Source organism: Nicotiana tabacum, chromosome 20, assembly GCF_000715075.1.
Source record: "Nicotiana tabacum cultivar K326 chromosome 20, ASM71507v2, whole genome shotgun sequence".
NCBI lineage: Eukaryota > Viridiplantae > Streptophyta > Magnoliopsida > Solanales > Solanaceae > Nicotiana > Nicotiana tabacum.
In genome coordinates this window covers 2198681-2270769 of record NC_134099.1, presented here as the reverse complement: position 1 = coordinate 2270769, position 72089 = coordinate 2198681, and the positions used below count along the sequence as shown (strand labels likewise).

The 72089-nt window shown below is 34.7% G+C and overlaps 3 protein-coding genes across 4 annotated transcripts; 2 read left to right on the top strand and 1 right to left on the bottom strand.

The window, feature by feature from the left end:
• The first annotated feature begins 11630 nt into the window (after positions 1 to 11630).
• Positions 11631 to 19445, top strand: LOC107832260 (uncharacterized). Of its 2 annotated transcripts, none has more exons than XM_016660078.2 (6): positions 11631 to 12348; positions 13444 to 13655; positions 16682 to 16976; positions 17106 to 17191; positions 17272 to 17363; positions 18632 to 19445. In XM_016660078.2, the coding sequence occupies exons 1-6, from the start codon at positions 12037 to 12039 to the stop codon at positions 18862 to 18864; spliced, it is 1230 nt and encodes a 409-aa protein (XP_016515564.2). In that variant the 5' UTR covers positions 11631 to 12036; the 3' UTR covers positions 18865 to 19445. The 2 variants fall into 2 exon arrangements, with proteins under 2 accessions (XP_016515564.2, XP_016515563.2); XM_016660077.2 differs by having other exon boundaries at positions 16679 to 16976.
• A 2296-nt stretch (positions 19446 to 21741) lies between these two features.
• On the bottom strand, positions 21742 to 26817 carry LOC107832262 (putative glutamine amidotransferase GAT1_2.1). The gene is made up of 4 exons (XM_016660080.2): positions 26561 to 26817; positions 24932 to 25665; positions 22936 to 23142; positions 21742 to 22219 (listed from the first exon to the last, which is right to left on the bottom strand). The coding sequence occupies exons 1-4, from the start codon at positions 26646 to 26648 to the stop codon at positions 21980 to 21982; spliced, it is 1269 nt and encodes a 422-aa protein (XP_016515566.1). The 5' UTR covers positions 26649 to 26817; the 3' UTR covers positions 21742 to 21979.
• Positions 26818 to 49192: 22375 nt separating this feature from the next.
• Positions 49193 to 52262, top strand: LOC142174882 (uncharacterized). Its single transcript, XM_075241272.1, has 4 exons — positions 49193 to 49368; positions 49416 to 49909; positions 50227 to 50933; positions 51129 to 52262. Exons 1-4 carry the CDS (start codon positions 49193 to 49195, stop codon positions 52260 to 52262), a joined length of 2511 nt encoding a protein of 836 aa, XP_075097373.1.
• Positions 52263 to 72089: the final 19827 nt, after the last annotated feature.

The window sequence follows — 72089 nt, the reverse complement described above, 5'->3', positions numbered from 1 at the left end:
CCCTGAAGTGAATGTGACAATACTAATAAGTCGGGTAAATATGAACGCGCTCTTGATGTGAATACATTACAATTCACCTCCAGAAGAGTTAATATAATTGAGAGAATATATACTCAATATTTCGTATTTTAAATTTGCTCCTGAAGAAGTAACACAATTGAAATTGCCTCCTGAAGTGGAAAAATATTATGAAGAGGAGTTTTCGTGTGCTTAAACAATTGTTTTACATTGTTTATTTGATTGTGATTTTCTCTCATGACACCAACAATGTCTGAGCAATATTTGATAGTACAAAATGTATCAACAACTCCTGAAGAGCTAAATGTTTGCCTAAAGAATACATGACACCAATAGTTCCAGATAAATATTAGATTGTGGATAATAAATGAATGTTCTCGATGAGCTTATATACAAATATGTCATTCATATTATATGATTATGGTCAAAACATATGTTGTAGTAAACCTGAAGTTTACTAATACAAATGGCTATCATATTGAGACTACAAATGATTGGAAGATTGATAATCTTCATGTTTCCACAATCATAGGGGGTAAAATAATATGTATGTGAGAAGTTACCCGCCTTATTCTTTAATTTGTACTATATCATGTATCACAGTAAATCAGAAGTTTACTAAAGCAAAAGTTTATGCCATAGTAAACCAGAAGTTTACTAAGTGATAACGCATGACATGATAAACTTGAAGTTTTCAATTGCCATTTTTAAATGAGCTATTTGAGAATTCAGATAAGCATATACTAAAGAACTAGAAGATTCTTCAGGAATTCTCATGTGTTGTTTGTTCTCATAATGAATTGATTATACCAGCTAAAGTTGGGACTAAGACCCCTGATTCTGAAATATATAAAAGGTGAATATGGGCCTGTTCACCTATCATGTGAACCACTTATAGGTGCATATATGAGATGGTTACATGTGTAATTATTGTCAACCTGCAGTTTGGCATTTGGAATTGCTTTTCTCGATTAAGAGCATAATTTTCAGATTATGAAATCAAGATAGTTCATCTTGATAATGCTGGTTTATATCCAAGTTGGTTTAGCATTGAATACCTCCTATTAATGGCTAAACCATTGCTTATGAGAACAAAGCTTCATGTGTTGGTCTAAGATTTTCTAAATTGCATATAGCATCACTTGTATGCATCAGATCAACAATATATGATAAGTCCTCCCTTCACAATTGGTTTAGGATCAGAAACCAAATATTTTTACTATCTTTTGTTGCGTGGTATATGATTAATTTCTCTACCATAATACACAAAGATATGTTTTCCAAAGATGATTGGGGATATATGTTAGTTTTTCTAACATTTGGGGGATGGAATAAACAGTTGAAAAATATGCTATATGAATCGAATTATCATGATCCTCACTTAGAAGATAATTCAAGTCGAATGCCAGAAGCAATTGCTGATCCAAAATTAAATATCATATTTCAGCTGCAAATGCTCCTATTAAAATTAAAGTCCCTGAAGGATAGAGTTTACTGTACGCATGAAGCGTGATAGACCAATCGGTTCCAAAGGTAACAATCCTTGAAAAATAGTAGGAGCTAATGATCAAAATGAGGAGGAAATAAGCTTTAGAAGAGCCCGCGACATAACATTTCATGAAACTTTCAAAAAAGTTCAGGTATCTGAAAATAAAGAAAGTGATGAGATCTAAAGAAAGTGATGAGATCTCCACAAGTTATGTCGCTTCGGAACTGACACAAAATGATCGTCGACGATATATTTAATACAATATAGTGCACAATATTGTAAAAGATTGTGAGGATCGGACTAGCAGTCCAGACACTTGAAGATGTCATACCATTTAGATACAAGTCTTAACCTATATGACTTATTTGGCTAAATCTATATGAAGATCCTTGAAGGATTGAAAATGCCCGAAGCATATAATTCAAAGTCTTGAGAAATGTACTCGATCAAATTATAAAGATCTTTGTACGGTTTAAAGCAATCTGTGCGCGTGTGGTATAATCGCCTCAGTAAATATTTGCTGAAAGAAAGTTACATAAATTATGTTATTTGTCCATGTATTTTTATAAAGAAAATGTCATCAAAATTTGTTACACTTGCTGTTTATGTTGGTGACATAAATCTTATTGGAACTCCGGAAGAGCTCCAAGAGGGTCTTAAAAATACTTTTACATGGACAAAGTGTACTCATTAAGTACACCAATGAATATTCAATCACTTGAAGTGAATAAGGATTCGTTCCAAACTCTAGAAGAGGATGATGAGCTCCTTGGTCCTGAAATACTCTATCTCGGTGTAGATGGTGCACTTATTTATCTTGCTAATGCTAACAAAAGTGGTGCAGATCGTATTGGTAATGCAGATGCAGGTTATTTATCCGATACCCATAAAGCTCGATTTCAAACCGGCAAGCAGGGAGTGCATATGATTGAGATCAGTGATTCATTCGAGAAACATGTGGGTTGGAATGTGATAAAAGACCCACAATATTATACGGAGACAATGTTTCATGCATAACACTATTAAAGGGAGGATTTATAAAAGGAGATAGAACGAAGAACATTTCACTAGAATTATTCTACATACATGATCTTCAGGAAAATTGTGACATTGATGTGCATCAAATTAGTTCAAGTGACAATCCAGCAGATTGTCTTTACCAACATCAATTTTTAAGAATATGGTATACAAAATTGGAATGCGGAGACTCAAATATTTGAAATAAGGTTTTCTTCAGGGGAGTAAAATACGCGCTGTACTCTTTTTCCCTTACTAAGGTTTTTCCCACAGGGTTTTCCTTATAAGGTTTTTAATGAGGCAGCCAGCAATGCGTATTACTAAATATGTGTACTCTTTTTCCTTCACTGGGATTTTTTTATGTGGTTTTTCCTAGTAAGGTTTTAATGAGGCACATTATCTTTTAATGAACATCCAAGGAGGAGTGTTATAAATATATTATATTATGGATGTTCATTTAGTACTCCGTTGTAAATAAGCTTCCTGAAGAAGCTTATCCATATGGGACTCCACCGTAAATATGTTTATCTATTTAAGTACTCTATTGGAAATAAGCTTCCTGAAGAAGCTTATCACTTCGATACCCGGTTATGGATAAACATTACCCCCGGTAGAAGATTATCCATACCGGGTATAATAAGCTTATCCTTTCAGTACCCAGTTATGGATAAATATTATCCCCGGTAGAAGATTATCCATATCGGGTATAATAAGCTTATCCTTTCAGTACCCAGTTATGGATAAACATTATCTCCGGTAGAAGATTATCCATACCGGGTATAATAAGATTATCCTTTCAGTACACAATTATGGATAAATATTATCCCAGGTAGAAGATTATCCATACCGGGTATAATAAGCTTATCCTTTCAGTACTCCGTTATGGATAAACATTGCTTTCAGTAGAAGATTATCCATATCTGGTATAGTAGCAGCTTACACAACAGTTTCCTTTCTTCTATAAATAGAAGAGATTTCAGTTCATTATGTACATCAGTTTGAATTCGAATAATATATCAGTTTCTCTCTATACTTGTCTTTACTTTATAGTCTTTATTTTATAACAGTCTTTTATTAATTAGTACCATTTTTGTTTTTTCCTCTGAATAGTTTCAACATAAATATTATTTGAAAATCATTATCTGTTTCATAGTTTTGAAAATGTATTTCAACTTTAACTTGATATAGGTTATTTCAAATATATTTATTTAATTATCTAATATTCGAAGTTCACTAGCACAACTAAGGTTGATTTATGCCACCTAAGCTTACTAAAGAGATAAGTGCTTCTTATAAAATAATTTCAAACACGAAACTATAGTTAATTGTAAAAAGATCTTACGGTAATATTATGGGCAAATCCCACATTGACAAAACACGAAAAAAATGCTAGATATATAAGTAAACATATCTTAGATCCTAGTGACGCATTTTAAAACCGTGCTGCCCTAGACCAAAACCGGATAATATTACTAGTGAGCTGGTTGTTACATATGCTATCAGAGCTACTCCGCGTGCAACCTTGAACGATGGTGGGGGAAACGGCAAACCTCAGCGAGGACGCTGAGTCCCTAAGAGGGGGTGCATAGCACACTAGACAAATCTCACATTGACAAAACACGGGAGAGATGCTAGATATATAAGTAAAATATGTCTTAGACCCTAATAACATCTTTTAAAGTCGTGGGGGTCTAGACCCAAAATGGACAATATACTAATGGGTTGAAACGTTATATTTTTTTTAATTAAAAAATAGATATAATTAGATATAGAACATGCTTAATAGCCAAAGATGAATTTTTAATTACGATAAAATCGCAAATAATTATTTATTTTTTGATTACAATGAGCTTTCTTCCGTTTAACTTCTTTTCTTTTTACCACCTAAGACACGAGACATTGGCTTTGCCCATCTACTTCATTAAACAATTAATTATTAGTTAGCCATCTAATTTACCAATTAAATGAGGAATTATTAATGTAATGGATCACAGGGGCCTACAAATCCTAAAGATTAGGTAAGAATTTTGGATACCAAATATTTTGTAGGTAAGTTGGACGTTTTCATTAATAAAGACATATTTCCTTCTCATGTGTTATATCAAAATAAAGTGCCTAATTAATCTTATCATTTCTCATCAATCTAGTCACTTTAGTACCTACAGCTGTATGAATAAATGAAATGCGTTAATATAGTCAAGAGTTTTTTTATTTTTGGTTTCCTATTCGGTGTTCGTTATACGTATTGGGGTCCAATTAAATCCGGATTTGAGCAGAGAAATCCCACACCAGAGGGTAAAGGCTTTCTAACAAAGGTGACTTATACTTAGGACTCGAACCCGAAACATCTGATTAAGGATGAAGTAATACTTACTACTCCATCACAATCTTTGTTGATAATATAGTCTAGAGTTCAAAAATAAAAATTGAAGGAAAAAAAAAAGAGTTTTCAGTGTTGAAACTTTAAATGTTGTGCATATATTAAATTGTGTCATCATATTGTCTTTTTTTCTTTTTGTTTATTCATTAAGTATTCGAATTTTACTGATCCGACTAATTTAGATTCGTACCGCATAGCCCTATTTAAGGGGAAATGGTACTACAAAAAAATTGTCTATTACCAGCTCAAAGTTAAGAAGTCTTTGTTCCATTAATTTTGGAAACCTACTATTTATTAATTACTTGTCGGCATAATCAATTTCTCAGTTTAATCAAGTGGTCATATCTTTATATTAAAAGGAGAGTAGTATGCATTATGGTTAAGCCAGGTGGCAAGCTAACATGAAGTCACTTGGCAATTTTAGGACAACATTAGTAATTAAAAATTATAAATGGAAATATAATTAATGAAAGTAGTTTAATAAATCTTATACATAATCCAAATAGATCTTAGACAAATCCAATCTTTATATCTATATTTATATTTATATGTATATTTGTGTGTGTGTGTGTGTGTGTGTGTGTATATATATATATATTGATTCACTCATAGATTTTCTTCTATATTAGCTAGAAATATGGAGGTAAAAATTAATTAAAAAACTAAAATAAAAAAGTAAAAAAATATAGAAAGACATAAATTGAGATAAGCTATGACTATTTGTACTTTGGAGCTATAAAATATAACCAAAATTTACTTACAATATTAAAAATTTATTGAGTTTAAAAATTAAATAAATTCAAGCAGCAAATTAAGATCTTACATAAAGTATACAAATTATTTATAAGGTAAAAAAATTTAAATAATCAAGAAAAAATAGTTTAATAACAAGAATGACAAAGTCATATTAATATTGATAAATCATGCAAATGAATATTTTATACGTAAATATTACTGCAATATTTAGATATAATGTGTTCAAATAATTAAGAAAATATTTTTCTATGATTAATATTTGAATTGAGTGCAGTTAGTTTAAATTTGAAAGTATAACATACTTTTTTAAAATGCGGTCCAAATTAGAAAATAGAATGATAAAAATTATTTGAATTGGAGATGAGAATTTTTAAATTTTTTTATCAATATTATATTAGAATGAGTGGTAGAAATAGATATTAAATTCAAACAAGCTAATAAAAATTCACATGACAATGTAATAATATTAGTTATTGAATAATATAATATTAAAAATAAAGAATAAATAGAGAAAAAATTAAAATTAAGATTTTTATCATAGAGAAAAGGGTAAAACTTATTTAAATTTGAGATGAGAAATTTTTTTATATTATGATAAGAAAAGTCATAATATGGATAAGTCCACATAACTCAAGTCTAATAGATAAAATCAAAAACTAAAATATTGAATAATAAAAATAAATTAGAGATAATGTGAGGAAATTTGTAAATCATAATTAGAGAAAATAAAATAAATGTAAATATACAATACTTAAAAAATTAAAAATTTTCGAGAAATATTTTAAAAACAAAATAAATATTTATTTTATGATTACAAAAATTTATATATATTAATAAATAGAGAAAAAATAAAAATTCAGATTTTTTATCATAGAGAAAAGGTTAAAATTTATTTAAATTTGAGATGAGAAAGTTTTTTATATTATGATGAGAAAAGTCATAATATGGATAAGTCCACATAACTCATGTCTAATAGATAAATTCAAAAACTAAAATATTGAATAATAATAATAAATTAGAGATAATGTGAGGAAATTTGTAAATCATAAGTTAAGAAAATAAAATAAATGTAAATATACAATACTTAAAAATATTATTAAAACTTAAAAAATTTAAAATTTTCGAGAAATATTTTAAAAAATAAATAAAATTTATTTTATGATTACAAATTTATATATATATATATATATATGAATAAATAGAGAGAAAACAATTCAGATTTTTTATTATAGAGAAAAGGGTAAAACTTATTTAAATTTGAGATGAGAAAGTTTTTTATATTATGATAAGAAAAATCATAATATGATAAGTCCACATAACTCAAGTCTAATAGATAAAATCAAAAACTAAAATATTGAATAATAAAAATAAATTAGAGATAATGTGAGGAAATTTGTAAATCATAAGTTTAGAAAATAAAATAAATGTAAATATACAATACTTAAAAATATTATCAAAACTTAAAATTTTTAAAATTTTCTATAAATATGTTTAAAACAAAATAAATATTTATTTTATGATTACAAACATTTATATATATTTATCTATATTATTATATAAAGAATAGTAGTGATAATGATATTAAATAAAGTTACAAACATAAAACGTAATAAAACTATATATTAGATTAAAAAATAGCAAAATTATATTAAATTATTAAAAATTTACTATTAGAAAGAAAGGGAAAGACTATTTGAATTTGAGATTAGAAAGTTCTTAAAACTATGTTGAGAATGCTCAAACTATGAAGAATACCACGAAATTGAAGTCTTATTTATGAAAAATAAAAAAACAAATACATATTTAAAAATACATAATATAGGTACTTATGAAAATTAGAAATTAAATTTGAATCTTAAAACTAAAAAAGAAAAAAATTTACGTAAAGAAATAAAATGACAGTGAAAATATTACTATAATATTTAGATATAATGTGTTCAAACAATTAAGAAAATATTTTCCTATGATTAATATCTGAATTGAGTGTAGTTAGTTTAAGTTTGAAAGTATAGCATAATATTTTGAAAATGCGGTCCAATTTACAACATAGAATGATAAGAATTATTTAAATTTAAGATGAGATTTTTTTTATTTCATAATTTTTTTTATTTTTTAAAATGTCATGTAAAGACATAAAACAGTAAAAATATTACTACAATATTTAGATATAAAGTGTTTAAACAATTAAGAAATATTTTTCTATGATTAAATTAAAATACTAAAAATATAAATTAATTTCTAATATAGGTAATTTTACTAATGATAATTAAAAATTAAATTTGTATCTTAAAGCTAAAAAGAATAGAAAACTGCATCTAATACAAAAATAATTATAAGAGAACTCAATATATTTGGAACGTAATAATCAAATAACTTATGTATTAATATTTTAGGCTAATTCAAAGTTACAATTTAAAATAAAATATGATATTATTTTGGTTATAGGTAAAATATTAATATAAAAACTATTTAAAATATAGTAGGGAAGAGATATATAAAAAAATAAAGGTAGTGTGATTTATACTTTAAATTAATTGAAAAATAAATAAATTATATTTAAAAATATTACTGATAAATTTAAATGATAAAAAATTTCGAATAACAGGATACAAGCATAAAAATATACCAATTTTCAAGAATAAAATATTTATATTTATTAAAGACTATTAAAAAGATAATAAACAAGATATTAATTAAATTATTAAGCTAACAAAAAATTATATGACATTATAATAATATTAAATAATAAATAATACAATAACTATAAGAAAAGAATAAAAATAAAAAAGAATTTGCATAAAATGATGTGATGAATAAGACATATTTGACTTTCAGTCAAAAACAAAGTGATAATAAGAATTTTCTTAAAATAATATGATATAATGTGCTCAAACAATAAAGATCACAACATGACATATTTAGTATTTTTTAATATTGACACCTAAACGAAATACAAGTACTAAAATCAAGGGATTAGGTTGCTACAAATAAAATAAAAGTTGTTTACTACGAGATTTGAATAATAATTTCATATCTTGCTTCAAAATTAATTTCTAATGTTATATTTTTATATGAAAAGTTTATAATTTAAGGTTATTTGCACATAATTCAAACAACATAAATTACAATTTGATATAATTTGTGTCCGCGCATCGCGCAAATACTAATACTAGTTAGACTTAAACGTTGTTTTCATTATAATACAAATATCTCATTTTTAACAATCCAACCAAACATTGGTAAGTAACCTACGAAGTCAATTCTTTTGTAAAAAAATGTTTTTCGCAAATAAAACCTTATGTTAGACTAAAATTAAACTATATCTCTTAATTCAAAAATAGTAGGTAATTAAAAATCCTTTGACGGCATGTGAATGGAATCCATCTAAAGTTAATTAATTCTTTCATTTTTATATCAAAGTGGGGTTCCAATATGATATATGCACATGCAGAATAAGCACTAGCTAGTTTTTTGTGATTAAAAAAATTATTAAATACTAGTACTAATTTTTTTTATATTAAAATAAACAACTCTCCAACGCACGTACATTTGAAAGATCCAATGTAGTGAAAATTATACTAATAATATGATTTAATTAATAACCACTTGTGGGAGACTCCTTAAATGAGTTCGAACTACCCATGACCAAAAATATCAGCAGCAAAGGCAGAACCACGATTTAAAATTTAAAAGTTCGAAATTATAATCTTTTTAAGTTATTGAATGCTAAATTAATAATTTATATGTAATTTAATGAATTTTAATACAATTACAATATTTGGATTAAAACTATTAGATTCGGCCGAACTGGCAATTGAAAGGCTAGCTCCGCCCCTGATCTGCATATGCCTAGACGCTAGAGGCAGGGGCGAAGCTAGAGTTTAGGCTATATTGAAATAATACTTGATGCCAAAAATATGGTCTTATGGAAATATTACAGATGAGAAACTTCATAATTTACTGTCAGACCTCTCTATAAAAACATCGTTATATAATAATCATTCACTATAAAAATCAAGTTTTTTGGAATCAATTTTTATGTTATGTTATAATATACGTTCTATATAATAATATTTTGCTATAATAACTAAAAATATCTGGAACAAACGAGAATATTATAGAGATATTGGGCTCTAGTATTTATGTCAAATATTGAAATTGGTGTTTTACCTGTCGATAAGTAAGGCAAGAAGAGGACAGAGTTCTCTTGGGATGATAACTTAGGTAAGAAAACGACACAGTTTCGATATCTTAGCGTACACATGTCTGTTCAACTCTCATTGACTAATCCAATTGTTTCAAGTTTGAACCAATCACCTTTTGTCTTAGCCATTATATTGTTCTGTCCTAACCCATAAGATAATGTTTCATATTCCACTGTTCCTTATTATTCCTAAAAAGCCCTCAACTTTTCACATAATTCCTATGCGAAAATAACTTATTTTCGGCATCTATATTCATCGGTGGATTCAGAATTTTAAAAAGCCGGGAACATTAATTTCACATAAATATTTGAGCAAATGCTAGAGTTGGAATCGAACCCAAGTAGAACAATAAAGTCTAGTTGTGCCCCAAATCGACAAATACAGTTGCCTAAAACTTGAATTTTAGGGACAATCAAAATATATACTTATTATTTAAGATATATATAAACTTTTCTAAGTTACCGTCTTCTAATGACCCCCTACCCAAAGGGTTGGATGCCTATGTCTGTATTGGAACCTAATTAATTCGAATTTGGGTCGAAAAATCTCACTTTGAAGATAAGCACTCATACCAAAGGCGATACTTTTCATAGGGCTCGAGCCAAAACTTCTAACCAAAAATGGAGAAAAGAGTATTTGTTTGTATACCTCCCTTATCTGTTTTGAACCAAATAATTTAACTTTAACATTTTATAATTAAAATATTATTATTATAATAATAATTAAGTGATAAATATATATAAGAAAATCACTTCTCTTATATTCATTAATTTATTATAAATATCGATTGCTCATAAACCCTTAATAGTCCATATTATTTTCTACATAAAATCAGTTCCAAAGTTACAAGACTCGGCATGTGGTGTGCTGTATGCTTTTATTTGTGGGGTACAAAATGAAAAAGCCCTAAAAGTTTATTTTAATTATTGCCTCATTTTCCATTATACTTTACAAGATTTGGTAAAATATTTATTTTCTAATCTGGTCCATGATTTTTGTTGTTAAAGTATTTGGAAAGATATTAACATTTTCAACAATCTACCAAAATCTAGAAAATGAAAATGAGAGTGCAGAAATAGTTTACAACATCAATCTATATCCAATTATAGCATTTTTACCATAACTAAGTACTATGCTTTGTTTTATATTTTGGGTAAACAATTATACTTTAATTAGATGAATAAATTTTAAATATCTCCAAATCTAAAATAAATGACCCCAATCCACACCAAAAAATTATAATGTAATAATACCAATTTAAATTTCTCACGGGATAAATATGTACTCCTCATCCCTATGTAATGAAATATTTACAATAAAATACTATAGAAATTACGAATTTATTCTATAAAAATCACTTTTCTTCGAATTATAATACTGCTTAAAATAAACTAGCAAAATAGTAGTACAATCAAACATCTCTATAACATGCTTGTTTGTTCCAAATATTTTTGAATATTATAACGACTTGCTGCTACAGAAAACATATATTATAACAGAACATGAAATTTGATTTTTATAGTGAAATATTGTTATATAAGGATGAGTTATAAACAAGTCTGACGGCAGTATTCCAGTATTTTAAAATTTTTTTTTGGCCATGGCTGCTTAAAATTAAGGAAAAAATAGTGCTATTTTTTTTTCTAGGAAAAATAGTACTCCACTACTTAAAAAAATTGGTAAAAATAACAAACTAGCAAATAAAAAAACTAAAATAAAAAAAAGATTCAAAATAACCTTGTTTTCTTCTTCCCACTTAATTCCCACTCTCTCTTGCCCATACAAATTTTATTCTCTCCCTCTCTCTCTCTCTTCCATTTTCAACTGAGTTTTTCTCTCTCTTTATACACACCCACATGCTATTCTGATAAATTATTTAACTATATCTTACAAACAACTCCTGAATAATTTGATCTGAGTCAACATTGCTAGGGTTTATTACAAATTCTTCATAAACACCAAATTCGTCGAATTCTCACAAATTTTTTTTTTTTTTTTTTTTTTTTAATTTGTGGCTAATTTGATTCATTTCTACGAGAATCAATTAGCCCTTTCGTAAAATTCATATATAAATCGCAATATATACGACATAGAAATTTAGACAAAAGGAGAAAAGATTTGATACTTTTAAAAGTTTTTGATAATTTTTAGGGGTTTTGATATATAGAGATATGATGGGGAGTGGATTACAGTTTAATCGGAGTTTTAACGGTGAAGATCGGTTTTATAGTGCGGGGAAGTTTCGCCGGAATGTTAATCGGAGTTTTTCTACCGGCAGTGAGGATAATCTCCGGCGAGCTAAGAGTGATGTCGCCGTTATTCATTCCCCGACGAAGCCGAAAATGAAAGTTGCCGCCGATGAGTCGCCTGATGAGCCGGTATCTGCCGTGCCGCCGACGGATGTTCTGCCCCCGCCGCTTTGTAATCTTCAGCGGTTTTTGAAATCTGTTTCTCCTTCAGTACCTGCTCAATATCTATCTAAGGTCTTAATAAATTATGAAACTCTTTTATGGGTTTTTGATTGAAGATTTAACTATTGTTTGTCGGTTTTTGATATGTGTTTTGGTTGAAAATGTTTGTGTTTGTATGGGTTATTCAAGTGTTTAAACGATTGGATTAGTATAAAATTGTACTTCCCTCGTTTGTCCGAAACAAAATAATACCTTTTTAAATTTAGAAATAATTTAACTCTTAAACTTTTTTTTACAAAAATGTATAGGTTGTTTTAGATCACAAGTTTCAGTTTCAAAAGTACGCTTTTCTTTCGTAAACTCTGTGCGCATCAAATTGAGACTGAGGGAATATTACTTTAGTTGGTATTTTCACGGAGAATATAACTGTTGTTTGTTGTTAAGATTATAGGTTTGACGGAAAATGGTTGCATTAGTTTAAAGTTGTAATCTTTTTGCTGGGTATGTTGATAAACTGTTGTTTATTGGGTTTAAATGAAAGTTTAACTGTGGTTTGTTGGTAAGATTATAGGTTTTGATTGTAAAGGTTGTATTAGTTTAAAGTTATAATCTTTACTGGGTATGGTTGAAAATTTAACTGTTCTTTATTGGGTATGGTTGAAAACTTAAGTTCTGTTTGTTGCTAAGATTATAGGTTTGATTGAAAATGGTTGTATTAGTTTAAATTTAAATCATTTATTGGGTATGGTTGACAATTTAACTTCTGTTTGTTGCTAAGATTTTAGGTTTGATTGAAAGTGGTTGTTTTAGTATAAATATATAATCTTTAACTGCTATTATTGGGTTTGAATGAAAGTTTAACTGTTGTTCGTTGTTAAGATTATAGGTTTTGATTGAAAAATGGTTGTATTTATATAAATTTCTAATATTTTACCGGGTATGACTAATAATTTAACTGTTTTTTATTGGTATGGTTGAAAATTTAACTGTTGTTTGTTGTTAATATTATAGGTTTTGATTGAAAAGTGGTTGTATTGATATACATTTTTATCTTTTACTGGATATGATTGATAATTAGCTGTTGTCAGTAGGGTATGGTTGAAAATTTTATTATTTTTATTGTTAAGAATATAGGTTTTGAGCGACAAATGTTTGTGTTTGTAACAGACAACTATGAGGGGTTGGAGGACGTGTGATGTGGAGTTTCAGCCATACTTTGTTCTTGGTGACTTATGGGAGTCTTTTAGAGAATGGAGTGCATATGGAGCTGGAGTTCCATTGGTGTTGAATGAAGGTGATAGTGTAGTTCAGTACTATGTGCCCTATTTGTCAGGTATTCAGTTGTATGGTGACTCGACAAAGGCTTCAACAAAAACAAGGTATATATTTGCATGGTTTCTCCTTCCCCATTTAGCCTAAACTTAGTTTTTGTTACTCATGGCCTAGTCAAATTGCCGGCCACATCAATCGATGCTCTCAATACCCCACTGAAGATGCTTGTTTTGTATTCTCTGGTTTTCCGTGTACTCCTTGATCCTTATTTCAGTTCCACAATTATTATTGCGTATATTTAGGCTTTGTAAGTAATGATTATTTGTTTTTACATGAAATGCTGATACACAATAGTTGTGGCACTAATGCAAAATTGTGTCTAATACTCTCGGTCAGATTATCAGGACTCAGCTAGGGAAAAGCTTTGGATGATATATTATTTGTGTGTCTTTCACTTTCCGCATGTTGTTACTGAAGCATGTTTTGCGAGAAAAAATTAAACGCAATAGTGATAGAGAAATAGTTCTATTTGCATCTTTTCAATAAAAAAGTGGATGGCAAAAAGTTCATTCCGCTTTGCAATGTCATAAAGTTACCGAATGAGCTTTTAGGTGGATTTGTGGGTCATTGCTATAAATCAAATTGGTACCCGAATTTGAGATGTGGCTCTTTAACCAAGTACTTCAGTCTCCTTTTTTAGATGGCCTCTTAACATTGTTGCATTCGGAAACAACTTCTCTACCCCCTTGGGGTAGGGATAAGGTCTGCGTACACTCTACCCTCCCTAGACCCCACTTGTGGGATTTTACTGGGTTGTTGTTGTTCTTAACATTGTTGCACATTTCTTTGGACCTGTAAACTTCTGCTTCTATAAGAGCTGTCTGATCAGCTACAGCTGCTCCTAAACCTTATTGTTACTATCTAACTTAGTGTTTGTGGATAGATGCAAAACCTATTGCACTTCACTAATTGAGGAGTCCAAAGAACACGTTCAACTCTCACCTTAGTGTATATAGATGGAAATAAAACCTTTACCATCTCATTGACATGTGAAACAGTGAAGGAACTTCTGCATTCCTGATTTTAGTTTCTTTCAAGTCAATTATTGTTTTTTTTAGAAAGAATTTTTTGTCCCACTCCCATTATAGTCCTTCGTTGTCATACAAATAGCGCCCTGAGTAAATTTATCTAGAAGTATGCCTGCATAACGATTTAGGCCTGAATGAGTATAAAATTGTTGATTTTACTTGGTGAATGCTTTTTCATAGGTTTTGATCCCTTCTCAACCTAATATTCACCTTTTAAAATTAACTTATTCTTACCATACTTGTAGTTCCTTCTTGAACAATATACAACTTCAACATGCTTTTGTTTCTTTTTTGATAAGAAGCAAACTTCTTCTTTTGAAGCTGCTGTTGATGCAGTCGTATGCACCATCTTTGGTACTTTTTATTAATAAAACTTTACATTATGAAAAAAATTCTTATTCTACTCTCTTCATTTCAATTTGTGTGTCTTAGTTTGATTGCGCACGGAGATTAAGAAAAGTAAAGAAGACTTTAAATCTTGTGGTCTTAAACTAAAGATGTGTGTAATGTACCAAAAATGCCATGTGGATTCTGGGAGTTAAAGAATTATTAAACATAGAAAAAGACGTTCTTTTTGAAACAAACTAAAAAGGAAAGCAAGACATATAAATTGAAACGGAGGGAGTAATTTTTTTTCCTGGATAACCATGGTGTCCGGGCTAGCTTGCCCGCACCTTGATTAATTCCACGGGGTACCTGCTACCTCCCACCACCATAGATACTGGGCAATTCGATCTATCAAGGCTTCGATAAATGAGAAGAAATCACCTAGTGTTTTAGCCTCTGCTGGAATTTGAACGTGAGACCTCATGATTTTCAACGCCACACCCTTGGGTGCTCTTCTTTTAAAATAAACTAGCACTAAGTAAATGCTGGGTAATTACATTGAATAAACTTTTGTACTTACCCAACATTTTGATTCGCACTCGGTTGCTTTCCTTCCCTTTATCTCATCTTATTTCATGCAATTTGCTTGCTCTATGCCTCTATCCCATCTAAGTTTTATATGTTAACCAATTCATGTTACTATTAGTGAAATGTGAATTGATTTGCCTAGTGCCTAATGAAATGACGGATCTCACTTCGACACAGCTATTATTTATTGTCAGTTTTTCTTTTTAATGGTTGTTGTTTTTCTTTTATTTTGATAAATCAAGGTCTTTTGTTAAAAATCATGGCAAGATGGTGTAACTATACAAAAGAAATTCCATTCTCAAAAAAAAAGAAAAGAAATTTCATGTGTTAGGCCTCTTGAAAATCTGTCCAACTTTCTATACAATAAGGAATTTCCTTTTTACACCAAAAGTATGAGTAGAATAATACGGAGCTTTTTCCCCAGTTTTTATTTTTTATTTTAATAATAGGGAATTTTTGACTAGAATTTTGTTTAGAAATGGGAGTTTAGGATGTGGATATGTCCCTAGTTGCTCATTCAAGCAGTTGAATGAAGAACTGATATCGTTATTCCGAAGTACCATAAAGTGAATATTAGAAACGTGTTCAGTAAAAGAAATATTTGCATTATCAGAGTCTATGAAATGGATGTCCTAGTCATTCAGGCAAGTAGCTCATTGCTATTCCATCTATTTTTATTGGTCAGCACTGAACCGGGCTTCTCAGTTGTACTTTGCCATGTTCTCTCTCTCTCCCTCCCTCCCTCCTTAAACCTGCCTTTCCCTATTCACGATGTGTTTTTTCTGTAGGAGCAGAATATTTCGTCAAAGGCTATGGAATTTTCAATTTGCCATTCTTTCTGCTGCATGCATCTTTTTGATGTATCATTGATACCATTCTGCTCTTTCCTGAGACATTGTTGATTTCAATGCACTCCTTAGATTGTACATGGGTGGACAGGTCGGTTATAGCTTGAAATTGTGTATTATGAGTGTGTTTATGTTGTAAATGTGCATCATTGTGTCTCTTTACTACCCCCTCACCCCCTCCTCTTTTCTGAAAGGGTCTGAATCTTGAATTGAAGTTGTTTAAATTTTGTATGAGTAACTTTAAAAAACTATGATATTGACTTGCATTTTCTTACACAGTAGGCGACCAGGTGAGGAAAGTGATAGTGACTATTTCCGGGATTCTAGTAGTGATGGAAGCAGTGACTCTGAACATGAGAGACGTTGCTTGAATTATACAAGGGAGCAGCGGATGTATCATAGCCAAACAAGTGAAAGCTCCCTTAGTATTGACCGGTTATCATTAAGAGACAGGAATGCTACCTTCCAAGAAGGATTTTCAAGCGATGAGGGTGAATCTGGGTCTTCTCAGGGTGCCTTGTTGTTTGAGTATCTTGAGCATGGTCAGCCTTACGGTTGTGAACCTTTGGCAGATAAGGTTGGTGTTTCCTCCCTCTTCCTCAAAGTAGTTTTCGTTTGTCTTTCATCTATGGGGAGTAATGTATAAGTTACCCTTCTTGCTTCTTTATTATATCTCATATTTTCTTTTATGTTTCTTGTTCTGTAGATATCTGATCTTGCTCAACGTTTTCCGGAATTAAAAACAATGAGAAGTTGTGATCTCCTTCCTTCCAGTTGGATCTCTGTAGCCTGGTATTTTGTTTTTCTTTGCGCATATCATATGAGTGTAATTTTTTGTATCTTGAATTGTAATGCTGATGTCTCTCTTGCAGGTATCCAATTTACCGGATACCTACTGGACCAACTTTAAAAGCTTTGGACGCTTGTTTTCTGACCTTTCATTCTCTTCATACACCCATGACAGGTATCTGACAGTTTCTACCCTAGATTGCTTTTGTTTTTCGGTTGGATATTACAACTACTGCTTCTTACCCATCCATATCACTGTGTGTATTCTTTTCATAATGTAATGTGGTGTTTTTTGACGTTTGTCTATGTATTTTCATCTGTATTAGTATGTGACAATCATATATTTCCTTAATGTTCTTGATAAAAAAAGAAAAGAAATTATTCACTGTCAAACAAAGAGTGATTGACCGTATCAACTTCTTAAATTCATCGCAATCAATATATTTTACTCATTTGATCCGCTAATAAGGATTCAAGAAGCTTCCAAAATAGCTACATAAAAGAAAAACACAATCCATGTGAAAGTTGTGTAGCGAAGTCTCCTCTTCCTTTTTTTAAATTTATTTCGGTCTCGCTGAAATGAAGTGGATTGGAGATTTTCGTTTGTTTCAAAATATTTTATTAGGAATAAGAATATAATATTCTTTTAAGCACTGTGTTGTGTATCTTGAAGTATATAGTCTGAAAGGAATAGAATGGCAAGAAATTGGAAGTTCCCATTGGTAATTTGGTGTCATTAAAAGTGAGGTTAGAACAAGACTTAGTTTGTGTGATGCAGTGTTTGGTTTGAATGACTTACGAAACCTAAAATTGATTTCCTCCAAATTTTCAACTTTCTCTTCGGTTGAATTTCACATGTCGTCCGGGAAAGAACCGGGGCGTTAATATGTTAAAGAAAGTTAGTCGTGAAAAAGATGTCCACCTTAATTCATTAACTCTTTTCTAGCATGTTAGAAAGTCAATCTCTTCTTGAATTTAGGTTTTGTTATTCTTGAGCATCCTGGTGAACAAATTAGTCATGACTGTAAAAATGTTTACATTGGCATTAAAAATAAAATCTGCTCTCCGTTTATGGTCATGGAAGGGAGAAGAGTTGGGAGGGTGAGAGCACAGGAACTTAAAATATCTCTTGTTTGTTTCCTTTCTTTTCCCTCCCATGTTTCACTTCTTTTATTCCTTCGCCTGCCTACTTCTTCCTCCTACTTTACGATGTGTGGACAAATACTATGGACCTCGAAATGGTAACATAACATGAGGTGTGTGTAGGCATATTCCCTAAAAATGGTAGGTCACTAATAATTTAGGCTGAAATTGTTCTATCTGGTGAAGTATGTATTAAATTTTAGAGTATGTTACATAGCTTATTGTGGGTTGCTTTTGGCATTTAACTAAATTTGTTATGTTGCGAGTGAGTTGTTGAAATTGCACATGGACTTTGTGCAGGAAGTCAAAGTGCTCATCCTGCGGCGGTAACATGTCCGAGTGATACGGATCCGGTCCCTAAGATTCCATTGCCTGCTTTTGGCCTTGCTTCATACAAGTTTAAAGCCTCACTTTGGACCCCAAATGGAGGATCTGGAAGACAGTTAATGAGCTCGCTTTTGCAGTCTGCTGAAAACTGGCTAACGCTGCTTCAGGTCAATCACCCAGATTTCAGTTTCTTCTGCCAAAGGTGAAAACTCGAGATTCTCCTCAGCCTGTGGTGTAACCAAAGCCCAGAGAACCAATCTGTGCAGCTGTTGATTTTGTGAGGACTCGCTCTAATCTTAAGTTATGATGCTGTTATCTATATTATGAGGCCAAGAGAAATATAAAAAAATAAAAAAAAAGAAAAGAAGAAAAAAAGAAAAGAAATAGTAAATGGATAAGCAGCCCCCAGGCAAGGGCTGAATACTGATTGGAGAGGAGCGGAAAATAGTAAAGAAACAAACTGAGCTAAAGTCTCAGAGAGGTTATGAACAAAAGATCGGTAACAGGATGAGCAGATGAGTAAAAATGCCTGTGCAGAGGTCAAAAGACTGAAAGAAATACCAAGAATATTAAGCTGGCACTATAATGCTCCTCGTTTTCACTTTATAGTAGAGTTAGCAGTCTGTTTTTTACTGCCCTGAATTTGTAGGTGTGTTATTTATAGCATCTAGCGGATTTTGATAGAGCTACTATGGTGGTGAATGTAGCTTCCCCATGACATGTACATTATCTTTTAAATGACTTTATTTGGTAGTAATAATAGACTAATAGTTAATAGACTATTTAGGTATAAGTCTCTCCTATGTTTATTCTTTTTCGGTTTTCTGGGCAGTTCAGTGTCTCTTATTTCCTGCTTGCTTTTCTTTCTGGTATGTTCCTGGAGCTAAAACTAAGCTATTGATTGTTGGGGTGTCTTCTTGGTGCTGGTTAACAGTCGAAGGCGTTTTTTTCCAATATCAGTTTGAAATTAAATATCAGCTGTTTTGGAATAATTAAGTTATTCGCCAGCATTTGCACTGTTGATGAAGCAATTGAAATATAAATCAAGGGCAGCCCGATTCACGAAATATCCCCATTCACGCAGGGTTTGGGGAAGTGTCGAACCCCAAGGGGTGTGATGTAGACAGTCTAGCTCATATGGAGACAATTTTATCGTTTCTTTAAGGCTCCCCATAGATGTGTCACATGGAAGTCAATATGGTACTATTAGGTACTACTTGGTAGCCTTTCAATTCAAGTATATGTGTTTCTCTTGGTATGTATGCTGTTTTTCTTTACTCTTAGCATCTAGGAAGTAACTTAAGGTGGGAGACTACATAGGGGTTAGATATGTATATTGCTAATTCTTTTTATTGTGATGAGTAGAGCCAGAAGAGTATATTCAATCATTGCTGAGTATCTCTTGTTAGATATCATTAGCTTCAGATCCTTTTGATAGGAGGGTACTTCGAGAAATATGTCATAGTCTTAACATTGGATATTGATTTTGGCACCACTTAGTGGTTTGTGGTGAGATGGTTGGAGCCATACAATGAACAACTTTTTGATAGGTAGCGGTTTACTAAAGTATGTTTATGTGGGGCGAATCGGTTCTGAAAGATGGTTGGAGCCATACAATGAATAAATTTTTGATAGGTAGCGGTTTACTAAAGTATGTTTATGTGGGGCAAATCGGTTCTGAAAGATGGTTGAAGCCATATAATGAACAACTTTTTGTAGGGAGCGCTTTACTAAAGTGTGTTTATGTGGGGCGAATCGGTTCCGAAAGCTGGTTGGAGCCATACAATGAATAACTTTTTGATAGGTAATGCTTTACCAAAGTGTGTTTATGTGGGGCGAATCGGTTCCAAAAGCTGGTTGGAGCCATACAATAAATAACTTTTTGATAGGTAGCGCTTTACCAAAGTATGTTTATGTGGGGCGAATCGGTTTTGAAAGATGGTTGGAACCATACAATGAATAACTCTTTGATAGGTAGCAATTTACTAAAGTGTATTTACGTGGGGCGAATCGGTTCCGAAAGCTGGTTGGAGTATGTTTCTTAATTATGAACTATCATAATGAGGTGTTAATTACACTAGTTAAATTTTCTGTGTTCTATGTACTCGAGTTGTTTCTCTTCATTTTGACTGTTAAATTAAATTTACTGATTATATTTCGAAAGAGGACCAAACGAAGCGCTTTTGTAGGGATTGTTTGACAATATGGCCTTTTTTTGGGTATTCGTTAATTCTGTATCCCGTTAACTCAGTGAGTGAATTTCGCTCTAAAAGTACTAGCTGGATGTGTTTTTTCTACAGACAAATTTAACCTACCGGACTAACTGGAGAAAAAGTAGAAAGTGGCCTAAAATTGCAATTTGTGCAACTGCCTGAATATCGGTTAAATAGCACAGTCTAGCCAGTTTTCGGACTGGTCATTCAAAAATAGCCAGCGTTTGCCAAGTCGTTAAAAAATAGTCACTATTTTGCTGCAACAGAGACCGGTCCAGCATAATATAACAGAGACTGATATACTTTGCTGGCTCCAGTATAATATACTGGAGACTGGAGCACCGATGCTCCAAACTCCAGTATATTATGCTGGACCGATATATTATACTGGAACTCTAGTATATTATGCTGGAATATTTTTCTGGATTTTGAATAATGGTTTTGTTCATATTTATCTTCACATGAAAAGTGGCTAAATTTCGATTACTTTTGGAACTGCGGCTATTTTTGAATGACCATTTGTAAATCTGACTATTTTTGAATTTCTCCCCTAAATATCTGGTGAGCAAAAATAGCCTCCTCTTATTGAAAAGAAGGGTCCGAAAAAGACAGAAATGGCTATCCTTCTCATCACCCTAAAGGCTCATTTGGTACGAGGGATACGAGATAATTAATTTCAAAATTAAATTTTAGCTGAGTTTATTTCATGTTTGATTGGAATAAAATCGTGATATAACTAATCTCGGTATTGTAGTATTTTTTTTTATCCCTATAGGAGGGTGTGATAACTAATCATATGACAACTAATCCTGAGATAATTAAGATGAGATAACTTATTTCCAACCAAACGATCCTTAACAAAGTAGAGCGTTGCGAAAGAATTCCATCTAGTGTTCATAGTCATAAATTGTTCAAAGCCTCTTCATTTTTCAAACAATTAAACTCTTTAACAACCCTTTCAATTATACACTTATAAACCAGCACAGACAAAACTAGATTTCACGTCATAAAATCAAAACATGGAAAAAAATATTGCAGCAAAAAAAAAAAAAGAAAAAAAGAAAAAGAAAAAAGGAAGGGATATTTATATTGTAGATGAGATAATTTATCAAGCTTCCTTCTCCTTGAGCTTCTTTTCTAAAGCCTCAGAACAAAGCTGTCCCATTTTATGATAAAAACCAACCATATCAGAGAGTTGCTCAATTGACATTTTTCCAAGAATAGCTCTAGCCATTTTCTCCCTTTCTTCATTCATCTTCAATCTATTCATATATGCTGATGCATTCCTCACTGTTGCTCCCATTTGCTTCAATCTATTCTCTTGTTGTAGACTCAGTGCTGTGTTTGCCTACATGCCATGCGCAAAACGCTCAGAATTTAGAGTCGGTGGATTTCAGATTTTTCATGATAAGTAGTATGATTTTATTATGTGTATATATTCACTCTTTGATTTCGTAAAATAAGTGTAACTTCTACAAATTGATATTATAATTTTTTTTACACTTGGATTACCTAAAAGATAACTCAGGTAATCAACATAAAAAAAGTGGAATTTGTAATATGAAAAATAATACAGGTTACCTGTTACAACAAGTTAAAATATACAGATAATAAAAAAAATCATTAAACTTTTGGGTGTGTGTGTTACACTTGTCATATATGACAAACATGTTAATAATCGCTCAAAATTTAGAGTCAGTGAGTTCATATTTTTCATAATTAGTATGATTTTATTATGTGTATACGTTCAGTCATTCACTATATCGTCTTTGATTTCGTAATATAAGTGTAACTTCTATAGATTGATATTATAGTTTTTTATACTATCGGGTTACCTGAAAGATAACTCAGGTAATCAACATAAAAAAGTGAAATTTGTAATATGAATAATAATCCAGGTTACATGTTACAACAAGTTAAAATATACCTATAATAAAAAAATTCGTTAAACTTTTGTGTGTGTTACTCTTGTCATATATGATTAATAAACATGTTAATAATCTATTTAAGATTTACTTAATTTAATCAAGAATGAGTTATGCAGAAAATGTAAATTGTATTTACCTCAAGAAATTCAGCTCCTGGTTCAAGCTCAGACTCTTTTTCAGAAATTCTCCCACGTCCTGTGCTATACATGTTCTTTGCTATTGAAAAACTTCGAACAATACTCTTTCTCTTGCTCTCCAATTCATGATTAAACTTTACTCCTTTTGGTACATTTCCAGAACCATTTAGCTTCTTCTCGTATGCTATTACTGCTTTGACAAATTCCTACACATCAATCAAATACATTGAAGACGTCAGGTTGTGTCAGGATGTGGTAAAATAAAGGTTCTTTTAATCGGGAGTTTCGGGTTCGAGTCTTGAAAACCGAGTTCTCTTTGGTAGGAGCGCTAAAATCCTCCATAGAAGACATTTTAGGGTGCGAATCCGACTCGGTCGGGCCAGTAGGTTCTGAACACCAAAAAGCAGCCCGGTGCACGAAGCATCTTGCATTTATGCATGGTATGGGGAAGGGCCGCACCCTAAGAGGATATGATGTAGGCAACTTACCTTGATGCAAGCACCAGTGGTTAATTCCACTGCTTGAATTCCTAACCTATAGGTCACACGGAGACAACTATACCATTGCTCCAAGACTCCCCTTTAGTGGGTTCCAAATACCAACAAACCTAGTATATTACCACAAGGGTCTTGGAGAGTAGTGTTTACACAGACCTTACCCCTGCCAAGTGAAGGTAGAGAGACCGTTTCCAATAGATCCTCGGCACGGTGTGTGTGTGGGTGGGGGGGGGGGGGAATAAGTAGTACTAAATAATAACAACAGGAAATACGATAATAGAAGCGAACTAGATCACATGGCGTAATAAAGATTTAATTAAGAAGATGCAGGAACATGAGTGCTATAAAAACTACAGGTAAGAAAACGAGAAACTTTCGGTCACCTACTAACCTTCTACCCTAATTCTCGACCTCCATACTTTCCTATCAAGGGTCATGTCCTTAGTAAGCTGAAATCGCGTCATATCCTGCCTAATTATTTGGTTCCAAACACCAAATAATTAAAAAGATATCTGTTCAGAATTGACCTAGTTTCACTTGCTTAAATTTTTATGGTTATGTTGATTTGAACTATACATTTGATTTTGCTGTATGTAGTCTAAAAAACTCTTGTCTGTATTTTCTAAATAATTTACACATAATATTAATTTAAGCTCAGCACTTGTTCACGTTTCAAAGCTTACTACTTTCTATACTATCTTTTCATTAATTTCTCTAACACTTTATGAGTATTAATATCAACCACATGATTTGATCCAATTCTTGTTGACATAATAGCTGTATTCTTGCAAAAGGACATAGACAACTGGCCAATATAATTCTATCCACTTTTAATACTTTGTTTTATTTAATGACCATTTGGTATATCTGTTACTAGCCCGACTAATCCAGATTCTTGCCGTGTAAGGTTCATTAAATGGGAAAACACTTCCTATCAGGAGTTTCTTCATTTTCAGAATCGAACGCGAGACCTCTATACTTATTCAAACGGACATATATACACAAAAAGAGCAACCCAGTGCACAAGGTATTCCGTGTTCACGAAGGGTGCGGGAAAGGACTGCACGCCAAGGAAAAAACTTTTATTTTGTGCGTCACACAACTGACACTAGTCGTGTGAGACCTCTTTTTTGTCTTTGTGGACCCAAGGAGTGTGATGTATACAGCCTACCCTAATGCAAGCATTAGTGGCTGCCTATGTTGTTCGGACTCTCCAAAAATATCTTCGGGTGCATGTCGGATCCTCCAAAAGTAGTGTATTTTTGGAGATCCGACACGGGTGTGGCAGTACTTTGGAGAATTCGCGCAACACAAGGGACTGCTTCCACGACTTAAACCCATGACTTTTAGGTCATAGAGAGACAACTTAACCGTTTGCTCCAAGACTCTGTCTTAAACGACAAACATACTAAAGTAGCCAATATACCTCAAACTTTAGAAAATCTATTTCTTAAACATTTAATATATGACAATAGCAAGTTGGAGTTTAATTAATTACCTGGTAAGCCATAGCACATCCTGGATAATCAAAATCACCAGAATCTTGACCTCTCATACGTTCAGGATGAAACTGTAATCCCATAATAAATTTTCCTTCTTCAGGATTATAAGCATCTGGATCATAAAACCCTTCAATTAATCCATCATTAGCAAAAGCCATTGGCACAAATCTTTGTGCTAATTTCTTAACTCCTTGATGATGATAACTATTTACCCAAATCTCCATTTTCTCATCTTCTAATGAATCTTTAAACCATTTTTCCAACGGTGTATTTTCCACTATTTTCACTACATGTCTATGTCCATCATAATTTTCATAATTCATATGAACAACTTTTTCTTTTTCTTTTTCATAATTTTTGGATAATTCTTTCTCTATATCTTGATAAAGTGTACCACCACAAGCAACATTTAGAACTTGTGATCCTCTACAAATTCCCAAATAAGGTATATTTCTTTCTAGACAAAGTTTTGCTAATCCGAGTTCAATTGAATCCTTTTCGCGATCAATTGTTGTGTCACTAGCATGTAATTTCTTGATTTCTTCTAATTCTTCTTGTGAAAATCCAGATAATTCAGCATCATAAAGTGATGGATCAATGTCTTCTCCTTCACATAATAGAACTCCATGAATTGGTTGAAAGCTTTCTAATAGCATGTGTACACCACTAACTCGCGGTACTATAACAGGCGCTGCTCCATAACTTACGATGAGATCTAAGTGATATTCACCTGCAGATATTAAAGATATAATTAAGTAAATAAGAGCGTATCGTTTATAATAACTTAAGATGCTAGATAAGTCGATCACACAGTTCAACATAGGTCATATGTTCAATTATCAAGAACCAAAATTATCAAAAAGAATTTTCGAGTATCTTGTTCATGAAAAAAGAATCAAGACCATATGTGAGGGAGCGTCTATTGAAGAAATAATGAAGTAAATAACAGTATATCATTTATAACTATTTAAATTTTTGGATGAGTTGACCACATAGTTTAATAGAATATTTTTACATGTTCAATTAGATTATTTCTTAGCAAGACTAAAGATCATGAGATCAGAAAAGTAAAATATATAAAATTTTCAATAAACAAAATTTTTTCTAATGTAGTCATGGAGATGATAAATTTTCAAAGATGTCATAGTTTTTTTCTCTTAATATATGATTGAACATCTCCAGGGGCGGTTTCATTAGATATCTTACAACTAGATTTCTTCTTTTTTCCAATTCAGTTCTTCCACCAATTAGGCGAATATCCTAGTTAGATTTAGGCACGCCACACTTTTTAGTTATTGGAAGAACCCAAGTACTCACTTTCGGATTAAGAAAATAACTCTCGGACATCTTTCATAAATTGAATCAACAACAATAACGACGACCCACCCACTAGTGGGGTCTGAGAATGGTACCTTATCCCTACCGTGAGGGGGTTGAGAGGCTGTTTCCGAAAGACTCTCGCGACGACCCAGTAAAATCCCACTAGTGAGATCTGGGGAGGGTAGAGTGTACGCAGACCTTACCCCTACCTTATGGCGGTAGAGAGACCGTTTCCGAAAGACCCTCGACTCAAGAGAGAAAACAATAAATTGAATCAAGAGAGAAAATACGAAAGAGAGACTAACCAACAAAATCAACAAACTTGTTTTTACGAACAGTTCGTCTGGAGACGATAAGAACCCTAGGAAGAATCATAGATAGATCTGGAGCCATCTCTATACTTCAAATCCAAGAAATTAATTATAGAGATCGAATGAAAAAGAATCCACAAAGATTATACTTATCTACTAGATCTTTATGAATATATATATGATTTTTGTAGCTTCAAAGCTTGAAATATAAGACTATGAATAAGGACGTGATTACAACCAAATTTATGTGTGCATATTTATTATGAGTCTTTATGTATAGAAAGAAAGACAGATATTTATATAGCTGTAGATCATGCAAAAATATTAATTAAATCAATAGGCGCAGTTCAGTCGCCGCATAAAACAATATGGTGACTTTTTTCACTCACTCTCAAAATAAAAGCAGAAAAATGTATATTTTTTTTATATTTATATTATGTATGTTATATACAAAAATTATATAAATTTTATACACTTTTTTGGCTGCCAAATGTAAATAGTTTCTAGCACAAGCTAAAAGTGAAAAAAAAAACCCTTTTTTGTTGTTTTCTGGTTTCCCATCCGGTATTTTTATTGGGGCCTGACTAAATTCGAATTCACGCTGAAAAGTCTCACATTAGACGTAAAGTGCTAAGACGATCTCATATCTAAGACTCGAACCTAAAACCTTTGATTAAGAGTGTTTACCATATCATCACAATCTTTTTTGGTAATAATATGGTGGTTTAATTTCATTGGTAGGTGCAAGTATATTATTGTATTTTTAATAATGTAAATTATAGTTTTTTTTAGCATTATCCAAGGATTAATCCAGAAGTCAAAGCCTTGACTGTATGCTGACGTGGTGGTGAATGTATCAAATTTTGATGGATCTTGACGAATATGCCACTTAAGATTTTAGAGGGGTTTGAATTATTCTAGTTAAGGTTTGTTCAAATTTATACTGCCATTTTTGCATCCAAAGATGAGATTAGAGCCCGTTTGGATTGACCTAAAAAAAAATAGTTTTTAAGTATTGGTGTTTAAAAGCACTTTTTAAGTGCTGGAGCTTATTTTATAAATAAGCAGTTACATATTTGGATAAAAATATTGAAGCTGAAAAAATTGTTGAAGTGTTTGGCAAACAAGTGCTGGTAAGCACTTATTTATGTTAAAATGACTGAAATATCCTAAAAGTTGTTAACACTATAAAAAAGATAATTATTACAATATTTTATTCTAAATTGATGCATATACAAATAATTTATAATTTAGTTCAATTTTAATTTAAACCGATTACCTAAATATAAATTATTTATTTAAATAATATGCAACAATTAATTATTTGACCAAAAAAATAATTTTTCACGGATAACTTTAAATTCTAGGGTAACATGTAAACTCATTGATAGATTTTGATATAAAATATAATTTCACCAATTAAAAAAAAGAGGGATTCAACAGTAATTCTTTTTTAAATGTCATGGAACCAGAAAAAAAAACTAAAAGAACAATATTTACAAAATATTAGAATCTCTCAAACATTTTATTTATAAAGCTAGTGTTAGCTTTACAGTTAAAACATCAACGAAATTAACAGTTTTGGAATATGACAGAAGAAAGATTGAAAACAATGATTAGACGGCGCAGAGATTTAATTAGTAAGGGAAGGGTAGTTTTGGAGTTCAGAAAAAGTAAAAGGGATAATAGGGTAAATTACTTGGTCAAATATAAGGAGCTTGTAAGGTAAAAATTGTACGGGGTGGCCTATTTGGTCGCCCCCATTTAACCTATACCCATTTTTTTAAAAGTTATAACTTGTGCCCATTTTTTAAACAACTTCAGCCTCCTTTCTCCTCTCCCTTCTCCTCCTTAAAGTTTTATCTTTTCTTTTTCCAGAAGTAAGGTTCATCCCTATCTGCTTCTTCTTATTTCTCCTTTCAATCATTTTTTCCTTTTCGCCGACGCCCTTAGTTGTAAAGGTTCTATCTTGGTTTTGCAACTTAAATCTTATGCACAATTTTGATGTGAAAATGGGATAAGAGAAATTAATTATTAATTTTATATTGTTGTTTGATGAATTGGGTCAGGCGGAAATTGGAGATTTCAGTTGTCGATTGGATTGGTAATGTATTGATGTTTCTTGGTTCCTGTTAATATTGCTTTAAGTTACTTCGTGTGGGTACAACATGCCCCCTAGAGCTCTAGAGCTGAAGTTCGCCAGTTAAAAACAAAAACTTCAGTTCTAGAGCTGAAGTTCGACAATTACAAAACAAAAACTTCAGCTCTAGAGCTGAAGTTCGCCAACAAAACAAAAACTTCAGCTCTAGAGCTGAAGTTCGCCAGCTACAAAAACAAAAACTTCAGCAATTATAAACAAAAACTTCAGCAAATAGAGAACAAAACTTCAGCTACTATGCTTAAGTTCAGCAATTACAAACAAAAATTTCAGCACACTTGATTCAACACACTTGCTACTTCAGTCCCGTCTACTAGAATACTGAAGTTTTGCGTGATTGCCTTTGCTGCTTCAGCCCCGTATGCTGAAGTTACGCGAAAAAGTGGGTACGTTTGTAATTTTTTTTTGCAAAGCGGGCACAAGTTAAAACGTGATCCAAAAAGCGGGTGTAGATGCAAATGCCCTGCTGTAAGCCAAAAAGCAATAAATTGGGGTGATCCAACTTATTGCTTTTGGCTTGTTTTGGGTATTTTAGCTTAAAAGTATTTGGTTTAGAAGCACTTTTATGATTTATCCAAACACTCAGATAAGCCCAAAAGTGCTTTTAAGATGGTTTGACCAGTTTTTAAGCCAATCCAAACATCCTCTTAACGTTACTGAAGTTCGATGAAATTATAGAATACCAGGGTTTAAATTTAGTGGAAGCAAAAATAAAAGTTGGATAATTATTTTTATTTACTAAACCTTGGTGGACACGTAGAGCCATCAATATGGGTCTGGCCCGTTGGGCCAGCCCAATCCAACCCGTAATTTAATAGGGTTAGGCTATAATTTTTAGAACCCATTTAAAAACAAGGCTTTTAAACCCCGCCCGAGTAAGCCCGTGGCCTGTGAGACTTGACTGAGGCTGGGCTGGCCGGCCCGTAGGCCTAATAAAAATATTTATTTGAAAGGAATTTTTACATTCCTATGCCATATAGTAAACTATATTAATTACCCTTAATGCTTAACTTTTAATATAATTACCTTTTATCTACCTAATTACCAATTATGTACCATTTTAGGATTTTAATGGTATTAATTAGCCTCACAATTTTACTCAACCGTATATTCCCACTCCCCCAAGTTTTTCTCTCCAAATCCCCACGATTTCCTCTTCAATCACCCGCGATTTCCTCTTCTATAACCAGCAAAAATCTGTAACCCCTCCACCATTGACAACCATTAAAAAGCTTTGAAGCTTTGAATTCGAATTTGGGTTTTCTAAAGACATTGTTTGTTTGGATTGGATGTTGTTGCAAAGAATTGAGAATTCTCTCTACGTCTCTCTCTATCTCTCAATCCCAAATTTCAGTAATATAAGAGGAAAGGAAAAGAGAGCAGCAATTCCACCATTGACAGCCATTAAAAAGCTTTGAAGCTTTGAATTCGAATTTGGATTTTTAAAAGTCATTATTTGTTTGGATTGGGTGTTGTTACAAATAATTGGGAATATGGTTTGGAGTTTATATCTCAATTTTGAGGGGTTTTGATGAAAATTAGACTTGATTTTGACTGAATTTCAGATTGAAACTCGAAGAAGAAAAAGACATGACAAACATTATATTGCAGAAATTGTAGAAAAATTATAGAAAAAATGTATTCTGTTATTTATTTATTTTTGAGCTTTGTGCTTTTGTATTAAAAGTTTTGATGGGAGCTTGTTATTCCATTTCGTCTGTTTTGGAGCTAACTTGTGCAGAGGAGAAGATGTTTTTTAAGTTATATATATTGCTATACTTTTAAATTCAAGAAAGTATGGTTGTGTTGTATTTAAAGATGCGTGAATCTGTAGAATAAGTTGAATGTGAGGAATGAGTCAAATAAGACTCACAATGGCTTATTTTCGGGGACAAGAATTGAGGAATTGAAATTAGGTCGTGCTTCATCTATTGATCAAGTTGCTATAGTCAAAAGCCACACACATGACCATTTATTTAGTTGCTTGAGGATTGTAAAGTAAAGTGAGGCACATGACCAATTTTCTAGTTGCTTGTGGATTTGTAAAGTTACGTTACTTGAGTGCGGATGTACAAAATATCTTCTTTACTTTGCAGAACTGAGCATGAGGTGCGGATGCACAATTTACTACCATAAAATTTTATTCTTTTATTCATTTAACTATGACGTATATCAGTATGGATTTTCACAATATCTACAAAATTTCTACGTTTATTCTACAATAAAACTACATATCATTTGAAACATTAATATGAAAATATAGAATTTCAATGTTTCTACAAATTATCTACAAAATTTCTACAAACTGTTCATAATAGAATTTATCTTTATTTTCATGCATGTTCGTCTGGAACACTAAAGTTACTTGATATGCCAACATCTCCCGTTATAGAGGAATACAACTTATCTATAATTTTTTACAACTTTCACACATTATTTCCACCCAGTTAAATACAACTACAATAACATAAAAATTTCATACAAAATTTATATAATATGTCTTTTGTATATTTTGTATCTGATTTATACATAGTAAAAACAAATTTCATACAACTAATTATATATTATACAACTTATCTACAAATTATCTATAATTTTCGTACATTATTTCTACTAAGTTATATACAACTACAATATAATACCACTTAAATATAATTTTTATATCATGTTGTTCAACTTTCATACAAGAGGTAAATGAATAAAAGAAAAATAAATAAACTACAGTCTACAATTTTTCTACAATTTCTTCAATATAATGTATGTCATGTCTTCTTCTTCTTCTTTTTCTTCTTCGAGTTTTAATCTGAAATTCAGTCAAAACCAAGTCTAATCTTCCCCAAAACCCCTCAAAATTGAGATATAAACTCCAAATCATATTCCCAATTATTTTCAACAACACCCAATCCAAACAAAAAATGATTTTTGAAAACCCAAATTTGAATTCAAAGCTTTAAAGCTTTTTAATGGCTGTCAATGGTGGAATTGCTGCTCTCTTTTCCTTTGCTTTGTATTACTGAAATTTGGGATTGAGAGATAGAGAGAGACGTAGAGAGAATTCTCAATTCTTTGCAAAAACATCCAATCCAAACAAACAAATGTCTTTTGAAAACCCAAATTCGAATTCAAAGTTTCAAAGTTTTTTAATGATTGTCAATGGTGGAGGGGTTGCAGATTTTCGCTGGTTTTAGAAGAGGGAATCGTGGGTGATTGAAGAGGAATTCGTGGGGTGTGGTTTGATACGTGAGTGAGGTGGTTGTAAAGTATCTGGAAGAATATTTAATTCCCCAATTTTAGCGCCCTTAAATAACGAAGCCTACAGCTACAATGATTCCTTATTTAATGAATTGTCTATATTTTGTAGAAATACTATTAGCATGGCGGGTGTAAGCACGTGATTTTTGCCCCTATATGAGAATTACTCCCAAAAATTCAAAAATAAAATGATTTTTCTTGGTGTGCAATTTTGTGGTATTTTTGTGTAATTATTTGTATATTTGTCTGTGCATGTTTATTTGTTAAATTAATAAAAAATACAAAAATATGTCGCATTTTGCATGTAGGATTTAATTATTATACAATTGTTAGTAATTAAGTTTGTTTTACAAAAAATAAAAAAATTACAAAAATAGGCATCGTTTGCATTTTTAGCATTTAATGTCCAAATATACAATTTTACGCTTAATTATTACTTAATTGTGCGTTAATTGTTATTGGGAGTTAGTTTGCGCTTTTATAACTTAATTTAGTTCTTAATAATAGTTTAAGTATTTTTATAATTTAGTTTTAGAAAAATAAAAGAAGAAAAGAGCGCAAAAATACAAAGAATAATCGGATTGGGCCACTTCTTCAATTTCAAACCACAGGCCCAAATAATTGCCCAACCTTCCCCATGACCCGGTCCACTTCAAATCGGGTCGACCCGGTCTGCCCCATTAACCCAAATACCCAACACCCCTTCTTCATTTTTTGTCCAAACACACAACAAAACAAAAAATAGAAAAAAACAAAACCCTAAAAAATAAGAAAGGACCTGCCCCCTATCTTTCTTCTTCTTCTTCTTTTCTTCATCTTCCCAAAAAGCTCTAAGCTCCATCAATGGCTTCCTTCATTCCCCTCATGCCACACACACTCACTCACGACACACACATACACTCACGGCACACACACACATTGTTGCGTCGTCTTCCTCCTTCAACCAAACGACCTTCGCGCTGCCGCTCCATTGTTTTTCCATAGCTGCTGCTACGTCGTCTCCAGCTTTCTTCATTGCCATTTTCCTCCTCGACGACCATAGCTGCTGAACGCAGCAACAGTCGACGACCATAGCTTCTTCAGCTCCTTCTTCACTGCTTCTACTACCTTGTCCGCTGCTGCCCGTCCGAAGCCACCGTCGCGGCTGCTTCCCTTCCTCCTTCCAGCTGCTACTGCTTCATGTTGCTTCTTATTCCTCACTCGACGGACAACTGTTACTGCTTCATGTTGCTTCTTATTCATCACTCGACGGACTGATGTTGTTGCTCATCGCAGCAGTTGCTCCTGCTTCACGCCGCTTCTGCCGATGCTTCTTCTCCCGACGTCCTCCTCGACAAATTGTTGCTGCTGCTCATCGCGACAGTAGCTTCTGCTGTTACTCCTTTCCTCTTCGTTTCGTCAAAGTTCGAAGGTCTTTCGTTGAGTCGAAGCCCGGACAAATTTGTTTACAATCGAGTTCGTCGTTGATTCATCTCCGGTTAGTTGTTTTTTAGTTTTATTTTTTGTCCATATTTCGTTTTATATTTCTCGAAGTTAAAATCGTTAAATATTTGATTCTTGTTTTGTTCATTGTTCATCGTTGAAATAATTTTCTAGTGTGTTCATGTGTTTTGATTGAATTGATTTTCAGATTTCAAATGGAAAGTTAATTAGTGGTTTTTCATGTTTATTTCATGTTTGTTTTATTGTTTAAGTAAGAATTTGTTAGTTTGATGTTTGTTAGATTCAAATTGAAATTTAATTGATTATTTCTTCAATTTGTTTCATGTTGTTATATATTTTCCAGAAATTATTAATGTTGTTTGAGTCATTTAAATCCGTCATGTTTGTTGTTTAAAAAAAAATAGATTCATTCATGTTCATACTTTGTTTGGATGATCTTGAATTCGAAATTTGTATAGTTTGATTTCTGTTTTATCATTTATGATTATTTCCTAAATTGGTCTCATAATCTTGTTTAAAGTTTAATATAAGAATTGTTTGTTGTAATGTTGTTAGAGTTGATTTTAAGTTCAATATTATTGAATTTAGAAATATAAATATACTTGTTTGATTGTTGTTGTTGAATCTGAAAATAGATTTGTTTGTTGCTAAAAATATTGTTCAATCAAATTTTAGTTGTTCTTTGTTGTTCAATTTGTGTTGATGTGATTTTTTGTTGAAATGTTGTTGAAATCATGTTCATGTGATTTGTTGTTGAAATATTGAAGAAATCATGTTCATGTGATTTGTTGTTTGAACATTGTTAGAAATTGATCATATTGTCTATATTTTGGTTAAGTTTGATTAATTGATTGTTATAGCTTATGGGGTAGTTTGGTAATTTGTAGTACGTTCAGGGGTAAAATGGTAATTGTAATAAGGTCGGAGGGGTAGTTTGGTAATTGAACATTTTGTAATTCTTTATGTTAAGCATGTGGGACAAAATGTAATGGGGTGGGTTGTGATATAGTTATTTAATATAAAGGGGGGACAAGACAAATTTTAGTGTGGAGGAATCTTGTATTTGTTTAGTGAAGCATGGGGGACAAAATATAATGGGGTGGGGTTGATATACTTATTTAATGTAATGGGGATGAGTATGAAGATAATGGGTTTGGTAGAGAAAATGGGTTGATTTTAATTGATTAAAAGATTTATGGGATGAGATATAAGTAGAAGTCTTGAAATCAGATTTGGGGGACGGACACAACAGAATACAGATAGAGAGGAAAAAATCTGACAGAAAGAGAATAAGAGAGAGAAAAAAGGGCTGAACATTTAAGAGAGAGAAAATTCCGAAAAAATATTTAAACTTTCAAATAAAAAAAAAAACTAAAAAAATATTCTGCTTTCTTTCGTTGTTTGAAATTAACATTAATTGTTGTTGTGTCATCAAAGCTTGAAGTTTTTGTTTTGGGATTACTGCTCCACTGGTTTGCAAACTCTGTTCCTGGGTTGTTACTGCTGCTGGACTGTTTGTTGCTGTGCTGTATTGTTATTACTGCTGTTGATTCTCATCTTCTTTTGTTTCCAATACCAGGTACACGACTATAATACTAGCTATTGCAAAGCTAATAATGTGGAAGCATGAATACATATGAAGAATGAAATTTTGAAGTTTTAATTTCATTTTTATCTCCTTTTATCGATTGTATTTAAACTATTTCATGTATTACTGAATAATGATTGAAATAAGAAAAAATAACATAAGTTAATCTTTAATGAATCAGTTTGGCAAAACGGGTTAATTCACTAGTTATGAAGGTTTCAAAATTATCAACCGTAGGTTAATCATGAATAAGTAGCTAAATTTAGTTAAGGCATGAATTTGAATTAATTTTCGAAAATTAGGCATTAAGGCATTTGAGTTCAGGCAAGATTAGAAACTTCGTTTAAGTCTAAAAGACTTTCTAAAAAGCTTTAGTAATTATGGTTAAAATCTAGTTTCAAATGGTTGTGAATAATTAATCTCAATAGTTTTTTTTATAACAATGCTGAGTTTTATCTAGCTGTATTTGATTCTTTTTGAATATTAGTTGTCAAATTTTTATTTTATTTATAATTTCGATTTTTTTTAAAAATAAAATTCCTTTTCATCAATATTTGTATTAATCTAGCAATTAATATGTCATGCTTTCTTAAATGAATAAAATAAAAGCTAGTAATTAATTAGGATTTTCTTTCTTTATTTTAGAAACTAATTTTTATAGAAAAATGTAGTCGCTTTAAGATTTGTCCATTTAAAATAAATGAGATGAACCTCGCTTAATAAAATGTATAGATTGCGGGGCCCTCAATAAATGTACATTTAATTGCTTAGAATTCGGGAGGAGCCGTTTAGCAAATTTCCCGGCCCTACCCAAAATAATGATACGCTAGTCGCTTTAGGCGTGTATTTAATAATGTTATCTTCTTAAACTCCGGTGCGTATTTCATGCAACCCAAATCCAAATCCCAAAACATTGAATAAAAATGTGTTCCGGATTGCGGGAGCATTTCATGTGACGTAATCCAAAGACACGTTTTAAACAATGTTCACATTCTTGTAAAAATAATAATAACAATAATAAAAGTGGTAAAAAGATAAAATTTGCACATGAGCTCATAATTGTATAAAAATCAGATATTTAAGCCAAATACGACAGTTGAGCGACCGTGCTAGAACCACGGAACTCGGGAATGCCTAACACCTTCTCCCGGGTTAACAGAATTCCTTATCCGGATTTCTGGTGCGCAGGCTGTAATATAGAGTCATTCTTTTCCTCGATTCGGGATTAAAATTTGTGACTTGGGACACCCTAAATCTCCCAAGTGGCGACTCTGAAATAAATAAACAAATCCCGTTTCGATTGTCCTTTAATTGGAAAAAACACCCTTGTACTCCCGCGGGGGCGGAAAAAGGAGGTGTGACAGCGGGTAATATGCAAACTATGAACGTTTGGTAATATCGTTTCCTATATGGTATAAGAACGAAAATTTCCCTATTTGAAATATATAAAATATAAAAATTATACGACACAAAAATATCAAGAAGAGTATCCAAGCTTAAAGTTTATTAAGCTCATCATATTAAAAGATCAAAGTCTTAAAACGTTAATTAATTTTAAAAGTTTAATTACTCTTAATATTTAACTAATTAATATTGGATACGAATTGTAGATGTAGATGAAAGTGAAGATATTAAGACAATCTTCTCACAGGCGGATTCAAATGTGTTTGATGAAGATGATGTGTTGGATATCCCGTAAGCATCATGGACGTTCTCTTGAATAATTTATTTTGAGTTTTGACTTTTAGTGAATGAGATATTAGTCTTGTCTTTTACTTTTTTAGTGTTTATCATATATTGGAACAGTATAAAATGTTATTAAATTTTGTGAAACTTTTCCGATAAGAATTTTTTTTTAACTTTTAAATATTTATCTTTTTTAGGTTAGAACTTAAAGAAAAAATATAAAATTATATTATAAAAAATAATGGGTCGGCCTATGAGGGCCCGCAACCCACATAAGATTAGGGTGGGCTGATCATTATAAGGCCCATCAAAATGGTGGGCTAGCCTAGCCCAACCCGTCAATTGCTAAAGTCCACGTGGGCTGGACTGGGCTAGTCCGGCCCCGCTCATATTGACAGCTCTATGGACATGGTTAACCCTCATCTGCGTTGATGGGAGGTAACAAACCCGGTGAGATAATTTAAATGAGCACAAGCTAGTCAGACACTACCTTGTAAAACAAATATTTACTTGGGCCAACATTCTTGGACTTTTCATAAGTGTTTTTTTTTGTAAAATATATATATATATATATATATATATATATATATTTGTCGATGTCTTAAAATAGTGACAAAGAAATAATGAGGGAAATTCAAGCAATAGAATGGCCAAACATGGAATTAATCACTAAAAGGATTGATTTCTATAAATTTACAATTATGATATTTTTACAGCAGTGATTATTTTTCAGACTTCAGTGTGATGGATAATAACCTTTGATTGTGATATTAATTGATGATTCTCGTTGATTTCACGTGTCACGCAGTTAAATTGGAAAGCAAAAATGTCAAAAACAACAACAAAAATTATGATACTTAGTGAAGTAATATGAACTATAAATTAAAAGAAGAAATAAATACTTGCAATTATAGCCACAATAAATTTATTACTAGATAGCACTTTATGAAAATTTTGAACTGTGACCTTAAATTAAAATAGCTTACCCAGAATAAATTTTAACATATGATAGAGAGTTTTTTTTTTTTTTTTGATGAATTAGATCAAGATTCCAAATATAATTACATATAATTAAATTGTCCTGTTACGTACTTGTCTAAACAGCTAAACTTCTTATGCCCATGATATTCATGAATTATTATATTTAATGTGGCTATGTGTTGTATTTTTAATATCATAAAATTTCAACCGAAGATAAGGCACAACGAAATAAAATAAAATAAAATAGAAAGATACACAACCACCTTCATCGACACAACTAGTTTTATATATTAATTTCTTGGTAGTTGGCCATCTATAATTCCATAATTAGGAAGATCGATTTTATGGTCCATTACAATTGTTCTTTTAGTTATATAATCACTTAACACGAGAGAACACAGTCAAATATAATGCACAAGATCAATAAATAAAACATATGAGATCTTTGTAGATTTTTTTATTCAAATTATAAATGATCATTTCCTCCGTCTATTGTTAATTAATAGGTGCTTTGCATGTATCCATATTCCAATTTGGCATAATCACATTTTGAACACGTTAAAGATGAGTTCAATTTTTTTTTTAATTGCTTGGTCACAGGATATTATAATTAATATAGACAAAGGTCAGTTTAGATATGCTTCTTCATGTTATAAAATTTAGTGTACGTGGATTAGATCATGATCATAGAGTTATGCTATATCATGATTTCGTGTTTTTATTCTTTTACAAGTCATGAATTGGTATTTATCCATTTCATTTATTCTTTCAAGTAATTCCTATGTTCTTTATATTACAAATTTAAAGCTAATTACCTATTTCTTAATAATCTAAAGGTTAATTACTAACTTATTTTAATATGAACATAATAAGTATTGCATGTATACTTCCCTATTGAGATACACTCCCATGTTTGATTTTTTAAACATAATTCTGAAAAAAGATTCGTGTATTTATTTCTTGCAAATTGATTTTAGATAAGAAAAAATTTCAGTGATTTTCGATTTCTTGATTTCTTGTTAACGTTTGATTCGAGCACAGATCGATGAAAGTTTATCTAGGGTTGCTATGGAGTTGTTGAGAGAGAATATAAGCTTAGCTTTTGTTAGATTGAACTGAGATGAAAAGTATTTGTGTCTAAACAATACTACTCTAACCCGATGGAATGGGCCAGCCCAATACTTATAATAGAACCCATCTAACTGCTATGTACCACAATAAATACAAGGTGGGTTTATGGGCCCAAAGAAAAAGGAAGAAGCCCAAGCGGCTAAGTAATAGCATTGTCATGTATCTCAACACCCCCGACAAGTTGGAGGGTGAGATAACCCCCAACTTGCGAAAATGCAGATGATGGACAGCTCCCCCCAAAAGTTTAGTGAACATGCCAGCAAGCTGAGTGGCACTAGAAGTGTGGAGCAGCTGAAGCAGGCCCTCATTTAACTTGGTGCGAAAAAAATGGCAGTCTAATTTAATGTGTTTGGTGCGCTCATGGAAGACAAGGTTCTTAGCAATGTGGATGGCTGCCTGGTTATCACAAAACAAACTAACATGAGAAGAAAATGTAATGCCAAAATCAGAGAGAAACCTGCAAACCCAAGTAATCTCAGCAGTTTCCTTACTCATAGATCTGTATTCAGCCTCAGTAGAGGACAAAGACACTACAGATTACTTCTTTGACTTCCAGCCGACCAGATATCCCCCCAGTAAAATGCAAAACCCACTAATTGACTTCCTAATATCCGAGCAAGAGCCCCAATCACTATCAAAATAAACACTGAGAGAAAGGTCAGGAGAGTTACTACATAAAACTCCAAAATCAAGGGTACACTTGAGATACCTGAGCAAACGCAAAGCAACCTGCATGTGAGAAAGACAAGGTTTCTGCATAAACTTGTTTAAGTGTTGTACTGCAAAATAAATGTCAGGTCTGATATAAGTTTAGAAGTTGAGCTTACCCACCAGACTCCTATAAGTCTCAGGATTAGGCATGGGATCACCATGATCAACCTGCAACTTTTCATGCATTTCAAGAGGGGACACCACTGAAGAACAATCATAGGAGTGGAACTCTTTGAATAGATCATGCACAAATTTTTTCTGATGCAACATCACTCCACCCTCAGAATACAACAGTACAATACCTAGAAAATAGTTAAGTTGGCCTAAATACAATACCTAGTAATGATGATGTCATCAAGATATACCACTAAGATCAACAATGCATCACCAGAACCTTCAGTAAAGAGTGAGTAGTCATTGAACGAGTGTTCATAGCCTCTAGAAGACAGGGATTGGGATAGTTTGGCATATTTGAGATGAATCTTCAAACGTCTTTATGGTCTAAAGTAGTGTTAACCTAGGTTTACCTAATTAATAGAGATGCATACCATTGCCTTGAATCTTATCTCAAACCATATAAAGACGTTTTGAGCTTACAAGAGGTGGAAACAGAAGTAGAACGGACAGTCCGTGAGCTAGCAGAAATTGAAAGACCAGGTGGAAGTTTCATAAAAACTTCTTCATCCAAGTCCCCATGCAAGAAAGTATTATTAACATCTAGCTGAAATAATGGCCATTTTCTTAACAGCTACATCAATTAAAATTTTAACAGTAGACATTTTAAATACAGGTGAAAAGGTTTCATGAAAGTCTATGCCTTCAACTTGTGTATCATCCCTTACCGCAAGCCTAGCTTTATATATTTATATGCTCCTATCAGCTTTATACTTAATTGTGTATACCCATTTGTAAACAATTGGCTTCTTGCCCTTAGATAACCAAGTACCATTATTCTCCAATGCCTCAAACTATTGTCTGATAACATTCTGCCACTCAGGGATAGTTGCTGCCAGAGAATAAGTAGTAGGCTCAAATACATGATGTTCACTAGAAATAGACACAACACTTGAATTGGCAGACCTGAAGCCATGTGTTGGTAGGGTGAAGACATAATTCTGCACATAAAAAGGAGGATTATAAGGTCTAGATAATCTCCTTAAAGTAGGGAATTCAGATTTAGGGAAAGGAGAAGCGGGACTATGAGAAGGAGGAGAATTGTGCATATGTACTTTAGAATCAGATCAAATAGAAGTAGAGGGATGAGGAAAGATAGGAGGTGCAACTGATGGAGTACGGGAGAAGAAGTCATGGATCAACGAAGAACTTTGCTTAACAGAATGCTCAAAACAGGCAGAAAATGATAAATTTGACATGGTAGGGGAAACAACGCCAGATTGAACTAAAGGGAATACATGTTCATGAAATATAACATCTTTGGAGATAAAACATGTTTTATTCTGTAAATCATATAGTTTATAGGCTTCTTCCCCAAAAGGATGGCCAATAAACACACAAGGAATGACTCTAGGCTGCAATTTGTCCCTATGAGGTTTTGGAACAATACAGTAACATAAGCATCTAAAAGCTCTAAGATTTGAGTATGTAGGGAGTTTGTTATACAAGATTTTATAGGGACTCCTGTCCTTTAATATACTAGAAGGGAACCTATTTATCAGGTAGGTAACTGTGAGTATGTAGTCTCCCCAGAATCTAAGAGAGAGACCCGATTGGAAAAGAAGAGCTCTTGCAGTCTCCAAAAGATGTTTGTGCTTCCTTTATACAACTCTATTCTATTGTGGAGTATGAGAACATGTTGTGTGATGCAATATTCCTTTTTCAGAGAATTTTTTTGATCAAACAGTGCTGGATCCCAACTCTAAGGCATTGTCACTTCTTACATTCTGGACTCTTTGGAATTGAGTTTCAACCTTGTAAATGAAGGCTTTTAAGAGATCGAAAGCATTGCTTTTGGCTCCCATTAGGTGAGTTCAAGTGGCTCTTAAAAAATATCAACAATGGTCATAAAATATTTGGAGCTAGTATACGTAGGTGTGTGATATGGACCCCAGGTGTCAATGTGTATTAACTAAAAAGCTTTTGTGGTTTGTATACTACTATCAGAAAATGATAATCTTGTTTGTCTAGCTAGTGGACATATTAGGTAGGAAAAAGACTATTTTTGAATATAACTGTGACTCAAGCATAGAAATATGTTTCATTCTAGAAAAAGGAATATGCCCAAGCCTATAATACCAAACCATATCTATTTTATTGATATTACTCAGAGTTGCATCAGTATTTACATGTGTTTCATCAGCAACAACAACATTTATATTCTTTACATTGTCATGTATCTCAAGAAAAACACAGGGGAAGTAACAATACAGGAGGAATAGGATGTGGTACTGGTAGAAGCAACAGGAGGAAGGAAAAGTTTGTAGAAGTTATGGTCCAGTTTACCAAGAACCAGAGGCATCTTTAGAGAAGGCACAAAGAGTTCTGGTAAACAGAACAATCCTATTTTATTGTTCTAACAACTTATGAACCGAAATGAGATTATATTGAAAATAAGAAACATAAAGTACATGATGAATTGTGAAATTTGAAAATAAAGTCAAGGATCCTACTAAATGAACCTTGACTTTGTAACCATTTGGGAGAGAAATCAGACAAGACACAAGTAGTGTTTGTAGATTAAAGAGTAAATCTTTATGAGAGGTCATGTGATCAGAGGTTCCAGAATTTATAATCCAAATAAAACTATCTACTTGTGAAATCATGCATGGCTTGAGCAAAATACTTTCTGATAACAGCTTACCAGCAAAGTTAGCAGAAGTCATTAGAGTGGAAGTAGATGAGGAATCAACAGAAATATGGGATTGTTGTAGTAACATCATCAGCTGAGATAATTTATCTTGTGTCAGACCAGGAACCATTGAAACATTACTAGACCCAGATGGCTTGACAGACTCAGAACCCATATTAGAAGCCATATTAGGAGGAGGACTAATAGAGTTCACTTCAACATGAGTTGTAGTTTTTCTACTGCTAGGCCTTTTTGTGAACTTGAAGTTAGGAGGATATCCATGTAGTTTATAGCATTTATCATTGGTGTGACTTGGTTTCTTACAATATTTGCATTTAATAGGTCTTTGAGCATCCAAATTAACTCTGGAAGGAAACCCGTGTTTGGATACCCTAACATTGAAAGAAGCAGATGTAGGAAGAAACTGAGGAGAGGTAGAGATCTGCCTCTGCTTCTCATCTGACAACAATATACTATAGACAATGCTCACAGATGGAAATAGTTTAATCATGAATATATTATTTTTGGTCTACACATATATATCATCGAGACCCGTCAAAAACGGATACACCTTTTGAACATCATTATCTTTCTAATAGTCAAAATTAAAACCACAGTTGCTCCAAGACCTGACTTTACTAATTGACAAGACATCAATTTCATCCCATAACTGCTTGATTTTGTTAAAATAGAAGGCAATATCAAGTGATCCTTGTGAGATGTGAGCTAGCTCTTTCTTAAGCTCAAACACCCTTGTAATATCTGACTGACCATATCTTGCCTCCAACTCACTCATTGGAAAGTTCAAAGTACTCAACACTACGAGCAATGTCTTTAGACAAGGAGTTAGTTAACCAAGAGACGACCAAATCTTTACACCTCTGCTACTCTCTCGCCAAGGGAGAACTATCAGGAGGCCTAACTGAGGATCCATTAATAAAATCCATCTTATTTCTAATAGAAAAAGCCACAAGGATAGTTCGTCTCCAACTTCCATACCTAGTACCATCAAAAGAAACAAAAACTAATTAAGACCCTAAAACACCAGATGAATGCACATAAAAAGGATGACATGGGTGCGTATAATCATTCTCGTGAAAAACATAAAGAGAGGTAGTAGGGCGAGTAGTTGGTAACACGGATGGGAAAATATCATCATTCAGCATTTTGTGCACAATTAATCAGAGAAAATTACACAAACAGTCAAAAAATGAGAAGAGATAACTAAGGTTACCAAACTTCCTTGGCGGCCGGAAAGAATAACGACATTGAACAGAAAAACTCACTGACGAGGATACAGGCGAACCCTAGCTGAATGTACAGTTGCAGAAACCACCAAACCCTAGGTTGATGAAGACTCCTTAGAAGATATCGACTAAATTTGGTCTATCACCAGAAACAATCAAGTACCACTAGAAAACACTAATTCTGACGTTAATGTCGGAGAATATCGTCCGAAATTGCCACCGAAAATGAACGAACAACAGAATATCAAAATTCCAATGAAATCACGCGAGGGCAATATCGGACGAGAGGTAATTACCCGATCTATCTAGATCTGGGCTCTGATCGATGAAAGTTTATTTAGGGTAGCTATGGAGTTGTTGAGAGAGAATAGAAGCTTCTAGATTTTATTAGATTGAACTGAGATGAAAAATATCTGAATCTATATAATATTACTCTAACCCGACGTAATGGGCCAACCCAATACTTATAATAAAGGGGTTTTGACACAGTTACCCACAAAAATAAAACTATTTACCCTTGTCTACCCATTTGTTTTCCAACCCATAAACTAATTATATTTTCTACCCATAGTAGGTTTTGTGGGGAGTTTTTTCTTTATTCTCCAACTCTTTTTTATTTTTATGCTTCTTTTCTTTTCTTTTTTCTTTTCTCCTTTTCTTTTTTCTCGTTTTCTTCTTATTTTTTTCCTTTTTTCCTTTTCTACTTTCATTTAATTTCTTTTTTTATATTCTTTTCTCTTCATAATCTAATTTCATTTACTGTTTTCACTATTTTTTTTATATATTATTACTAAAGAAAAATCAAATTGTGTACCAATTAAATGTAGCTAATACAATCAAAAAAATATTAACTAACATATGATACCGGTATAGTATATATGTATACCAACAGAGCATATGATTGCTCTAGAATATTGCTACAACTACCTGCAACTATACTACTGTACCAAAACATTAAAGGACGCAATAAAAGTATGAGAAAATTACATACTCATGTTGCAAGCATTCACAAAACAACTTGCTCACTCCATATACTAACATGGTATATAGTTTTATGGGGTCGTTCCAACAGTTGCATATAATTATAAAACTATTACATAATACACATAATTTATGTCCATCGTCATACAAAAATTCCAGCACTGCAAATCATGTTCATATAAATAATTTCATAATAAAATTCTCTTAAAATGCAGCTAAAACGATCAAAACAAACTACCATATGATACCAATATGACATATAACTATACCAACATGGTATACATCTTTACTGGTTAATTCCCGACAACTATATGACTATATTACTATTACATAACACACATGCATAAAGAGAAAAATAAAAAAATAGTGTACCACATATTAATATAATAAAGTATTTCAAGAAATTGTACTATATTACTATTATTAAAAGAAAATCAAATATTGTATCAATTAAATGCAGCTAATACAACCAAAAAATAATTCAACTAGCATATGATACCAATATAGTATATAACTATACTAATAGGGTATATAGTTGAAATGAATTGTATACCAAAATGGTATATTTTTATACTATTTGGGTATACAATACAAATTCGTCATCTTCTCTAGTTCAACTATATTTCAACCCAAATTTGTAAAATCTACTACAAAATCTCCATCAAATTGACTAAAACTTTAGCTACAACCTTCAATCAACTTTCCAAACAAACTCATCCAGGATCGGATCAAAATAATTAAATACTCAAACAAACCAAGTTATGAGTTTCAAGTTTCAAGATCCTTCAATGATGGATTTAATTTTCCTTCAATAAAATCTTTGAAAAATAGCATTAACATCATAATCAAAAAACAATACCCAAAAAGATAGGTTAAAGTGTTTGCCTTCTCTCTAGGAAGAGAAGGAATAGTAATTCCGTCATCATTTTCCGGTCATAACTCCGGCATCCGGTGGTGGAACTAACCAAACTTGGTCTCAAAAGATACATAAATTCCTGAAGAATATTACCCTAAAGGTTTCAACTTCAGATCTATAGTCAATTTTTGTAGATCTTAATTTTATTTTCACGAGTACTGTAGCAGACAGTGTTCTTCATTCAATTTCAGCGATTCATCCAGCGCTACTTTTCAGCACAACAGCTTGTTTTGATAACGTGAAAATGTTCTCTTCTCTTCTAAGATTGGTTTGAATTCTAAGCTTCATTTTAAATCGAAATTACTATTTTTTACAGTTTGGACTGTGAAATTGGATTCACAGCCATAAGCAGTAAGTAAAGTGAAGCTAATTCGAATTACAGCACCATCGTTTTCTTGCTAAGCTGCTACATCTTTGTCATGTTGTTAAAGTGCTAAAGAATTACATCTGTAATGAACACACAGGCAGGTGGCCAGCCACCTTTTGTGGTTGTGCTGCCTACCAAACCTCCTCCAAACAATGCACAAACATCAGGGAACACAAATAACAACAAACAACCGATGGATTACTCCAAAATTCTGAAACTTTGCACTTTAAATGCTGCAATGCATGAGCAACAGGAAGTTGAGCCAATTCTCATTCGTCCACCTACAATATTGAATGGAGAACATGTTATTCAGTTCACTGAAGCAGAAGTAGAAAGGATGGATATCATCGAAGGATTACAATATGCAATAGTTGGTAAATGTTCTTATGGCAGCCCAGAAATTCAACAACTGCGTAAGTTAATACCAATTCAATGCGAAATTAAAGGTGAGTGTAACATTGGATTTCTAAGGGATAGGCACATCTTGATTAGATGACGTTAAGGCAGGACTATCTTCATTTCTCATCAAAAACTCATTACATAAAGGACAGGGATGGCTATCAATATCAGCTTAGGCCATTGATTTACGACTCAAAGTTCAGAGCATATGAAGAAACACCCAAGGCAATGGCTTGGATTTCATTCCCAGGTCTATTGCCAACCTTTTTTGTGAAGGAATGTCTATTTTCTCTAGCTACAGCAGTAGGTAAACCTATGCATCTAAACATGGCAACAATTAATAAAACTAGACCTAGTTGTGCTAGGGTGAAAGTACTAGTTGATCTAATTGCAGATTTGCCTAAAAAGGTGAGGATGAACATATTCAATGAAGCTAATGGAACGACAAGAACTGAATGGGTAAGAATTTAATATGACATGCTGCCTAAATATTGCAGACATTGTAAACTTCAAGGGCATGATCAATTTGAATGTTGGAGGATACACCCTGAACTATATGTGGAGAAGGAGAATGTTAACCAAGCAAATACAGCTAAGAAGCAGGACATAGGGAACTCACAGCCTATAATGATTTTATCTAGTGGAAAGGTCATGGGTAATGTGAATGTTACAGCAAAAGAGTAATGGAAGGAAGTGAAGGACAACAGAGTTAGAAATGTAGTAAATCAAAATACTAGTCTCAATAATAATGGAATGGAGATGGCACTAACTAAGCAGCTTGAAAACAATAAGAACAAGGAGGGTACAAGCACTGTAGATAAACAAGCAGAAGCACAAAGCAACAGTGGTAAGGAATTGGTGGCAGTAGATAATGAAGATAATGATCATGTTCAAATAGCTAACAAGTTTGCAATATTACAAGGGATGGATGAAGAGGAAGAACCTGTTAATCAATTGGCAATAGTGGCAGCTAATGTAGCAACAAACAGTTCAACAGTTCATAACCAAGCATCTACAAAGCAAAAACCAAAACATATGGTCAATAATGAGGGAAAGCTAAATCTAACAGCACAAGCTTTCCATCTTAACTCATCGAGTATTGGTTCGACTAATGGTCTAGTCAATGGAAAGGAGGCATCAAAAGCAAAAAACGATACGGCACAATGGGTAGAAAGAAGTTTCAAGGATAAAACAGGAGATGGAATAGTGAAGATCAATACATCATGCCGAGAAAACCCATCACAAGATACATTTGTAAACAAGGTACTTAATAAAACTCCAAATTCTCAAGCATAATGGTCAAAATCGTCTACATTTAAAGAAAGAGTGCAAGGCTGTGAAGGCAGGCTATGGGATGCACAAAGGGAATACGATTCAGAGGAGAACGAAGTACCACTAGGAGCACAAGCTGATGAGGAACTAAATGACAAGGACAAAGAAAAAGATGAGCAAACTGTAAATGAGCAAAGTGTAAATGGAGAGCTCCATGACAATGACAATAATTCAACTGGTAATTTTTTAATAATAGGAGGATTAGAAATTGTTGAGCACAACAATAATTATCAGATAGTAGAAGTCACAGAAATTAGAAACTATGAAGGAAGAGGCCCAGAGGTAAATGATCCTGGAGGAACAAAAGACGATAAACTTCAGAAATCACAAGAAGACCCACAAGGACACAACCCAACAGAGAAGGAGAAACAGCCAAAACAAAAAATAGAAATAGTAAATGTTACTGTTACATTGGAGAAAAAGCAGTTGCAGCTGTTAAACGAGGAGAAGAGAAGGCCTTGGTCCCTAAAAAATGCATTTGGAGCTATATCAGGAGGGAAAGAAGACAATGAAGAAGGAGAAGAACCTGGTAGATCAGGATACGACATGGATCACGAATCGACTACCCAACACCTTATGAATGCTGCAAGGCAAGGTGACTTATCACCTACGCAAGTGAAAAAGGCAAAATCAGCAGCAAAAGGTAAGAAGAAGCAACAAAAAGATAATTTTGCAGCACCAAAAGTTGGGGTGCACACAAGGAGAATGCTAACTAAATCTAACAATCAGTGATGAATGCTCTCATTTGGAATATAAGGTCAGTCAACACACAGAAGGCCTTTGAAAGGTTGACAAAAATGCACAGGCAAAATCACTATGAATTTGTAGGATTAATGGAGCCAAAACAACAAGCAAAAAAACTGGAAAGGTACAAAAACAAGATAGGACTTGCACAGGCAATTTCAAATGTTTCCAACAAGATCTGGGCTTTCATAGATGAGGTATTTGAGGTAACTGTTATGTACAATATGGTGCAACAATTAACACTACGATTGTTTCATACTGAATCGCATGTGGAGTTTGTCCTAACATTGATATATGCTAAATGTGATGCAATTGAGAGGATAGAATTATGGGATTCATTATATGCAATGGCAAGGGATATGGATGCACCATGGCTTGTAGGAGGTGATTTCAATGTAATATGGGATGAAGAAGAGAAGTTTGGTGGGCTACCTGTGTCATTGAATGAAATTGATGATTTTCGACACTGCGTCAACACTTGAAATCTCTTCGACCTTGGATTTAAAGGCAAAATATTTACATGGTGGAATGGGAGAGCAGAGGAAGACTGTATATTCAAAAGGCTAGACAGATGTTTGGCCAATGTTGAGTTCCAACAAACATTTCCAAGAATAGAGGTGCAACATTTGTCAAAGACCGGTTCTGATCATAGTCCAATGTATCTGAAGTGTGATATTGAGACTCCACCAATAAAAAAACCTTTTAAGTTCTTGAATTTTTAGGTGGAACATGTGACTTTTAAAGATGTGGTGAAAGAGAATTGGACAGCTGATTTCAGTGCAAATCCTTATATTCTTTTTAATCACAAGTTAAAAAAATTAAAGAAGGCTCTTTCATTGTAGAGTAAAGCTACATTTGGAGATATTTTTCAAAAGATAGCAAGCATGGAGGAGGTAGTGATGGTTCATGAAACAGAATTTGAAGCAAATACTACAGGGATGAACATGGAAAGGCTACAAAAGGTTCAGGCAGAATTGATCAAATGTCTTGCACTAGAGGAGAAATATTGGCAACAAAAGGCAGACATGACTTGGTTCAAGGAAGGGGATAGGAACACTAAGTGAGAGGTAGGAGGAAGAGACTTCAGCTTAACAAAATTCAAAATAGTGGAGGAACCTGGATTGAAGAAGAACAAGAAATTGCAGAAAAGGCTATCAAATTCTACGAGGAACAGTTCACAGAAGCAGCTACTCTTTCATCATTTGATATCGTAGAGCATGTTCCTAATCTGATTAACACTGAGCAGAATGTAGAATTGATTAAGCAGCCAACAAAAGAGGAGGTTAAAGTGGTAGTACTTGGACTTAATGGTGATAGTGCTGAGGGACCAGATGGTGTGACAGGAAAATTCTATCATTCTTGTTGGGACATAATAAGGGATGACCTGTACGACATGGTGAGGGCTTTTTTCAATGGTTATGAGCTACCCAAGTGTGTAACACACACCAACCTAGTTCTGCTACCAAAGAAAAAAGAAGTTACCACTTTTTCTGATTTAAGACCAATAAGCCTCAGTAATTTTTCTAATAAGGTTATATCGAGGGTGGTACATGAAAAGCTAGTGAGATTTCTCCCAAGTCTGATATCAGAGGAACAGACAGGTTTTGTTAAGGGCAGAAATATAGTAGAAAACATCCTTCTAACTCAGGAGATAGTGACTGACATTAGGCTTAGAACTAAGACTGGACCTAATGTCATCCTGAAGCTAGATATGACCAAAGCTTATGATAGATTATCTTGGCTACTCCTAACCAAGGTACTGAGAAATATGGGATTCACAAAAAGGTTGATAGGGATTGTTTAGTTTCAAATAATTGGTATTCTATTCTAATCAATGGTCAAGCTCATGGGTTCTTTAAGTCCTCAAGGGGAGTAAAATAAGGTGATCCTGTATCTCCAACTTTGTTTATATTGGCAGCAGAAGCATTATCTAGGGGTCTCAATGCACTTCATACTAACCTGTATTTTTGTGGATTTGGGATGCCAAAGTGGAGTCCAAAGATCAATCATTTGGCGTATGCAGATGACATGATTATTTTTTCATCCTCAGATGAAACATCTCTGATGCTGATTATGCAAGTGCTGAAGGCATATGAAGCTGCATCTGGGCAGCTTGTTAACAAGACCAAATCAGCTGTGTACCTGCATCATTTAACAGACATGGAAGTGATCAGCAAGGTGGAAAGGATCACAGGCATTCATAGGAATGATTTCCCTATCATATATCTAGGTTGTCCTATATTTTATGTAAGGAGAAAGTTGGAATACTATCAGCCCCTAATTACTAAGGTAATGGACAAACTGCAATCATGGCAGGGCAAGTTATTATCAGTAGGGGGCAGGGCAGTTCTCATATCCCATGTACTGCAAAGCATGCCTATGCATCTACTATCAGCGGTAAACCCTCCAAAGTATGTGATAAATAGGTTGCACAAATTGTTTGCTCAGTTTTTCTGGAGCAACACTGTAGGAGGAACTAGTAGGCATTGGGCTTCATGGAATACCTTATGCATGCCAGTTGAGGAAGGAGGAATAGGTTTCAGGTCACTGCATGATGTAGCAAAGGCATTATTCAGCAAGTTGTGGTGGAATTTCAGAACAAAACCAAGCCTATGGAGCTCTTTCGTATGTCAGAAATACTGTAAAAAATTGAATTCTGTAATTGTTCCATGGAAAAGGGGGTCTCACATTTGGAGAAAAATGTTGGAATGCAGAGATCTGATTGAACGTCAAATCCTTTGGCAAACAAAAAGGGGATCCTCACTATTTTGGTATGAAAACTGGACAGGTCTTGGGGCACTATATTTTTAAGTTCCTCAGGACTTTGGCATTGATGAAAATGTACATAATGTACATGATGTTACCTTAGATAGTGAGTGGGATGTGGACATGCTATTTGAAATGCTTCCTGAAGACTTAGCAGTACACATTCTGGAGAAAATCAAACCACCTTCACCTCAGCAGGTTCTTGACATACCTTGTTGGATGCTGGAAACAAGAGGATATTTCAGTGTTAAGTCAGCATGCGAGTATACGAGAAGAAGAGACGAACCAAGAACAACTTATAGGATGATTTGGGTAAAGGGTCTGCCTTTTAAAATAACATTTTTCATGTGGAAAGTGTGGAAAGCAAAGCTACCTTTAGATGATTTCTTGAAAAGGGTAGGCTACTGCATGCCATCAAAATGTTGGTGTTGTGTACAGCCTGACGAGGAATCTCTTCAGCGCTTGTTTTTTAGATCAGAAACTGCAAAGACAACTTGGAAGTATTTTCTATCGAGGGCAGGAATAGCTGTGGAGGGACTTACATTGCATCAAGCAATCACAAAATGTTGGACTGCAAATGTGTGCTTAAAGCTCAAACCAGTAAAGCAAGCACTCCCCTCATGCGTAGTCTGGCAACTTTGGAAAAGAAGAAATAGTATGAAGTATGGTGATGTTGTGACAACTAGCAGGGTGATTTATCAAGTTTCATCAAATCTCCAGGCATTGGTGAAAGTGAGAAAGCCTAGGATGGACATGGTACCTCACAAATGGCAAGATCTATTAACTATGATGGAAAATTTCACTCCTAAACTTAAGGTTACAAAAGTCATGTGGGAATTTCCAAGTGCAGGATGGCTAAAAGTTAATACGGATGGTGCATCGAGAGGAAATCCAGGCAGGAGCTCAATAGGTTTTTGTATAAGAAATGAAAATGGTGACATAGTCAAGTCAGTAGGAAAAGAGATTGAGGAGACAACAAACACAGTAGCTGAAGCGAAGGCGGTAGAAGCACTAAGGTTCTGCAGATTTCAACAATACTCTCATGTATGGCTTCAAACTGACTCAATGTTATTAAAAAAGATAATGGATGGGATCTGGAAACCATCATGGATCATATCTGAGGAGGTAGAGGAAATGATGCAACTAATGAATGAGGGCAATTACACAGTTACTCATATTCATAGGTAGGGCAACAAGCTGGCAGATCACTTGGCTAATTATGCTTTAGATCATGGAGAAATAGAATGCCAACAATTCTGGCATCTAGATGCACAGGGAAGGAAGTTGGTTAATGAAGATAAACTGAAATGTCCAAGTCTAAGGGTGAAGGTGGACATGAGATAAGAATCAAAGAGAAAAGGAAGAGCAGGAGGCATGTCAACTTAATCGACCAATATATTCAAATCCTAAGGGAGGAGGATATAATGGTTGGTATTTCTAACTATCTTTTCTCTAGCGCAGGTGACACTACGTTATCACAATGCTTATGGCACTCCATGCTGCAACTTTTCGAGATAACTTATGCTAAAGAACAAAAACACATCAATAATCGAGCACAACAACAAAGACTAATGGCATTGGAAACCCAACCAGCATGGGGTGATCGTGTTCTTTCAGTTCATTGGATATACAACCAGCATGGTGCAGAAGTGTTTAATATCACACGCACGGTTCGTTTAGAGACAAGATCTGGGAATATAAAAATGATTGCTCTTCATTTTGAGCACAACAAGAAGCAAATGGCATTAGAAACACAACTAGCATGTGCAGAAAAAATATTTTCGAGAAAAGCTAGCAACAAAGGCCAATGCAGCTTTGTATATTTCTTTCGGATTCATAAAAGAATCCACTTTCGTGGAAGGCCAATGCAGCATGTGTTGCTTCAATACATTTTCGGATTCATTAAAATAATGTGTACACATGGTTTAATGTGGAAGGCATGACAGACAACACATGTTGTTGGGCAAAGGAATCAAATGAAAAAGTGGAATGCACATGGAAAGTTATCTAGGATACATAAAAGCATGCAATACTCTAGGATGAAGGTACTCTGGGATATATTTCTTTATGCTGCAGCTGTAGGTGGAGCTCACGTGCATTCCAGCACAAAGCTGTCTCTATTCATCAGCTCAATCGAGGAAGCAAAAGGATCGCAGCAAGGGGGACAGAAGGTGCGGATAACGCACGACAACAGATGTCATGCCGTGCGGATGTCATGCATGTTTCCTGTTGTCAAACGTTATGCGATCAACATGTGGGAGTGATTTTTGACGAACGGAACCTGGCAGCCTAACAAAAATCAGGTGGGACGTGATCGAGTAGGGAGGCTCGGCAGTTCCAATTGGAATTGCACGCCGAAGACTAATGCTGAAAGTAACTCGATGATGGAACAAAAAGGTTGGATCTAACACCAGCATGCTAGGGATTTTAGAGGAGCTCAGGTATATATTTGTTTTAATGATGGAGGATGAAGGGAACTCGATAAGATCTGGTCAAATGAGTGCAAACAAAGTACAACATGCGTTTTTGAAGCCTTTCACATGCACATTCTTGGATGCAGAATTGTATTACAAAGTTTAATAGCATTAATGTGATATCAATGTTGAGTGCAACACTCAACTTTGATAATAGGCTATTTGTTAATTTCAAACTTTATTCCTTTCAGTTCGTAGGATATAATGACATTGTATTTTGTCTTTTATCTGGTTATTAATAAAACTAGCCCTAGGTGTTTGCCTAGCGGATTGATTAAAAAAAAAAGAACAATACCCAATAAATTCCAACACCAAATACTTCAACACACATGAAAATTCAAATTTTAGTTAGATAGTATCTTTTTTTTAAAACTTTTAAAAGATAAAATAAACTATGGAGCACAAAAAATAGGGGTGATGATAGCAGAAAAAAGTACAATACTAACAACACTGCCCACTATTGAGAAAAGCTAAATATTCTTTGGTTTCTTTTTTGGATTCACACTTTTGCTGCTTAAATTAGATATGTTCATCGCACGCGAGAATTGGGTTGGGCGGGTAATTAGTTGTAATAGAATAGATATTGATGTAATTACTTTTAAAATGGATAATTACTGGTAATTACTTTTGATTAGATAGGTATATAGGGTAGTTTTCCCTAATAAAACCCATTCTGCTATGTAACAAAATAAATACAAGGTGGGCTTCTAGGCCCAAAGTAAAAGAAGAAAGAAAAAGGAAGAAGCCCAAGCGGTTATGTAATAGCTTTGTTATGTATCTCAACAAAACTTGAATATAGAACAAAAATAGAACTTCTAATATGAGATTTGGTGGGAATACAACAAGAGCAAGTACAGTTATTTAATTACCTCACGGGTATTTTTGAGATTAAAAAAAGCTAATTTAGTGACTTGAAAACATGAAGTAAGTACTTCCATCAGTCAAAAGGTTTGTCTATCCTTGTTACTTCGGTCCTTTTAACAAGAATTTACTTAGTTAAAAGCTGAAACTTTGTTATATTAATATAGACCTATAATCCCATCGGGTGGATTAAACGGATATAAGGAGTACGTGTTAAATAAATTTTATCATTAAATATATGTTTATATGAGATGATATGTCAAATGGATTTTTTTTATTTTTGTTGGATGACTTTGTTATTCTAAACCAAACAAATTAAAGTGACTTTGATAGTGATATTCTCATAAGTTAAGTGACCATCTAGAGAATAAACTCTCCGAATGTAAGTGGTGCTCAAAAAGAGGAAAGCCCTCACTCGTGGTGCTCAATAAGTCAGATGGGATGTAAATTGACCAAGAAAGTATTGTGAAGTCTCCATTTTAAAATAAACTATTACTATTACTCTGTAATAATACTTGTAAATGCCTAATTTTTGATTTTCTTTTTTCTTCTACAGTATATGATTATTGTGTGTGCATTTATAAATTTATGAATTATATTTCAGTTTAATTAGTTTGTTAAAGGGGTTAAGGGATTGGGTTTATCATTTTAAAGTCAAAATTGAACCAAAATCGTAGGCCCAGTAGCTCCAAGACCCATTCCGGATGGGCTGTCTGGAAGACGCCAAAACGATGTTGTTTTGGTTAAGTGGGTGAGATTGAATCTCAGCCACCCATCTTAACCTGATCCAACGGCCCTCTTTTGATCTTCACTTCTCGTATTTAACACCTAAGGAAGACAAATTTTGCCCCCATTTTGCCTTATTTTACTTTCTTCTTCCTCTCTCTTCACTCCCTCTTCTCCGTCTCCCCATCTCTGCTGCCTACCTCCTCCACGGCGGTGGCGCCCGCCGAAAATCGCCCATGGCAGCGGCACACGTCCAAACACCATAAGACTTATACCAATCTCTTCCTCTCTTCATCCTCTACACCAATCCAAACCCCAAATCCCCGAAACCCTTCTCAATCTCCATAAATCTAAATAACTGAAACTCTAGCCGCCGCTCACCACCTCAAACTCCAAAAATTTTATAGCACCGGCCTCCTCTCACTCTCCTCTTCTCCATTTCACGCCTCAAAATCTTCAATCCCCTCCAAAATTCGGCCAAAATGTGGCCTAGTTCCGGCCAGCTACCTCACTGCCGCTACTGAGCCTCTTTTCTAGTATAAACACGGTCTCGAGCTACTCTTTCTCCCTGACACAGTGCTGGAATCAACTTTGCATCGCCAAAGTTTGTATTTTTCAGCATTTGTCATCGAGAAAAAGAGGCGTAGAGATCGATTTGCCGTCTAGTCGTGTTGTACTATTGATTTGAAGCTCGAGCGCTTAGGTAAAATACTAATCTCTTTTTCTTTGTAGTCGAATTTTCTGTTACCTTTTGATTGATTTTTAGATCTTTTATTTTTAGTTTAAATTCTATTAATAATCATTTTAGTTCGCTTTCAATCTAGGTTATAATTTTGTTTTGTTTAACTTAATCGATTTCATTAGTTTTACCCTACTGTTAACATGTATTTGGCTTAGCTCCGAAGTTTAGGTTTAGGTTCAAGTGTATAATTTTTTAGCTTTTAATTGTCGTTTCTCTTAAATCATGCTTAATTAGTTGTACTAATCAACTAAATTTTAGCATAACTATTTGTCGGTTTAATTGCTTTGTTTGTTTAAGTCATTTTTGGATAGTATAATTAGATGTCTAAATCAGATTAAAGGCTTCTAGCAATTTTATTTCTCTTTTTTTCCCTTTGTGTTTGATTGTAGTTAGTTTGGTCTAAGTTCTGACTAATTCATGTTTAGTATTTCTGATTTCGTCTTTGATTAGTTGGTTTTCTAATTGCTTCCCATTTAAAAAGCGTTTAGCTTAGCCTTAATTTTTAAGGTATGATTTCTCTTGATCGATTAATAATTTAGTTTAAGGTTTAGTTAGATGTTTGTAGTATTTAGTTGAGTTCTAGTTATTTGCTTCTTGTTTTTGGTTTGAATCAAATAGAGGGAACTGATTTGGTGTAAAGCTGAAAGTTAGATATGTTAATCATGAAATAGGTACATGTTAGTTTGCTTCTACTATCTGAAGCATGCTTGAAGTATAGCTACTTTGCTTTGTGTCAGAATTTTGGTAAAAAGAGGACTGTTTTGGCACATAAAATTAGTCCAAAAATTGCTTTTATTTCCTACTTAAGAGCTCCTCTTTCCGCATTTTTAGGACACACAATCTATCACACATCTGCTAGAGATATCTACTCATTAAAAAAGACACATCTTTGAGAGTAAAAGAGTAGCTGAACATCTAATAGTAAGCTGAAAATTGCAAGCTTTTGTGAGTTAGAATCTTTGAGTTCAAAATAGAAGGATCTCTTAGGTAATTCTTGAAATTACTAGGGAATAGTCTCAGGTGCTTCTTGTTGTTTTTTTTACGTTATTCTTGGATCACAAAGCTGTGTTTTTCCTGTCGTTTTTGCTCATTTTTTGCTGTTCTTTTTCTGTTGTCATTTTTGCTCGTTTTCACTGCTGTATCGTATTTCTGCTCTTCAGGTAACTTTTGAACTTTTGTAATACAGATTTTCATAGCAATGAATCAAGATTTGAATCTGTTTGGACTGCTGGAATAGGATTGAATTCATTTTATGAGTCTTTTTAAGTGCTTTAATGTTTTTATGTATGGCTTAGGCATGTGTATATGTAATTTATAGCTTGAAGTTCTATTCTTCCTTAAATGTTAATTAAAGCACTTTGTTAATCCCGTCTAGTCACAGAAAGATCATAGACTAGCCAATATGTTTTTGACATGTTTTACTTTGTCTTAAATTCTCGAAAGATGAGGTGTTTTTAAGCATGTACTATTGTTAGGTGTTTCTTATAATCAATGTTCAAGTTAAATTGGTTAGAGTAAGCATGATGTAAAAAGAGGTGTTTGAAGGTTGATAGATTTTAACATAGTTCATTAAGTTCGACTTTCAGGTATTGGAGTGAACTAATTTGGTTTCCAATTTTAATGAACTTTAATAGGTTAGTCAAGTATACAAATTTAGCGAGTGAATATGCATTTTCTCTTTTAGCAGGTGAGTTGGGTGGTAACAATTTGTTAAGTAAAAAGAGATCTGTCCATGCATTTTAATTTATTAATCAAAATTATTATTTTGTATTTTGCTGGCTGCTCGTTTTATTTATTTATTATTTAGAGTTTCCTTAGTTTAGTAGTGTATTACTTATCCATTAAAAAGGAAGAGATATGGATCATTTAGTTTTGAGAAATTTTCATAAAACACTATCTTTTAGTGGTAATTAGCTATCTATAGATACCATTTGCTATATTACGGATTGTAGATACGTTTTGTGTTGTTATAAGATGTATTAGATGTATTTAAGTTACTGTATTCATGAATACAATAGCAAAAATAGGCGTGAATCAGGGAAGTCCAGCTAATCAGTTGTTGTATTCGAGTGTATTCAACTGTATTCATGGCATGAAACATGAGATTACAGCTGGACAGATTCTTGTATTTGACTGTATTTACGGTGTAAAACAATGGATTACACTGTTTTTAAACGGAAAATATATCAATTAACATAATAGATTCCTAATATGACTCAACAAACTCAATTATAACACTCAAAATTTGTATTTTCGGTTGTAAAAAAGATTCTCAACCGAAAATACCCCAAAACATAGCAATCTTCAGAGAAATTATATAATACATCTGAATACATAAATTATATTAATTAAAAAAGCATATGAATACATTCATGGTATATAGAGAGAGTGTGAACAGAATAAAATACATAAAATACATAAAATATAGCGGGATACATTGAAATACATTGAAAAAAAGACAGTGAATACAATGAACTACATGGAATACAACGAGATACATTGAATTACAATGAATAAAAGACAATGAATACAATGAAATACATGAAAATATATACGTTGAAAATACATTGAAATATATTAACAGAAAATCAAGTTGCTCAGCCCCAAACTCTATCGTCTTTGTTCAAGAACAAACCCTAATTTCCGGCAAATCCGCCGTCGAGCAATGGTGGCAGAATAAGGAGATGTTAATCACCATTAACGAGTAGATGATTAACAACTTTTGAAGCAGCAACAACATAAGCTTCATATAAATCAAACCTGATGAGGATGTGTGATAACTAGGGATTTTAATACATTTTATACTCCTTCTTGCTTAAGTTTTGATTAGTAATTTGTACAAAATAGTCCCAAAAGGCTCACAAGTTGTGCTTGATTGCAGGTTTGATCAACAAAGTGACAAGATGTCAAAGATCAACTCAAAATGAGTGAAACTTGCACAAGTACCAAAGACAAGACAAGCTCCGGCAAAGCAGGCCCAGTGCGGCCAGACACCATTCTGTGTGGTCCGCACTAGGAGATTCAGAGAGGTTGATTTCCAGGCAAAGATGCAATGCGGACGCACTAGGTTTTGTGCAGTCCGCACTGAAGGCAATGCGGCCGCACTCGATTTAGTGCGGTCCGCAAAACCCAAGATCAGAGAGGTGCCAGATTTGAGGATTGAAGCCTATGCGGTCCGTGGTCCATTTTATGTGGACCGTGCTAGAAGACCTGTGCGGTCCGCAGTATCATTTTGTGCAGACCACACTGCTTATTGTTCTGAAAGCTGAACCTCAGGAAATGCGGCTGCACTACATTTTGTGCGAACCACATTGCCCCTTGTGCGGCTGCACTACATTTTGTGCGGTCCGCACTGCCTGGATACAGAGAGTGGGTAGTCTGAACCCCACCTCTGTGCGGACCACATGGACATTTTGTGCGGTCCGCAGTGGCCCCTGTGCGGCCGCACACCATTTTGTGCAGTCCGCATTGGGTGACTTCTGCAACATGTCTGCAATTTTTTCTCCCATTCTGCAACACTGCGTTTCACTGTCTACTGATTCTAACAAGTTTACTTGATTGTGGTTGCAGACAATGGTGAAACAACAGGGTAAAGGATCTAAACAACATGGCAGAGGTGAATCCTCCTAGGGAGGGAAGCAAAAAATGATAAAACTCACTTCCCAAGCTAGGCAAAACATCAAAAACATGAGGAAGATGATAAAAGCTACTGACAGAGCCATTGACATGTCGGGGAGTGAGTACGAGCCCTCCCGGGAGATCTATTCGGACTCTATGCCAGAATACATCCCTGACTGGCCGGAGAGGAACATGCTGAGAGACACACCTCCGGCATCCCCCGCTGCACAAGCTTCCATAAACATTTCTTCTAGGTCGTCTGAGGGCTCAGGTGAAGGTAGTGGGGAATACTCCACCTCTCCCACAACTTCATATCTGGAGAGGGTGCAGTAGGTGATGAGGAAGAAATAGGGGGAGAAGAGGAAGTAGGAGAAGGAGGTAAACCACAGGTGGGGGGTATTGCTAGAACTAGGAAGGTAGAGGTGTGGCAAGACCGATTTGTTAGTGAGGTAGCATATCATAAATTCCGGGAATGGTGGTCGGTGAGAAAGTTGATCCCGGAGAGGAGTTTTGTAGATAGAGACTTGCTACCTCACAACCCCAATGTGAGGAGGCAATTTAGGGAGAGAGTGGGCTGGGAATATTTTTTGGATGAGTGTGGGGATACCAAGGAACACTTGGTCAAGGAATTCTACACCAACGTTGTCCACATCAAAAAGGGCTCCAAGGTGACCAAGGTTCGAAACCTGAAAGTGTTGTTTGACGGGAAGACAATAAACGATTACCTTGGCTTTAATGAGGAGGATGAGACCATATACATTGCAAAGATGGAAATGGGCAAGGAGGTCCGTCCCTGGCTAGCACAATACCTAGCAATCTCGGGTACCACCCCTGACTGGTTGACTGCACGCGTCAAGATTTTGAGACGTAGTCTGAATTTCGAGGCACGGAGGTGGGAGACATTTGTATATAGCAGATTGGACCCCACGACACATGACAACTCCCTACCTCTTCACCAAGCAATTTTGGTGGTGTCGATCATGGCGGGGTACCCAATAAATGTGGGGAATGTGATGTCAAGAATTATTACAATTGTGGGTGCTGAGCATGACAGAAACTACCCGTTCCCCAGTTTTCTCACTATGTACTTCCGGGATCTGGAAGTGGAAAAGAGGCCCTTCGACATCAAAGTCAAAGCGAAGGCCCCTTTTTCCTGGTATAACATGTAGGGGGTGATAACCCCAAGAGCAAGAATTTCAAAGGTACAATTACTGCTCCAACTGGCCAGTCTGAAGAGCCAGTTGTGGTAGTGACTCCTGCTGAGCCTGCCTCTACTTCCACTGCTATCCCTCCTGGTCCATCCACCTCAGCGGACCCGGAGATTCCATCCTCCCGTGCGCATCATATTACTGCCCACCGACTGAGCCAAGCACTTTTTAGTATCAACAACTGGATGCAGAGTGCGTCCTACCACAAGGAGATATTGGACAACCAAAAGAAAATACTCGACACTCAGAAGGTACTGACTGAGGTAGTTGATTCACATAGCAAGGCTCTCAAGGAGCTTGCTCGGGAGTACAGGAAGCTGAGAAAGACACGGGCATCCAAGGAGTCCGTGAAGGAGTTAAGAGCTAATGTTGACAGACTAAAGGCAGGTCGGCTGCCTTTAGACTTATTGCTCTAGGACCCAGTACCCGCAGCTCATTCCTAGCCAGAGCAGTCACAAAGGCCTCCCAAGAGGAAGAGGATGATTCCTAGAGCGGATGATGCAGTCATCCAGTTGGCCGACCCACCGGAGGCTTCCTCCAATCAGCCACAAGATGCACTTCATGAGCTGTCCAGGCCCAGGTCCCAGTAGCACAGCAGCAGGTCATCGGGAACTAGTCTGAGGCTCCCGAGCATAGTGAGGACCCTGGGACCACTCAGGAGCCTATGCAGACAAACATGCCATAGGGAGTCCCTATACCCTTTTTCCTTTCTCTTTTGATGCTTTATTTGGTTTAGTTGGCATTGGGGACAATTCCATCTTTCATTTGAGGGGGTAGGACCTACATTCGGATGGTTGTATATATTTAACATTTTTTATGCTTTCTTGATTTTTCATCTTTGGGTTGTATATAATTTTAATATTTCGTTACATTTATCGCACTTTTATTTTACTTTGGGTCTGTATATATGTTACATTATACATATTCATCCCATCTATTGTATATTCAAATCCCCTCTTGTATATATTCATTCTACTTTCCGCAAATTTTTTGTTCTTAGCTTCTTATTTGTGATTCATAGCTTCTTATTTTTAAAGTTTGCAATAAGCCTTTGGTTTTCTTAATGCCAAGGTTCTTTCCAAAGGAAGATTTTGTGTGAACCAGGTGGCTCTTCCCAATGATGGATGGCGTGACAACCTTCTTAAAGGTTTGAGTCCGTTTTTCTTTTTGTTTTTAGTAGTTAGTGTCACACCTCCTTTTTCACCCGCGCCATCGCAAAGGGACGTAAAGAGAGTTTTTTCAATTAAAAGACAATCGAAATGAGATTTTATTTAAAGATTCAGAGTCGCCACTTGGGAGATTTGTGGTGTCCCAAGTCGCCGGTTGAATCCCGAATCGAGGAAAAGAATGACTCTGTTTAACAGTCTGCGCACCAGAAATCTGGATAAGGAATTCTGTTAACCCGGGAGAAGGTGTTAGGCATTCCCGAGTTCCGTGGTCCTAGCACGGTCGCTCAACTGTCATATTCGGCTTGATTATCTGATTTTATACAATTATGAACCTACGTGCAAATTTAACTGTTTACCGATTTTGTTATTATTTATTCAAAGAATTGCAATGTCGTGAGAATGCATCTCGAATTGCGCCACATAAATGTACCCGCAATTTTCGATACGTTCCAACTTCGTTGAGATTTGGATTTGGGTCACATAAATGTGCACCCGAGTTTAAGAAAGTAAATAATTTAAAACGCCGGAAGTGACTTGCGCGTTGTTATCTTTTGGGGAAGGCCGTGGAATTGGCTAAACGGCCCGTCTCTAAGTTTAAGTATTTTAAAATAAATATTTATTGAGGGCCCCGCAATTTTGTATTTTTTATTCGGCGAGGCTCATCTCATTTTTTATTCAAGGATATTCTAAAGCGACTATGATTTTCTACTTTATTCATCTTTTAAAAAAGAAATCCTAATTTATTCACTGAGATTATCCAGATTATTCAAACGTGCTTAACAATTAGAATCGAGGAGAAGCCATATTTACTTATTAGAAATTAATGAAATAGTGATTCCTAGAGTCCTAGTTTAAGACTCAGAATACTTATGTATTAGATACTGGAAACACGATCGTGAAAACCCGGTTATTTTTAGGTTGATCCGAACTAATATTACTAATTGGCATTAATGAACCTGCTATTGAAATAGAGAACACGATTATCATATGGATTCAACTTATGCTACCTAAATCAAATTGACCAACTTATTGATCAAAACTTAACAGACTTGACCATTGCTTCACTGACTTATACTCAAACACTAATATTAATTTGGGAGGACCATTTGAGTTCACATGCCAATCAAACTAAAAGAAACTTACTCATGAGAAATGGTTTAAGCCCTGAACTAATATTAACCGTTATGTCAAAATTCCAACTACTGAAGCACGTTTGGCTTAGAAATGAACTTGATGTTGTCAGTGCCTCATGCTTTCAACTTGGTTGTAATTTTAAACTGCTTTTGGTTCTTAAATTTTAAACAGCCAAATGCTCAACTAAATAAATATTAACCATACTAAGTCTAAACCTAGAATAACCATAAATCAACAGTCCAGCAGCCTACATAGTTCAATTTAATCAGTACAGTTATACACCCCAATTAATTACAGCATACAGCAAACCAAACTACATAAGTTATATAAAAACATAATGAAATTATGAGGACAACGGATCTACGGCGGAAAACTTCAGTTTCATTTTCGCTATTCCGACAGGAGACAATACATTGAAACAGTCTGAGATGTGTACCTGGAAATCGAATCAAATAGAAAAGGAGAGGTCAGCAGCAAGTAGTCAACTGGTATTCAACAATCAACAAGCAGCAGTAACGGGCAGAAATCAACAACAGCCCAGAGCTTAACTCGACCAAACCAGGAATAGTATGAACCCAGTAGAAACCAAAAAAAAAGAACACCCAAACACAACCTTGACCAAACCAACTGGTATTGAATTTTGATTCAAACAAACAGATCCAAAATGAATTCTGCCCCTGTATATCTAGTGTCCAGTGTGTATATCGAGTGTATACTGCTCTCTCCGCCCCCCTTCTTTCTTCTCTATTGTGTTCTATTTAAAGACCAAACTCGCCTCCCTCTTTTCAGATTTTCTCCTTTACAGCTTGTATATCCTCCCACATGTATCCCTTTTGCCTTTTATCATTGTGCTCCCATGTTATTATGTTGTGTTCCCCACTAATTATTAAACAAATGCATTATTTTAATGGTACATTAGTACTTAGTAAACAAAACACTCAAACTATCCATTTCTTCATGTTTTCAATTCCCAAATTACCCCCTCGAATCTCTGAAATTACTATCCTAATCGTTCAACTAAGGTCTTGGGAGTTTTAATTAGTTATAAAATGAGGCAAACATCACAGTGCAGATAAATATGAATGAAAACAATCAAACAGTAAACACACACTGGAAAAAGATGAAAATCTGAATTTTTAGCACAAATTAGAAACAATTCAACTATAAGACAATCTGACTTCTAATGCTCAGTTGCGATTTTTTATTATAACTAAAAGAAAAATGAAGCATTCAAGCCACTGAATCACAACAAATAAAAGCAACCTAAAATCTAAAATCATACACTTAAAGACACAGACTATAACAACAATAAGACTAACAATTAATCGATTGAATTACTCAAACGAACATTGGAGTATTTAAACTAACAAGAATCAGAAATAGAGGCGGGATATTTACTGGATTAAGAACCTATAATTAAATTAAATTAAAACCTAAAGAAGAACCTAATTACAGCTTAACAAAGATAATCAAATAAAAAGAAAAGGGAGAAACTAAGAAGAACTTACTGGTTTTCGGATCCCACCAGCATGCCTTTCGAAATTGATTTCCAGTTAGTATTATCTGTCTATTTCGTCAAAGATAGGCTTATAATACTAACTAGAACTCATTCGACCCTGGCAGCCCTCGAAACAGTCTCGAACCGTTCGATCCCTAGATCTGCCATTCGACGAGTTTTACTCGGATTCGGGATGAGGAGGTCAAAGGGGATTACTCGGTGTTAGTTTGGGGCTGATTGGGTAGGTTCACGTTTTACTTGATTCTTCGATCGAAGATTCGAAACAGGCTGGGATGATTCAAGGTCAAAGGGTATAGATTTGGACTGAGGGGGTCAAAGTGGTTTAGGGGTGTGAGTTCGAGGGCCATCGAACCTCAGGCCGCCGGGTTTTCAGGCAAAGGGAACGAGGGCGGCTAGGGTTTGGTGGGTCGTTTGATTCGTCTCTGAAAGAGACGACTGGGGGGGGTTGGAAATGAGATGGGGTAATGGGTCTGGGGTGTTCTGGTATATTAGATTGAAAGGGTTAATGTGAGCCGTTGGATTACAAAAATCTAACGGTTGTGATCAAACCCAAGCGAAACGGGGTCGTTTCGTTTAAGTTCTGGGGCGGGGCGGGTATAGGAATGGGTAAAAGAGAGATGATCTTGGCCGTTGATGGATTGGGATGGATGACTAAGATTGGATGTGACAGATACGACGTCGTTTAGACGTCGCATTGCCAGGTCGGTTGGACCGGGTAAGAGGGGTATTCGGACTGGGCCTGGACATATTGTTTGGGCCTGGTCCGAGTTTATAAACTCTTTCTTCTCTTGTTTCTTCTTTTTTTTTCTTTTTTAAATCCTAATAAATTGTAAAGCCAAAAATTAGCTTAGAAAATACTAATTAACCCTTAATAATAATTATCACCCAAAATTAAATACAAAGACAATCACACAATTTGACATTAAACACTAAAATGCGAAGTACGTTATTTTTCGATTTTTTATTTTCGTAAAACAAATTACTGTTTAATTAATCCTAAATTGTAAATGCAAATGCAACACATATATTTTTGTATTTTTCATTACTAAACATTCATAGAAAAATGCCAATAATACAAGAAAAATAAAACAAAATTCACAACAATTGCAAACAAACAAAATTATTTTATTTTGAATTTTTGGGAGTAGTTCTCGTAGGGCAAAAATTACGTGCTCACAGCTGCCCCTATTTGTCCGAAAACACGAAGAGTTTTCGTGCAAAGATAAAGTGAGCGGATACGAGCGATTTTTGCCCGTTCGGCTACTCCGTGCGAAGCATTTTTGAAAAGATTTAACCGAACCTTTGCTTCAAAGGTTTCCTACATATCCCTGGCTAGAAGGGAATCAGGTTAATGTAGTTCGGGAAGTTTTGGTAGCTGGGACTACCATGGGACTGTGATTTTGCCGTTACTGCTGTTGCATGCTATTATTACTGCTTTCCGACCTCCTTATTACACCATGCTGAAAGAAAACAAAAGCTAGACTAAACTATAGTCCATGAATTACAAAATCTTATCTAGATCTTCAGTCGTTCTCTTGTGTCTCTTGTTGCTTTGATGTCTCGGTGACTAATGTTTCCTTTGATGTTTCTTTCTTTCTGATTTGTCTTGTATTCTCCCTTGACTGCCGATCTCGAACTGCTTATTTCCTTCTCGTGAGCTTCGCATTATTTTTCATCGAATCTTGAACTGCCTTCCTCTGCTGGGGATTTTTTTGTTGTTGTTGTAACACTCTGCTTTACTGACTTCAAACTTTAATGTATTCCTCTGTTATATGGGCGGGCTCCCAACTTCAAAACTTGAAATGTAAAGGCTGAAATGTATTCCTCTATTATATGTGCGGGCTCCCAACTTCAAACTTGAAATGTAAAGACTCAAATGTACTCCTATGTTATATGGGCGGGCTCCCAACTTCAAACTTGAAATGTAAAGACTAAAATGTACTCCTCTGTTATATGGGAGGGCTCCCAACTTCAAAACTTGAAATGTAAAGACTGAAATGTATTCCCTTGTTATATGGGCGGGCTCCCAACTTCACTTGAAATGTAAAGACTGAAATGTATTTCTCTGTTATATGGGCGGGCTCCCAACTTCAAAACTTGAAATGTAAAGACTGAAATGTATTCCTCTATTATATGGGCGGGCTCCCAACTTCAAAACTTGAAATGTAAAGACTGAAATGTATTCCTCTGTTATATGGGCGGGCTCCCAACTTCAAAACTTGAAATGTAAAGACTGAAATGTATTCCTCTGTTATATGGGCGGGCTCCCAACTTCAAAACTTGAAATATAAAGACTGAAATGTATTCCTCTGTTATATGGGCGAGCTCCCAACTTCAAAACTTGAAATGTAAAGACTGAAATGTATTCCTCTGTTATATGGGTGGGCTCCCAACTTCACTTGAAATGTAAAGACTGAAATGTATTCCTCTGTTATATGAGCGGGCTCCCAACTTCAAAACTTGAAATGTATTGACTGAAATGTATTCCTCTGTTATATGGGCGGGCTCCCAACTTCAAAACTTGAGATGTAAAGACTGAAATGTATTCCTCTGTTATATGGGCGGGCTCCCAACTTCATAACTTGAAATGTAAAGACTGAAATGTATTCCTCTGTTATATGGGCGGGCTCCCAACTTCAAAACTTGAAATGTAAAGACTGAAATGTATTCCTCTGTTATATGGGCGAGCTCCCAACTTCTTCAACTTAAAATTTAACAACCTCCATTCTATAGGCGGGCTCCTGACTCCAACAACAACTTAAAAATAATTCAGCCTCTATTCTCCAGGCGGGCTCCTGACTCCTTTAACTTGAATCATCTTCTTTCAACTGCTTCCCTCAAAACTGGTATCTTATTCCTCTGAAAACTGCTGGGGACAACACCGGTGTTTTATTCACAACTATGTTATTTTCCTTCTTCACAGACTACTTCCTTTAAAGTTAGTGTCTTCCTTCCACTTGGAACTACTTTCCTCAAGCTGGTGTTTTCACTTCTCTGAAACTTGCCGGGGATAATATTGTTGGGGAATTATCTTCCTTCTTTAAGACTAGTTACTTTCCTCCCTTTAACAATGGTAGGGATGATACTGATTCAAAGACCATTACCCTTAAAACTTGGGTTATCTTGCTTCTTTCAAGATTGCTTTCTTTAAAACTTGTATTCTTTCTCCCGTAAACTGCGGGGAATTCAACTTCCTTCAAAACTTGTGTTATCTTCCATCTTCCCCAAGTGAGTATCTGATTTCATGAAAATTTCTGCCCCAGTTTGATAATCTTCTTTGTGGCAATGTCTTCCTACTGTCAATAATATCTCTTTTCCCTGTTTCAAATCAAAGAGACATTTGTTAGTTTAAAATGTGGTGAGTGGTCGTGCCACTTCTGCTGGGGATGGTTTTTCCTTTTTTTCCTTTCTCTTCTTTGCTACAAAACTTGTTGGGGATGATATTATTTGTTGAGGATGATACTTCTGCTGGGGATGGTTTTTCTTTTCTCTTCCTTCCCTGCTCTGTGTTGTCCGACCATTGCGGAACTTGGTCGAGAATCTGTCAGAGTTGTTCCTGTATCTCGCAAATCTGTTGGGGATCCACATAACCTTTTAACTGTTGCTTTTTCCGTTTCTCTCCAACTTCCCTTGGAAATTTAGTCCTCTTGGGATCTAGACCCATTCATCATTTGGTCTTACGACAGACTTCTTTTCGCTTTGTCGCCTTATTTTGGCCTGTCCTATTTGCCTTTTTGCTTTGCACCATTTTGGCAACTGGTAGTAAGCTCTGAAAATCCTTTTCAAAAACAAATTGCTGGGGAGACAAAGTCTTTAAACCAAGAAATTAAAAAGTGATGATTTCAAAAAATAGAAAAAGAAGAAGTCTTTCTGAACAAAGGCTGGGGAGAAAGAAAGAAAAGAACTTATCTGGATGATATAACCGATCCCAACGATCATGTCGTGCATTCCGGATTAATCATCCCAGTCTATTGAATCAATCCTTCGGACAGCCTCATCTTGCTGGGGATAAACAATTACTCAACTCTTTACCAAATGCGGATCCTTCCCGCCAATCTTGTCCTGTCGCCTCATAGTGCCCTTCGAGGGGTTTTCACTAATAAGACTCTCTCATTTCTCTCAACTCCCGTCGTCTTGTGGTGCCTGTGAAGGTTTTCACCGATAAGACTCTTTCGTTTTATTTCTCTCATCTTCCGTTGCCTTATGGTGCCTGTGAAGGTTTTCACCGATAAGACTCTTTCATTTTAATTTATTTTTTAAGTTGGGGATCGGAGTGTTACCGATATGACTCTCTCTGCCGGGATTCTTTTCGGCTATCAATTCATTTCCAGTTTATGATCCTCTTCTCTGCTGGGGATCAGAGTGTTGTTTCCGACTTCCGTTTGCATGACTTGGCACTTCTCGGATACTGATCGGGAGGTCTTTTTTGGACATCAATATTGGTTTTTGTGTATGGCTAAAGGAAAAGGGGTATCAAAAGTTCAAAATAATTTGGAGGGGTGAAACAGTACAACTCTTGGAATCAAAATTTCTTTCCAAAATTATAAACACAACTTCTGCCCCAGTTCTTCTTGCTTGGGGATTTTTTTTTTGTTACACTATGACCGAGCCGTGAGGCGCCTACGTATCCTTCTTTGAGGAATCAAGTCAAACGTAGTTCCCAATTCCTTTGTTTTTCTTGTGACTTTTGTTGTGTTATATTTTTCTTTTCTTTTTTTTTCTTTTCATTTTCAATACTGATTTTGAGAGAGGGGTATGAAAGAATAAATAAAGCTCAAAAGGGGAAGCAAAGGTTAAAGTGTTTGGATAGAAGAAAGAATTGTCTCCGTCATTTCATTTTTCGATAAATGCCAAGTACAAACAAACAACAATTACAATTAAAAGAAATCATACATAATATCTCTTAACTGCGTCAGAATTGATAGTCATGTCGACGCATTTCCCTTCGATAACTGTTAAACATAAAGCGCCATTGGGCTTGCTCTGTTCAGATTGCGATAATCAACACACACCCTAATTTTTTCATCTTTTTGGCACGGGCACCACATTAGCCAACCAATCAGGATATCTAGTGACCCGAATAACCTTAGCATTCAGCTGTTTGGTTACTTCTTCCTTAATCTTTACACTCATGTCGGTTTTGAACTTCCTCAATTTTGCTCGACGGGAGGAAATGCCGGGTCAGTGGGCAATTTGTGAACCACTAGATTGGTGCTTAAATCCGGCATGTCGTTGTATGACCATGCAAAATGTTTTTGAATTCAATAAGTGCTTTGATTAGTTCTTCCCTGATGTTTGGTTCAATGTGGACGCTTATCTTAGCTTCCCTGATATCATCCGCATCCCCTAGATTGATGGCTTCTGTGTCATTTGAGTTGGGCTTGGTTTTTTTTTTTTTCAAATTGGCTCAACTCTCTGTTAATTTCTTCGAAGACCTCATCCTCATCGTATTCCGACTCATCATCACAATCTTGTACTATAAGTTCGAAATCAGATTGATTTTTTAGACTAGGTTGAAGATCCGTCGTACATGCCATGTCATTAGAACCAGTATAAAGAGAACTGTTCAGAAGAGAAAAAGAAGAAGAAAAATTAAAACAAAATAAGGAATGAAGAAAAAAACTTTCACTTTATTAAAATACGGGATAGCAAGGTTTCACACTTTGGCGAGCACAAAAAGAAATCTGGATTACAACCCTGGAATAATCCAGACAACAAGAAAGAAAATCAGAGCCCACTACCAAGACTCCCTTCGAATAGGAAGAGGAGTAGCCATTCAATTGTTGATTTTTGCTTTCAGCCCCATAAACTGTACATCCGCCTTGCTGGACCCTTCCCCCATCACCATAACTGGCTTGTTATCTACACACTGCACCACTGCTTTTCCACTGGTCGGTTTTTCTTTCGAACTATTTTCACTGGCACGGATCGTCATTACCGTTTGTGAGGGCTTCTTAAACTCCCCTCCCTTGTGTACTAGTTCGATCATGTGTGTCTCATGGTGCACCGGTAGCGGATTTTGATTAATGTTTGGTGCTTCTGGAGCCTGAACCTCGATCCTATTTGTATCAAGAAGCTCTTGCACGGCATTCTTCAACTTCCAACATTTCTCAGTATCGTGTCCGAGAGCCCCCGAACAATATTCACAGCTCGCTGACGGGTCAAGATTTCTAGGAAGGGGATTTGGCAATTTGGGCTTAATAGGATTCAACAGGCCTAACTGCCTCAATTTGTGGAACAGAGTAGTATAAGATTCTCCCAGCGGAGTATATTTCTGCTTCCTCTCATTCTTGAAAGCTTGATTCCCACGGAAACCTGACCCTGGAGGATTTCTATAGGCCCCCGGAGGTGGATATGTGTTTTGTGGATGTGGGTATGTGTTTTGTGGAAGTGGGTATATATTTTGTGGGGGAGGTGCATGCCATTGCGGGTGAGCCGGAGGCTGGGTATATGCTTGGGCGTGATAGACGGAAAAGCGTGGCTTTGATGGTGGGTAGTAGGGTTATGGAAGGCCATATGGCATGTGTGGGTAATTTGAGTGATGGGGTCTGGGCTGGTAGTGAGGGGGGAACCTCCGAATCTGGACCAAGTACCTGCCTCGACTGTTGCGACCTCCTCTTTTTTTTTCCCGAGCGCACCTCCCGTGCCGCTTTGGATAGCCTGAGTTGTGGCCTCGATTGCCGAATAGCTCATTATCTTGTTGGACCTGAGTCCCTCTTCTACCATACTGCCCATTTTTATTACTTCGTTGAAAGATTTACCAACTGACGTCACCAGGTGACCGAAGTAAGTTGGCTCCAAAGTTTGTAAGAAGTAGTCCATCATTTCACCTTCCCTCATTGGTGGATCGACTCCTGCCGCTTGTTCTCTCCAACGGAATCCGAATTCCCTGAAGCTCTCTCCAGGATTTTTCTCAAGTTTCAACAGTGTGAGACGGTCAGGGACGATCTCAAGGTTATACTGGAAGTGACCTGCAAATGCTTGTGCTAGATCGTCCCAGGTATACCACCTGCTAGGATCCTGCCTCGTGTACCATTCCAGTGCGGACCCGCTTAAATTTTGACCAAAATAAGCTATAGCAGCTCATCCTTTCCACTTCCCCCGGTCATCTTACTACAGAAACCTCGCAGATGTGCCATAGGATCACCATGTCCCTCATATAGATCGAACTTTGGCATCTTAAAACCTGCCGATAATTGAACATCGGGGAATGGGCACAAATCTTTGTAGGCCACACTGACTTGGTTGCCTAAACCATGGATATTCCTGAAGGACTGCTCCAGGATTTTCACTTTACGAAGCACTTCGTCCTACTCCGGATTCTTAGCCGGCCTCTCAGTTTCTGCCGGTAGGTGAAGGTGAGGGATGTAACTGTATGGCTAGGTTGCTTTGAAGGTGAGTTCAGGAGGGTAGTATTGGTTGTCGTGAACACTGGTTCATCGGATGATTTTTGCAATGTGGCGGGTGGAGGTGCCACGAAAACAGGAACATTTGGTGGGGGAGGGTTTTGTTTGGGTGGTGGAGCTTGGGGATTATAGGAAGTTTCCCCCTGATAGTATTGGGA

Excerpts from the sequence above, each read along its gene's own strand:
- LOC107832262 (XM_016660080.2), bottom strand. The coding sequence starts at position 26,648 with ATGGCTCCAGATCTATCTATGATTCTTCCTAGGGTTCTTATCGTCTCC. Across the intron at positions 23,143-24,931 it reads GATGTGCTATGGCTTACCAG|GAATTTGTCAAAGCAGTAAT; the intron begins GTAATTAATTAA and ends ATTGATGTGTAG. Across the intron at positions 22,220-22,935 it reads CAGGAGCTGAATTTCTTGAG|GCAAACACAGCACTGAGTCT; the intron begins GTAAATACAATT and ends CATGGCATGTAG.
- LOC142174882 (XM_075241272.1), top strand. The coding sequence starts at position 49,193 with ATGGAGGAGGTAGTGATGGTTCATGAAACAGAATTTGAAGCAAATACT. Across the intron at positions 49,369-49,415 it reads GAAGGGGATAGGAACACTAA|TGGAGGAACCTGGATTGAAG; the intron begins GTGAGAGGTAGG and ends AATTCAAAATAG. Across the intron at positions 49,910-50,226 it reads GATATCAGAGGAACAGACAG|CAGAAGCATTATCTAGGGGT; the intron begins GTTTTGTTAAGG and ends TTATATTGGCAG.
- LOC107832260 (XM_016660077.2), top strand. The coding sequence starts at position 12,037 with ATGATGGGGAGTGGATTACAGTTTAATCGGAGTTTTAACGGTGAAGAT. Across the intron at positions 12,349-13,443 it reads CTGCTCAATATCTATCTAAG|ACAACTATGAGGGGTTGGAG; the intron begins GTCTTAATAAAT and ends TGTTTGTAACAG. Across the intron at positions 16,977-17,105 it reads GTGAACCTTTGGCAGATAAG|ATATCTGATCTTGCTCAACG; the intron begins GTTGGTGTTTCC and ends CTTGTTCTGTAG.